The 64,165-nt window shown below is 43.7% G+C and overlaps 5 protein-coding genes, 3 long non-coding RNA genes and 2 pseudogenes across 19 annotated transcripts; 5 read left to right on the plus strand and 5 right to left on the minus strand.

Moving 5' to 3' along the window:
• Positions 1 to 3,349: 3,349 nt before the first annotated feature.
• Positions 3,350 to 4,845, minus strand: LOC120703995 (annotated as a pseudogene).
• Positions 4,846 to 4,989: 144 nt separating this feature from the next.
• Positions 4,990 to 7,600, minus strand: LOC120703996. Its single transcript, XR_005687344.1, has 3 exons — positions 6,756 to 7,600; positions 5,719 to 5,904; positions 4,990 to 5,390 (listed from the first exon to the last, which is right to left on the minus strand). It is a non-coding gene; the product is annotated as an uncharacterized LOC120703996 (long non-coding RNA).
• Positions 7,601 to 7,642: 42 nt separating this feature from the next.
• On the plus strand, positions 7,643 to 16,846 carry LOC120702224 (phosphoinositide phosphatase SAC7-like; the record flags this gene model as incomplete). The annotated part of the gene is made up of 16 exons (XM_039985950.1): positions 7,643 to 7,702; positions 8,225 to 8,281; positions 8,448 to 8,481; positions 8,615 to 8,695; positions 8,861 to 8,967; positions 9,100 to 9,186; positions 9,393 to 9,470; positions 9,720 to 9,790; positions 9,880 to 9,978; positions 10,941 to 10,953; positions 11,083 to 11,191; positions 11,296 to 11,368; positions 15,469 to 15,562; positions 15,925 to 16,017; positions 16,274 to 16,340; positions 16,414 to 16,846. Coding segments are annotated over 16 exons (1,251 nt in total), but the record flags the coding sequence as incomplete, so codon positions are not given.
• Positions 16,847 to 17,468: 622 nt separating this feature from the next.
• LOC120703998 lies at positions 17,469 to 18,528 on the plus strand. The gene has a single exon (XM_039988237.1). It carries the CDS (start codon positions 17,506 to 17,508, stop codon positions 18,136 to 18,138), a length of 633 nt encoding a protein of 210 aa, XP_039844171.1. The 5' UTR covers positions 17,469 to 17,505; the 3' UTR covers positions 18,139 to 18,528.
• Positions 18,529 to 18,634: 106 nt separating this feature from the next.
• Positions 18,635 to 28,526, minus strand: LOC120703997. Of its 5 annotated transcripts, none has more exons than XM_039988236.1 (13): positions 28,470 to 28,516; positions 25,907 to 26,024; positions 24,241 to 24,380; positions 24,036 to 24,115; positions 23,617 to 23,669; positions 23,479 to 23,534; positions 22,739 to 22,815; positions 22,583 to 22,665; positions 22,423 to 22,502; positions 21,922 to 22,001; positions 21,460 to 21,505; positions 19,921 to 20,697; positions 18,635 to 18,766 (listed from the first exon to the last, which is right to left on the minus strand). In XM_039988236.1, the coding sequence occupies exons 2-12, from the start codon at positions 26,022 to 26,024 to the stop codon at positions 19,921 to 19,923; spliced, it is 1,590 nt and encodes a 529-aa protein (XP_039844170.1). In that variant the 5' UTR covers positions 28,470 to 28,516; the 3' UTR covers positions 18,635 to 18,766. The 5 variants fall into 5 exon arrangements, 3 of the variants coding, with proteins under 3 accessions (XP_039844170.1, XP_039844168.1, XP_039844169.1); XM_039988234.1 differs by lacking the exon at positions 28,470 to 28,516 and adding an exon at positions 26,194 to 26,336 and having other exon boundaries at positions 25,907 to 26,111; XM_039988235.1 differs by lacking the exons at positions 18,635 to 18,766; positions 28,470 to 28,516 and adding an exon at positions 26,194 to 26,336 and having other exon boundaries at positions 19,620 to 20,697; positions 25,907 to 26,111.
• Positions 28,527 to 29,123: 597 nt separating this feature from the next.
• LOC120704001 lies at positions 29,124 to 30,555 on the plus strand. The gene is made up of 2 exons (XR_005687347.1): positions 29,124 to 30,010; positions 30,106 to 30,555. It is a non-coding gene; the product is annotated as an uncharacterized LOC120704001 (long non-coding RNA).
• A 795-nt stretch (positions 30,556 to 31,350) lies between these two features.
• LOC120703999 (F-box protein At4g22280-like) lies at positions 31,351 to 37,632 on the plus strand. The gene is made up of 5 exons (XM_039988238.1): positions 31,351 to 31,463; positions 32,403 to 32,516; positions 35,881 to 36,768; positions 36,869 to 37,030; positions 37,119 to 37,632. Exons 2-5 carry the CDS (start codon positions 32,415 to 32,417, stop codon positions 37,431 to 37,433), a joined length of 1,467 nt encoding a protein of 488 aa, XP_039844172.1. The 5' UTR covers positions 31,351 to 31,463; positions 32,403 to 32,414; the 3' UTR covers positions 37,434 to 37,632.
• Positions 37,633 to 40,929: 3,297 nt separating this feature from the next.
• LOC120704002 lies at positions 40,930 to 43,327 on the plus strand. 3 transcript variants are annotated; one of them, XM_039988241.1, is made up of 3 exons: positions 40,930 to 41,494; positions 41,564 to 41,919; positions 42,999 to 43,327. In XM_039988241.1, exons 1-3 carry the CDS (start codon positions 40,968 to 40,970, stop codon positions 43,115 to 43,117), a joined length of 1,002 nt encoding a protein of 333 aa, XP_039844175.1. In that variant the 5' UTR covers positions 40,930 to 40,967; the 3' UTR covers positions 43,118 to 43,327. The 3 variants fall into 3 exon arrangements, with proteins under 3 accessions (XP_039844175.1, XP_039844174.1, XP_039844173.1); XM_039988240.1 differs by having other exon boundaries at positions 40,930 to 41,444; positions 41,514 to 41,919; XM_039988239.1 differs by having other exon boundaries at positions 40,930 to 41,919.
• Positions 43,328 to 44,399: 1,072 nt separating this feature from the next.
• Positions 44,400 to 45,467, minus strand: LOC120705221 (annotated as a pseudogene).
• A 4,128-nt stretch (positions 45,468 to 49,595) lies between these two features.
• Positions 49,596 to 52,954, minus strand: LOC120704003. 6 transcript variants are annotated; one of them, XR_005687351.1, is made up of 7 exons: positions 52,669 to 52,954; positions 52,320 to 52,525; positions 52,096 to 52,149; positions 51,862 to 51,976; positions 51,213 to 51,381; positions 50,514 to 51,002; positions 49,596 to 50,371 (listed from the first exon to the last, which is right to left on the minus strand). It is a non-coding gene; the product is annotated as an uncharacterized LOC120704003 (long non-coding RNA). The 6 variants fall into 6 exon arrangements; XR_005687349.1 differs by having other exon boundaries at positions 51,862 to 51,947; positions 52,669 to 52,953; XR_005687350.1 differs by having other exon boundaries at positions 51,213 to 51,340; positions 52,669 to 52,953.
• Between the last annotated feature and the right edge of the window lie 11,211 nt (positions 52,955 to 64,165).

Here is a 64,165-nt window from a genome sequence, read left to right on the forward strand (position 1 = left end):
TGCTGCTGCGTTAGTGTGCTGTGTGCTAGCGCTGAGGGTGAGGGAGAGAGGGGAGAGGTATTTATGGTGGCCACGCAAGGTCCAAAATACCCCTAGACTAAGACTAGTGTCTAAAATGCCCGTAGGGGCTGAACCGGAAATATTTACACGATCCCATCCGACGGCGGAGTTTCTTTCTTCAACTCGAAGCCTTCTCCGCGATGCCGCCATATCGGTGAAGATCCGGTTCGCGGTTTTGGGGGGTCCACGAAACCCGGGTAGGTGGCCGGTTTTGAGAAAACCGCCAAAACCTCACGCGCGGGAAGATTCCCGCCTCCACGCCGTGGCCCTAGACGCCGTTCCCGCCTCGGCCTTCTGACGGCCCTAGACGCCGCCCGACGCCCGTCACCTCCTCACCCGCAGCGAGGTCCTAGACGCCGTCGACGCCCGTCGCCTCCGTCAGTCCCGAGACCGACGCCCGTGCCTCCACGACTCGGCGTCTTCGACCGCCGTCCGCCTCCTTGGTTTTGTGGCGCAAACCAAGAAACCCGCCTTCCGTCGCCGCTTGCGCCTTCGATCCAGGAGTGGACGCCCCAGCTGCCGCCCGGCCCGAGCTCCTCCACGGCAACTCTCCGTCAACACTCGACGCCCGTGTACCTGCAATCCAAAGACCAAACAAGCGATCACACCGCACGGTTGACAATTCACTCATCACAGGCAGTATAGAGTACTCACATTTCTCACCAAATATACACATATAAATGTTCAGAACTCTGAATGCTTCCAAAGTGTGACTAATATTTTCTGTTTTAATCCTATGTTGATCAGTCTGACAGGATTGAAGCGAACTTTGACACACCATTCATATCGTAGGCACAATTAGTGCCTAGGGAGAAGTAGTGAATGCATTGATGTTGCCCAATTGGAAACTGCATCCACACACGATTAAGTAATGTAATGTCACCATCGTATAGGAACATCATCTGTACTTGTTGACAATTACAGGGATTTAACCGTTTCTGGATTTGCATGTTGACATTTTCAACATGTGTAAAGAAAGTAGACAGATGCATGGCTCTCGGAAGCTTCCTACAGAATCGAGGTACGAGTTTTGGTATTTTCCTCCCATAAGCAGTCCGTTTCAATTTAAATAAAACACCCTTGTCAATTGTCCCTTTCATGGATATACTGATGATTTATGCAACAGAATGACGGATTAAATAAACCATCTGTAGTTAGGGAAGTTCAATCATAAAGCTCATCTATCGCAATGATGATTTCCTTCTCAAATGTTGATTGCTAATTAAGTCCAACAACGTGGAATTCACCGGTGATGTTAGGAGGGTACCTAAGCTTTGATACTTGTTGCACAACAAACAGCGCAGCATGCCAGCCCACGGGTGAGTACTCCCTCCTACTTATGACTTATGAGCTGTACTCTTACCAGAACGAATAATATGGGATTGTCCCAACTCTAGGAAACTGTGATACGGTAAACGCTGTATGAATTAAGCTAGTAAGTGAGCTAATAAGATGTGTAATTTGAAGTGACGTCAGAGGCCGCCTACTTGGGAGTTAGGCATGTGTCCTCTTCAAAGTGTGGGTAAATGATGTTAATATGGACCACCTCAACTGTTGATTTTGTCATTAACATCTTTAGCTGGATATAGGAGGTAAAGTCATCTCTACTGGCATATACAAACTAAGTGCAATGTGTCATCAGTCGACGTATTTTTTTATCATTGGTTAAAAGTTCAACTGCTTATCAGACTCTAGCTAAAAGGTGCTCTTACCTGTTAAGGATATGAATTTTTTTTTCGGTTTATAAAGTCACGAATCACCCTGGCAAATGCATTTTTTGTGTAAAGATAGTTTTCTCAGGATTCATGGACGTTGCTACTGAATTATTGTCATGATAATGTAATTCAATCAGACAGGAAGAACGTTGGACAAATATCTTAAGTCTTAACTGAAGATACTGAGCTAACATAGGGACTTCTGAAGCACTAAGTATATGGCATCATCTCCAACCCTCTGATAAGAGATCCTATTATCACAGTTCTTTGTATAGTGGATTTCTACGAAATTCAGGTGTTTACGCTATGCCTTTGCAAATTGTACTTGGTATGGTCAGTTCTATGTTCTTATCACTGCATTGATGCTTTATATTTGTATTTTGATACTCTTTTCATTCTGCATGATAAACAATTGGTAAACTGCACATCTAGTGTAGGTATATGAGTACAATTAAATTCTCCTAAGATATGATCACTTTATGGTTTTTAATTTCTTATTGAGAAAGTAGACGTGGTATGTATATGTGCTCATGCATATGTGGGGATTATGGGTTAATGTAAATGCTATGTCTGGTTGTAAACTTCCAGAATCTATTCTCTCTCCTTTCAGCTAAAAGTCTGTTACATTCGTAAAGAAAAAAAAATCATGAAAGAACAATCACAATGATAACAGATATAAACCACTACCGTAGCTATAATTAATCTTTGCTATTTTTCTTTGAAGTGTACCCGTTCACTTTATATGTCGATCACCTTTACAATGTCTGCTGAGTCAGAATAGGTAGGACAACAGGACGTGTATTAAACCATTAAGATGCGAATTAACAACTTCAACCAGTACAAGCTTTAGCTATAGAGAGGAAAGCTCTATGTTCCTCACAGCACTGAATTAGTGTGAAATTCCTTAATAATTGTGACTTTGTGGGTTAAAACCCATGTCAGCTAGATATCTTAAAACAAGGCTATGTTAAATTATCCAGCTGCTCAAAAGCAGAAACTTCTAGTCCTGTTTTTTTTTTAAAAAAATACATTTGGGTAATAGACGCTATGGGTTTACTGCATATTGACTCCAGAGATTAGTGATCTAAAGACACCCAATAGGCAATGAGTAACCAATCAGGGCTTTGGATGGCTTCAGTTTTGTAAGTTGGGTGTGTTCATGCTGCATGGTGCGTACTACTCCCCACACGCAAGTTTGCCTTGTGATCACGTAGATGTAAACAATCATATGATCTTGAAAGCTTATCTTATTGATAGCAGAGATGGACATATGCTTGCGTATGCTCCACCCACCTTCTCTTTTCATGATTTCTGTTAAATAGAAGCATCTCAATGTTCCCTTTTACTTCGTGGGTGAAACTGAAACACCATTTTTTTTCACATAGATGCAAAGATAAGTTTGGGAGAAAGCAACAATCTTCCGGCCATACTTCTACATCAGTCTCCTAACCCACAAGTAGCAAGCAATGTTCCGCAGCAAGTCAAAGTAAACCACCAAATGCTTCAGAAAATTAACTGATCTTTGGAGCATCACTAGCTAAGTGATTCGTGTTCACACACATATCACACACATGTCACGGTTATCAGAGACAAGCTCAAGCTTTATACCTATTGCATGATAGTTAATTACATGGTAATGATTTAGGATAGACTGGATTAAGTTCGATGCCTATCAGGCCATCTGAATCATACATAATGCAACTTGCAACCACTTACGTAGATATCACCATCACAGTTAATTAAATGGCTTGATAGGCATATACCGTCAGCACTCAGCACTACTTACTAGCTAGGGCTCTAATTATTTGGCAGACTCACTTCATCATAGTCATCTAGCGACAAAAACACCTCATCTAAGCATGAAAGCTCCGTGCCCTCGTCATGGAAGCTCACTTGCGAACCGCAACTCGACTCGAACACTCTGCATATCACCCAGTTGTTGGACTCCTGCAAGATTAGAGTGATTTTATACCCTAGTCAGTTGCTACATGTATAAGCTGCTGACTGCTGTGAAGCAAACAGGATGTGCTATATCACTCACCGTGCTTGAGTGAACTCTCTTCCTTTGGGATTTCCTACTGGAACTTGAGCTGCTTGAGGTGCTGCCACCGCTGACATTATATCCTCCATCTTGAAGGTGGTACTCATTCATGATCCAGTTAGTTTTGAAACCCTTGGGAGGTTCGCCGGTGCAGAAGATGAGCGTCTTCTTCAGGCCAACAATACAGCCACTGCTTGTCACTGTTTCATCAGCACCAATAGGGTTCCAGTACCCATTCGGTGCGATCCTGGTTTGTGCTGCATGGCTGAAGAAATACCACTGGTTTCCAGCTTGCAGCGCGGTGCCTTGGAGGATTAATTGTTATAAGTACACGATGTTTACCATGAAAGTAGAGAAGTGGATGAGAATGCAAACCATTCAGTTCCCACGGGCTGTAGTGTTGCAGAAGAACCGTTGGGATGATGTCAGGGCGGCATGGGAGGTTGGCCGCTTTTGCGACGGAGGAAATGGACGACAAGATCTTCATCTGAGGGGAAGAAGTGGAAGCCTGGAGGTAGGTTAGTAGCTCCTCCCATGCTAGCAGTGCAACTCCGCTGTAGTTTATGCGAGCCGGGGCGGTGAAGAGGCGGTTGAAAGGGGATGAGAATATGAGATGAATGTGTAGTAGTTCATGCTAGTCATGGTGACGGGGGTGGTAGTCTTATAGGAAGCATATGGGTGTGGGCTAGCTCGGTGAAGAGAGGGAGAGACGTGCAAGTCAAGGAGTGCTGAGAGGATTTTTGAGGCGGCTGCAGCTAACACAAGGAAAGAAACGCCCGGTACACCTTTCTCCCCGTCCTTTACTTCTTTCGTGGATGGAGCTAATGATACTATGAGGAGACATTTGCCGGACCATGATGATGGAGTCCTATCTGCCCCTGCTGTGCAATGTGCAGTATATAGAATGTAAATTATATTTTGATTTTAAACTGAATTAATCATTGCACTCTAACACAATTCTTTTATTAACTAGGTGTATGCCCGTGCATTGCTACGGGTGGTAAAAAAAATTAGAATAATATACAGAGTATTGGCAAGACATGATATTTCAAAGACTCATTGATATCCGAGCTAACTTTGACATAATAGACCTATGTCCATACATTGTTATGGGATATAGAAATTATATAATCTCAATATGGGTCTGCATGTAGAGCACAAATATTTCCAATCTGACATAGACATGGGCCAGTTGATAATCCGAAGCTTCGACAAAATACTAAATAGATCGATCAGTTAGGATTTTCAAATAATAAACACCATACTGCAACTGATCATTTGACGACAATACTGAAAGAAAAAGAAAGAATGTCGCAACTTCTATTAGAGAGATGAAAAATGTACCTAAATGGAGTAAGAAGGATTTATATCAAACTTTAACACGTAAATAAATGCAGGTTATGTATATAACTATATATGGCTAGTTCTGCTTCTCTAGAATCAAGTGAAGCAGCAACCATTGATGGGCTTATCTTCTCCAAGCTCCAGGCCACCATCTCTCTTCCCCTCTCACTTCTCTCCACACAGAGCCAAAATAAAGTGATGATACTTGTGGTGGCCAGTCTTCTGAATACCTTTGGCAGACATAATTTTTGGTCAGTCAGAAGGAACATGCTTTTGCAGTTACTTATTACACAATTGATAGTACTCATTACACAATTGATATATACACACACGGCTACACATAGCAATTTTCTCCCTGTTGAGTGTTACCATACTGTCAAACATAGACTCTGTGAAAGTGGTCACCAAGATTGTCGAACAATTGAGTTGCTCCTCTAGAACATAAGGCCATGGCGATCAAGCCGATCATAGACAATTACTTATTACAATATGATTTCACATTAAGACAAGGATGCCGGTTACAATATGATTTGGTGTCAAGTAAGCAAGACAACTTACCTTTCTTCTTGTCCATGATCCAGTGATGGCAGAGGCAGTAGTTAACCTATAATTCAGAATGTTCCATCAACATACATTTTCATCCAAATCAATGCTAGACTTATTGCAAGAAACATGTAATCTTCCATCTCCCATAGTAAATCACACGTACTACTATGTTAGCTGGTCATGTAAATCAGATTTAACCTGCAAGAAAAATGGAGAACCCTCCTTTAAAAAAAATCTTTAGGTGTGCATTTTGATAGAAACAATATTTGTTTTTATTTGTACAGTTTAAGAAATATAAGGAATGTAAACAACTCAACTATGGTGTGCATAAAAGTTTTCACTCAACTAAAAAATGAGTAAATGGAAACCTAAACTGATTAACAGCCTAGTTACAGGCCACGATCATGACATGCATCAGAACTGGACTACTACTATAGTTGTGACGTCGTATGGACTACTTCAAGAATTCAGTCACCATGAGTCCTGACATGAATATTATAACAGCTTCAACTCGCTAATCTCCTTTGTCAATGTCCTGAAGTTCATGTAACCGCAATGGTGCGAGAATGCACCTATCAGCCAAATGGAAAAGCAATAAAAAGCAAAAGAGCCGGTTGCCTTTTCTTCTTCCTTATCATCTTACTACCATAAACTGCATGATCGCATCTATGAGCTTGTGCTTATGCATGTCCTCACAATGGTACTTATCAGGTTATTGATATAATAACCCTGAAATATATAATAACAATGCATGCATAATCTTCAGTCATAAACAATTGGATTTCTGCAACTAACAGAAATGGGATGAACATTTATATTGACAAAACTGAATCACTGTGTAGGAAAATGGAAAGCTAGGACACAAGAAAACCAGTGCTACAAAGGTCAGCAAAAAATGGGCCTCATACAGTTGAGAAGGCTATATCCTTATGCCTAATAACATTAGTACATTGACTTCAATTACAGACACTTCATGTTTATTAGGAAAACTAACCTACTGGAGCCGTAAAGGTAGCGAAGGTGATCAGTGTAAGTAGGAATCATGTTACCTGAGCTGGTTTCCTCCTCAACACTTTGAATGCCTTTGCCCTCATTGATAAATTACCCTGTTTGATAAATCAGAAGCTTTGAGTATATAACCACATGACAACTGGTTTCCTGACAAATATATAGAGTTTTTTAAAGTCTATTAAACATTTTTCCACTTCATTGCGGCATATTGGTACCTGTACAACAAATATAGGACTATAAACCACACAATTCTGGAAATACTGAGCAAAACCTCTAAATGTTTTCTCAAAATAAGATTACAAAAGATATAGGTAGCATCTGCAAGTAAACAACCAATGAATTTGTTTGGCAACAACTCAATTTCTGTTTAGAGGTATCTTGATAAAAATCCTAAGTGATGTCAATTTTACACAGAAAGAAAGGGCGATCATATATCCAAATTTCTAACAAAATCTAGGAAGCCTTTTCTCTCCCTTGTTACGAAAAAAACTCACTTGAACAAACAACTTGAATTGATAGGACAGAACCTTGATTCCCAGAATACTTTTAACAACCAGCCAAGAAAGGTAATTACCAATCAAATAAAATATTCCAATACAATGTACGGAATTAACCATTTACCAGTTCAAACCAGAATAGAATTTTCTTTAGTTGAAAAAGAATAAACCATTGAATGTAAAAGAATTAATCTAGGTGCACGATATTGGGCCTGAGAACAGTTTTGCATCTCTAATCTCTTGAACGCAATGAAAGTAGTGTCGCCTGTCAATCTAGTGACACCCTGCTGCATTTAGGTGCACGCAGATTTACTGAGAGAGGTGAAATCCTTGAAGGATTGAAGGAGAGAAACTTGAGGTTGGGGTTGGGATTGAAGGATTGAAGGAGAGAAACTTGAGGTTGGGGTTATCTTTGTCTGTTCTAATCCAGTGCACAGAGGCTACATGAACTTGGCGATGAGTATAAATCACTTCCCCTGTGGAGACAGGTTTGCTTCTTTCTCCATTTCTAACTCCCCATTTTGCTTATAGATGGGGAGCTATTATCTATGTCCACTATATCTTGTCATATGCTAGCCTCTTCTGCTTACCCTTACTGGTACATGTAGACATGTAGTATCAGGTTGCCTTTGCTAGTTGCTACTTTTAGTATTACATAGAATGCCATGTAACCTGACCATTTTATGGCAACAAATTTTGCACTGTCCATTTGCACTTAGTCTCAAAGTTTTGCCATTCTGTTGTTGGTAATGGCTAGTGACTTCTGTAGCATGCTGCAAATTCACAAGATAATTCTAAGTAATCGCATCCTTCAATGTGGAAAATGGGCATGTTAATGTTTGGTAGAACTTTTATAGTTTGAGAACAGAGAAAACAGTCTTACTTGAGTTGAGCTTGGTAAAATAGGTTATAGGCTTTTTTCACAGTAGTTTCTCAGCGTCAGTGCTTAGTAGTAGTATCTCGTGCTTCTAATTATACTATTACTGATCAAATAACATAACTCTTTTCAGGCTGAACCAAGATTTCTATGGAACAGTTACTTGTTGGAACCTCTAATTGAGAACAAGGTAAGATTAATATATCTTTAGGTGGCCTGTTTGGATAGCAGGGATTGGTAAATTTTGTAAAATTCCTGGACTATCTTCCCTTTCCAGACAGGCCCTTAGTTCATTTCACTTTGGATTTCAAGGGAGCTGAACCAGTATTCTGATTGCTTCCTTTCTCCCTTAACAGCTGGACCAGTACTTATTGCCAGTAATTCAAGGCAGTATCCTTGGCATATCATGACATTTCAACTAGGGCACTACTAGATATATAAGATGTGTTCTATTAAAATGTTGATTCAACTTTCCTTTGGGTCATGTTTTATTGTGAATTTATGGAACTTAACTAAATATCAGGTTTTCAAAACATACATGCAGAAGTTGGGTCAGAAAAGGTAAATGTGACCCTGATTGCACGTAGGTGCACGCGGAGGATAGGTGAGCGTTCTTAGGCATCGAAATAAGTTTTTCACATTTCTTACTTTCATTAATATTTTAGTTAAATATGTTATTACTGTGCATGTTCAGTTTTAACTGCATCATGTCTTCTCATTTTTATTTTTGTGAAACTTGTTTATGATTTCTTCGTGAGTTTTTCTAAAGGTACGCGGATGTGGAGACGAGGAGCTGATGCAGAGGGTTATGCTGCAAACTTCGTTGAAACAGAGCAGATAATGCAGTCAAAAGGATTTACAGCATCGTATGTACAAGTAGGTTTCTTCTCACAATTTGAAATTAACACTTAATATTGCTTTTTGGTTGCCTCATGTTGTGCTTCAGTCTTAATTAGTTTGTTGGTATATAAATATTCCAAATACCTTGACAAATTATATGTTTTGCAGGTTCGAGGTTCTATGCCATTCTTGTGGGAACAGATTGTTGATTTGACATATAAACCTAGCTTTGACATTGTTAGACAAGATGAAGCGGTGAGCTTTATTATATATTTCTTATACCATTCCTTGTTTTGTTCTTTACCTTGTTGCTATAATGGCACTATACTCTATATCTTGCCATGAAATTGTATGGTATCCTTACTTAGATTTAGCTAGTAGATAGTCTAGAATGCAAGTATGCAAATTATGTTCATTATTTTATTTTTATCTATAACCCTATCTTGGTTTCTGTTGTTCAGCCTCGTGTGCTTGAGCGGCACTTTCATGATTTGCAAAAGAAATATGGAGCTGTCTTGGCTGTAGATCTTGTCAATACAGTAAGTACACTGCACTTGAACTTCAAACTAACATTAGTGCTATGAGTTTCCAAAATTAAGAAAATCAGGAGTACTTGCTGCATGTAAAATCATTATGTGCGGGCTCTGATTCTCAGTAAGGTGTATGATTTCCAAAATCATACAATTCTTCATATTTATATACTTTTGCATCTACCCTTATAGTTCTTGCTTATTGGCTTTCTTCTGTCCTTCATGTGATGTTCACCTTGTTTGATTTCTGATATTCAGGGTGGTGGTGAAGGTCGCCTTCGTGAAAGATATGCAAAATCTATCGAACCTATTCTCAGTGAAGATGTAAGGTAACAATTCCTTTCTCTGCTATGGACTGCTCACTGCTCCTATCGTGTAATGTTGTGGCTAAGCATGAATACATGCCTATGTCTTGCAGATATGTGCACTTTGACTTCCACCGAGTTTGTGGTCATATTCACTTTGAACGCCTTCCTCAGCTGTATGAGCAGATCAAAGATTATCTTAAGCAACATAGGTATGATTGGCTGATGTAGTATTACCCACGTCATACTGTTTATCATTTTGTACTATCTTCATATTTGTCAAAGGAACATTGTTATATGGGGGCCAAATCATCCACCAAATATACTTTGGTCTAACAGACAACCACCAGCCGTGCATCAAATCTGCTTGCAAAACCAACTGCATAGGACTTGGTTTGAGGGATCATTAGTTCTTTAATCTAGTGGTCTATGGATCAATTTGTGCTAATCAGCCTGATTCAGAATGAGCTTTTCTACTTGAAGCCAAAGCTATCAAATCTTGCATGTTGTCACTTCAGATATTGCCTTGGACCTTGAGGAGTGCTAGTACAGATGTGTTAATTACCTACTTTATAGATTTTGTTTTTGGTATTCGATTTCCTGTCTGAAGCATGAGCCGGGCACAGTGATAGTCTCTCCACTTGTGCCCTGGAGGTCCTGTGTTCGAATGCACCTCCTCGCAAAATGTCAGTAAGGCTGCGTACAAATTCCCTTCCCAGGTCCCACTTTATGTGGGAGCTTTCATCACTGGGTATGTCATTTTTATTCAAGATCCTGGCTAATCAGGAAAAGTAAAGTGCATTCAGTCACAATGTGTTAGTCATTATGTTTTTGATACGTACTTCAGCAGTTATTCATAAGAAAATAATATATCTATGCGATACCATTTTAGTCATCCAGTTATCTAGCGGCTTCCCTTTTTGTTTTCCAAACCAACTTGAGAAAGATTTGCTGCTTGGCTAAGGGCATTCATCATCCTTATATTGTAATATTGCAATGTAGATGTACTACCTAACAGATGCAGAACTTGCGAAACATGTCTCTTTTGAACTGTTAATCAATTTCCAAACTTGTATACTGGGATAATTGATGTACTTTTAGGACCATGTTTGATATTAATTATATTGTTTAAGTAGTACTCTTGTTTGGTTTCAGACTATTTGTTCTGAAACAGAACATATGATGTAGTAAGAATCCCATGCCTTGAGTTTATAGACTCATAGTAGCTAATCATTGTGTTATTGTTGATACATCCTTCTATGATGGACAATTACTATTGATCCTTATATCTTTGAATTCTAACAATCTCTAAACAGAGCATGATTGGAAGAAAAATTCTGGAGAGCCAACTCCAACGGATAGAAGTTCTTGGTGTTGATGATACAATAAGCAACCATCCAGCCTTTGATACAAATTACAAAGTTTGTGAGTATTATCTTGACCATTTAATTAATCTGTGTTCTTAGTTGTATTTTTCTATTCCTTTTTATAAGCAATGATGCTAGAGTAAATTGAGTCCTTTTTCTCAGTGTGGGCAAATCATGGAGATGCGATAAGCATTCAGTACTCCGGAACGCCTGCTCTGAAGGGAGATTTTGTTAGGTAATTTCTGTAGAACAAATTTCCATTTTACTTTTTAAGTGCTTTTTACTGTATTTGTTGTCCCTCCCCTTTCTTTTTCTTAGCAAGAAGAGGACCTAATTACAATATTTACATAAAATAAGAACAGTAGTTACCTTTATCACCTCAAATCTATTCAAAGCTAAAAACTTATAGTTATGAAACGCTTAGGGGTTTTGAAGAATTGAAGATCCCATGACCACGGTTGCAGTGAATCTCTATACTAGCATGACCCAGATAATGGGTTACTATAAAGCTGATATGTCTTTGACTAGTAATCAGGTGGAAAAGTCTACATCATACCAGTAATGTCACACCCTGAAATTGTCGGATTTCAGGATGTGATTAGAAAGAAAAGTAAATCAATGATTTTCTCATAATTTTAAAATTTTGTCAACATTTATTTTCTTTACAGGAAATTTAGTATAGAAAAATAATGGGTTGTTTTTCTAAATTAAATAAGGTTGTTCTGTGTGTTGCATTCATGCTAAGTGCATAGTGTTTTGGATGTAAAATGAATTCAAAATACGATTAAGTTTCCTCTTAATCCCAATCTTGCTTGTAATCCTAAAATCAATTCTTAATTCTTTGATGAGCCAAAATCCATTCAATCCCGGATCTTCTAATAGTTATCTTTCCTTCTCCGTGGAAGTTAACTTTTTTATTTAATCCTCAACCCATTCAACCATTTTTTCTTTTTCTTGGAGTTTTTTTTTCTCTTTTTGTGATGAGCCAACTCAATCTAGCTAAGAAAGCCAACGTGCAAGCTTTCACGTTCAGCTACTAGCTAGTGTTGCCATGAACTTCTTATCTCTTTGATGTCTACGCCGTCCTTTCCTCTTCTGACTATTTTGGTCGGCCAATCAATTCCTGAGTTGCTCATTGTGAAAATAATTACCACTATTTCTCTCCTTCAATTCCCATGATAATAAAAATGCTAATTGCTTCCTTAGTGGCGTTAGCCCAAGTTCCACCGTCTATCGAAAGGCGACCAAACTTTTATCTTGACTCTTGCACAACTCATCACACATACGTCCATTTTATACTCCTCCCTCAGCAGGCAGTCCAAGACCATTGCAGGCGTGGCCTCCTCATTCGTGATCCAGGGCCGCCCCAACGACAATTCCTAGTAAACTGCTTCGGCTCGACCTCATCTTTGAGTCATACATCTTCGTCGTCGTTGTCTGTTACATGCCTACACTTCGACGTCAATTTCTGCATGTTCCTAAGTGAACCTTCGCTCACCACTTCCTGTTAGAGCCCCTAACTGCAATTGATTAGCAGAACCTTGCACACGATCATACGCTCTTGCGGTGATCACATTCATGCTAACTCCACTCTACCGTTCATGTCTACACAGTCTACTCTGCATCGATCCCCTGCGCCAGCTCCCTCGAGCACTAGGGCCGACCGGTACCCAGCACCGCGCCGCTCGCCTTCTCCCCCATCGAGCCCGCCATCTTCAATGCTCAGTGGAGCAGCCGCAACCCCCTCGCCTCCTCCTTCCGTTTCATCCTCATCAAAGTCCCCTGCAGTTGAATGCCATTGATGACTGGCCATCACGGCCGGCCACCACCATCACCGTCTCCTCTACCGGCCCTCCCTCTTCCTCCCTCTCGCTATATAAGCGGCACCCGAACCCCTTCGCCCTGCTGCCTGCGCCCTGCTCGCGAGCAGCACCGCCATCCTGCCCCGCCAGCCCTGCTCGCCATCGCCCCTGATGCCCCTCGCCTCCCTGCACCCCCGTACGCCACCACCAGGAGCGTCGCCGCCCCTCGCGCTGCAGCTGGAGCCGCGCCTGGTGCCCCTGTTGCACGTGCTCCCCCTCCCTGTGCGGTCCAACTCCAACTCACCCGGGGTGCTGCATCACCTCTCCTGCTCGCCCTAGTTCTGCTGTTGGCGCACCAGGAGAACCAGCGTCACCAACAGAACATCGTCGTTCCTGATCTCGTGTGGTTCCAGGAAGCAGCATGGCTGTCTCCCCTTCCGACTTCGAATCCGATCGCCTCAGTGCATCTCCGTCATGGGTAAGCGGTAAAACGGAATCCCCTCGTCGTCTTCTTTCGTTTCCCCCGCTTCCCAAAGTCTATCGTGCCCTAAATCATCGGGAAATTGACCCACAAGGAGCTTCTTCCCGCCAGCCATGGAGGGAGCTCGAGTTTTGCAGATTAGTCCCTGAAATCTGCAGTTTATCGCGTCCTTGCTATCTTGTTTCTTTTATAGAATAGCCGTTTTAGTTCCGTTTTTACCCGTTCTTGTTGCGTTAGTCTTCTAATAGACTAAGGTTTTGTTTAGTAGTGTCGTTGTGTCGTAGTTCCTGTTTTAAAATTAAATATAGATTTAATTTGATTAATATTCTCTCATCTAGTTTTTGTTAAGTAAAAGCTAATTAGATGTTTACTCCGGTTTTCATAATTCATGTTAATTTGATAAATACCAACTTAAATATGTTTTAGTTATAATTTGTGTAGTTTAACACCAAACATAAAATTATGCGTTTAGATGCTCTCACAAGTTTCTTTCTAATTCAGTAACGATTGATTAGTATAATTTATACCTAGACAACCATATATAAAATTTGGACTAAGTTCTACTTCGCTTTTGTAAGTAAAAATATAAATGATTTAATGTTAAACTTGGATATTTCTTTTAAATATCCTTCACTATTATTTTCTAATTAAAATAAATAAAGCTTATAGTTCTTTTGTTTTCTTTCATGATTCAAATCTTCCGATAGCTGTGGTTTTTCAACCTTAGTTCCGTTCTCAGCGTCTCTTGTGTTCGTGTGAACAGTAGAATCGAGCCCTATCCTTTAGTACGCTCTTTTAAAGCTTTTCTTTTGTTTCGGTGTTTTGTTCTTAGTTGTACTTGTTTGTTTTGCTTGTATGGTTGCCCGATGTTTGCTTCGATTAGAAGGATCGCTGTTCGAAGCTTGAAGATCAAGAAAGTGAGCAAGAGCTGAAGAGCAGTAAGAGTAACTTTTGTTGGAGAAAGGCAAGTGTCCCTAACCATCCTTCTACCTATGCTTTATTGCAAGAATATTGTGAATTAATTGGAACGTGGAGAACCACCCAGGAAAACAGTACAACCACGAGAACCATATGGCTCTGGTCTTGACTAATTAATTAGAGACTCTAGTTTGAAGCGGCCTTACCGAAAGGGCAAGGAGGGAGTTGGTGTAGGGGTCATAGCTCGGTCCTTTTGGGGTAGCAGCCTTTGCTAAGGTGCTGACCATTAGGGAGGTTTATGGACCACACTGCTACTGAAACTCTAGCGGGCTACTTCTTACTAGGGAATCTTTGTAAAGGCCTCGTAGCATCCCTATGCAATCACACCTCGGAAGTGTGGTATTGTGCCTAGCTAGCACAGCATGGTTGGGTCCAAAGTTCTTCTGAACTTTTACGCGATTTGTGGTGAAAGTGTACAACCTCTGCAGAGTGTTTACAACTGATATATCAGCCGTGCTCACGGTCAAGAGCAACCTAGACCCTCACATGATTAATTTAACTTGAAGATGGATTTAAATTGTGTTCTGGTTATTTCTTGTGGCCTTGCTGAGTACCAACCATAAGTGTACTCACCCTTGCTAACTGCTGCTCAGAAGAAGAATGTGCGAAGTCTGCTGAAGATGATGTTGAGATCTAGGCGTACGCAACCCCCAGTCGCTTGCCTGTGAAGTTTGAAGCCTCCGTTTCCATGTTAAGCGTATAACTCTGATAGTCTTGTAAGTCTTTATTTATGTTTGTTTACGTGATACTATTGTTGTTATTCACTGATGATGTCACTATATGTATGAAACTTGATCCTAACATACATATAGATAGCATTCGGTTTTATCCTTAAAATCGGGTGTGACAAGTAAATGTCAGTGCAGGACATAAGATGGTCCCAGAATAATAATTAGACTGTTCGAGTGCATATTAAGTACTATAGTTTCTTCTATATATATCATAGATTACTGGTGGTTAATTTACATTCATTCCGTTTTGTAGTTGGGTATTTTAAAATGAAAGACAGCAGTGATATTATATTATTTATTCTAGGCTATTTTCTGCACATTTACATTTGTTTTCGTCTCTTAGGTATGGGAAGCGAACTACTCAGGGAATTGTGAATGATTTGCGGAATGCACTTGCTAGATACTACTTGAATAACTTTGTTGATGGGACTAAGCAGGTAAATATTGATTTCGTCGATGATGCCCCAAATGTCAGCTCTCTATGACTTAGATGTGTCATGTTAATGATATATTAGTACCAGTGCAAGTCTCGTAGAGGGGCCTAAGCCTAAGCAATAAATTACTGAAATTTATGCTAAGTTATGGCAGCTTACATGATGTTATATAATTGATTTGTGTGGTAACAGACAATGCATTCTCTATGAAACTTCCTGTTAATGCCTCCGCTGTCCACAATCTAACAAACATCATGCAAGCTACGATTTCAACTTTCAACTTAATTTGTTCCTACCTTCAATTAAAATATCTTCCCCAGGTATTTTGTAGGCAGTCCTTAATATTTATTTATTATCTTACATAGGATGCCATGGACCTTCTTCAAGGACATTACATGACATCTGTTAGTCGAGACATGGCAGTGCCAAGAAAAGGAGGACTTCTAGAGAATTATGCGGTGGGTACAATTCGCTATAGCTTAAACTTTCTCTTTACACAGAAAGTTATTGCATTTTGAATTGCTAATGGGAATTCCTCCGAAATCATTCACATTTTGTATGTTTTCTGGGTGTATTTTGACTAAGCACATGTACATACACAATCTCTCGACACTCGATACTCTTTCTTTACGGGAAACAGCTGGATCTACTACTGAAATGTGCTTCTTATGTATTCCAACAGAATGAAACTTATGCATTTTCTTTACTTTACAGTCCTTCCGCCTTGCTTTTGCATTGGTTGTGGGAGCTCTGATGTTCATGATGATGTCACTGAGACATGGTAAGGATTCTGGCTCTGCGGAAAGAGATATTTTTTAGTGTTCGCCGCTAACTTTCCCCGATTACCTTTGCAGCCCGGACAGATGTTCGCCACATGTTGTCACTTCTGTGGGCTGGTCTTTGTATTGGTATCACACATTTTGTCAGAGCCAATGGTCGAACATTCACTAATCGACCTAGGTTTAACCAGTCGCGGCATTGATGAGTGCAAAGCAACCATTTGGCTCACCAAGTGAGTTGCATCTTAGATTGTCATCATTCATCATACTTGTCGACGTATTGGTTTGTAAAGATGAAGTATTGCATTTTTTTGCACGCAAACCCTTTGTAATAAGTTTTCTTCCATTTTGTAATAAGCTTCTGTTTCCTTCTCGCTAATTTTTAATTCCTGCTGTTCCGGCTGTCATGATCAGCTTGATAGAATCCATTTGTAAAATAACAAGGGAACATACCTTGCAATTATCGGTGTATTTATGATTTGACACACTTGAGTTGATAGTTTCACCAGCAATGACCATTTTCCTTATCATACAAAGAATTGTATTATGTACCATTGTTCCCTTGGGTTTAGGCTGAGAGGTGTAGCTACGCTCACTTTAACAAACTATTCATACTTAAATCACAGTCCGTACATTACTAATCAGTTATGCTGTCAGCTCATCACCTTAACCTTTCTGTGCTATAACAGTTTCAGCCGTGCAAATGCATTACCTGTTTGTGCATCCATCCCCTGCAAACGGTCATAAATCTCGTTGCGTTGGTTTTCGAAGTCCTGCTGAAGCATTTGCCAGAGTGGTTACTTAAAAAAAATGCATTTTATCTGCAAACTCCGAGTGTCTGGTCGAGTATGCCAACTGCATCTGTTCTGCATTTCTACTGTGCCTCGTCAGCTCTCGCTGCCCCAGCAACTTGTCCGGCCTGCACCTGTATAAGCTCGTGTGCCTTTGGTGGCAAGTCCCCTTCTTCCTCTCTACCGGTTTTTACTTGATCTCGACACAAGGCCTGTATTCTGCTGCTGCTGCCGCCGCTCCTGGTTGGTGTTTGAAGTAGAAGCCAAGACAAAGCCCGGGAGCCATGTCTACTTCAACACCCTTTGCCTTGGGTCCCCATCAGTGATCTCGGCCTCACCTGAACCTGAACTGGCAGCACCCTCACTCGTGGTCGTCATGGAGGCAGCCGCCGCGAGCCGCGCCGAGGTCGACACCTCCCGGCCGTTCCGGTCGGTCCGGCAGGCCGTCGAGGTCTTCGGCGAGCGGTACGCCGGTGGTGGCAGCGGCGGCGGCGGCTCCATTGCGAGCAGCGAGTCCAGCGTCAAGCTCAGCGCGCCTCCGGCAGCCTCGTCGTCCACGGTGCTGGAGCTGGAGCTGGCCTGCCTGAAGAAGCTGGAGGAAGACCTGGCGGAGGCCAAGGGCGAGCTGGTGGAGCTGAGGCAGAGGCAGGCCCAGATGGAGGTGGCCGTGTCCAGCCTGAGCGCGCAGTTCAGCAGGGGCCTGGCCGTCTTCTCCGGCCTCGGCAAGGGGAAGGAGGTGGCCGTCGGAGAGGACGAGTGCAGCGGCCACGGCCGGGTCCGCAGCGATCGGTGGGACGAGAGCCGGGCCGAGGAGTGGATGGCGAGCCTCGATTACCTGCCGAGCCTGTCGGAGGCGCTGGCCATCAAGATGATCGAGGACGACCTGGGGGGAGACGGCAAGGGGAGGAACGCCAAGAACAAGGCTGCCAGGAAGAAGAAGCACAAGAAGCAGAGTGGGATCTCGCTGGTCGGGGGCATGTTCTGCGCCAAGAAAGCCAAGTCCAGGTGATCCGAAGCCAGGCCGGGACAACACATACACATACTTATACCAGAGAAGTTTTTTTATTTATGTTAAAAATAACTTTTTTCCTACCTAAATTTCTGCTGAAGAATGTAGCCTGCCTCATAAGCTGCATTGCGCAGCAGTTGCCGGTCCGGAACATGGGAATTTCGCAAGGATTTTATGGGAGCAATGCAATGCTGCATGGAGCGATTTGTTTGGCTCCGGTAGAAAGAAATCCTACAAAATTCCTGGTTGTTCTTGATGGGGAGCTGGCCCAAGAGAGTTTTGAAGTTGACGCTGCTTTGTAATACCAGGTTAATGTTTGTGCTTAGTAGTTGGTAGGAGAGGTATGTCCTCCAGCCGCTAGATGAATTCCACCGGGTGTTAAAATGGTCTCGTACTTGTTTCCGTTCGTATTACCAAATATTCTAACGAGCTGGCGTATACGGCCGGCAGAGATAAACAACCGCTACTGGTTTCACGAAAAAAACGAACATGGTCGTTATTTCATCAAGTCAAAATTCACAAGCTGACAAGTTTAATATCCACAATGATATATTTGTCAGTACTTTTTATTAGCCGGGTCACGAAATGAAACAAATAAACTAAATGGAAGCAAAACCTGAAAACCGTTGCACCACAAGGACACCTTTAATAATACGGAGGAAAAAAATCAGGAGACGACAGACAGGCTTAACAATCCGGGAAAAGGAATCCAAGAGAGAACAATTATGCTTCTAGGGCGCCAATCTACTACCATGTCTGCGTTGTTACAATAGAAATGAAGATAAAAATAGGAAGAAAAATGTCGTATCCAAACATTAAATGAGCCATCTCACCAGCTATTAGCACTTTCAAGATCCAACACGAGGGAGGTGTCACAATTTGCATAAAACCAATCATATATCCCAGGTAACAACTGTCCGAGTTCTTTCGCGTAGCTGTTTAAAATTCCAACACTACAACATGAGAAATTAGCATATTTGAATAGATATCACCAAATGACACCCAGAAATCATGCACCGGGAATATATAACAGAGCTGAAACTTTAACAAATATATATGTACTTTTAAGAATGAAATCAGATTTAGATTCGGGACTTCTTACCTGGCATACCCCAACAATTTATGCTCGTTCATGTGTGTACTTGTACAGCACAATGATGCATGATTGAGGGTCAGCTTCAGCTACATCAGGAAAAAGCCCAAGTGCTGTAATGTAGAAGCAGCAGGCAGCCTACCACTCCAAGAGATTGGACAGTTCAAAACGCTGATGGTCCATGTACAAGATCCGAAAGAAAAAAGAAACACCTGCTTTCTAAAGAGATGTAGGTCAACAGCAAAGGAAACAAACTACACCATGAACCTTTATACAGTCAACAGGGAACCTTGCAGCAGAGCTGCATTCACAATGCTTAAAATACAAGGTGCAGCAGACAAATGAACAGGAAAAAACAAAGGGAGGAAGCCAGATACAACAAAGAGAATTGTCGGTAAAATCGGTTAGCCTTTTCACCTGTAAAAAGATTAAATTAAATCAATTATTCCTATTGAGATTACACATTGGAAGAAGGAAACCAATGATAAAATTAATTAGTGACAAAGCTGCAATGGCAATGACCTATGTGCAGCATCTGTTCTACACCTACATAACGGACAGTTACACTCCCTGTTAAATAAGCATAGTTAAAGGCTGAAACAGTTTCTGTTACACTTCTGAGCAGGTGTCACCTGAGGTTTAAAAACTGTAGGAATGAGCCAATCGCTGCCCTGAATCCTAAATCACTGCTATTGAGGTTTTGGAGGCTCGATTCTTTCAAATCTATGATGGTTGCTCGAAAATTTCCTTCCTTGATGATGGTATGGCCATTTTGTTCTAGGCCCATTCCGCCACGTCCTATGCACTCTTCCATCTCGGCCTACTGTCCTTCCACAATTTCCATAACTGCTATGGTTCACTGGGGATGTTCCATCAGGCTGAAACATATGAGATGATGAAGTGGAAGGGCAAGGACTCCCTCGTGGGTAGGCAGGCACTGGTGGACAAGGACTAAAAGGCACACCAGGAGCAACTTTCCATTTTTGGTGGCATTGGCCTCCTTCAGATTCAGGGGTTCCAAAGTGCTGACCAAGCGTGACAGGAACCCCATGCGAAACACTCAAGCTAGGTTGGTTCCTCTCCATGCAAAGTTGTGAAGGCTGACATTCCTGTTTGGGCTCAAACCCAGGAGGCACATCATCATCTGCACCCTCTGTTGAACTCTCCATGTGATGGACACCATTATAACAGTTGTTTGTTCCCTGGTTCCTCTGCAACTTGCTTCTCACACCGTATTCGCCATGACCAGAAAAAACCTTTTGGATTTTTAGTCCCACCATCTTATAGTGCTCATCAGGTTGATAGTCCCAACGGCTCTTGCGTTTCCTCCTAGCAGAACTCCAGACCATATTTGTTCCCTGGATATCCTGTGCAAATGCGGATATATGTGGATATTCTGTTGGTTCACTTCTTGCATTATTATGGAGGATCCATCTATCACGAAAGCTCCGAGAAATCTGTTGGACCTGTCGCAAGGAGTTATGCCCATTCATGAATTAATGATTGCAAAGCAGACAAAATTCACATGAAATTCTTACGAGAAAATCAGTAATAAAAAAAATGTCAATAGGGGCTATGAGAAAATGATGGATATGAGAAGTAACCAGCAATTCCAACATAACTCCTGAGTGGGCCAAAACTTCTAAACCATAGACACATGCTATTTCATGAAAGAACAGTGCTTCATACGTTATCACTGAATGTGGAACTAGTTTAGGAACACAGACGTATAATCAGGTTTAAATCTGACTGCCCATGCCAATTGCCAATTATGGTAAACTGCCCATTTACAATGTCCTCTTATAATGACTCCTTTCCTTTTAAAAATATCTCCAAAGGTTGCCCTTTTTCCATGCATCAGTACAAAAAAATAACCATGCATTAAACTACCAAGGAGCAGTATATAACTTTATATCCATATATCAGGATTGCAGTGAAAACAAAAAAATACCATTTACAGCTTAACAAAGAAGTAATATAATACCAATAGTTCCAGAACAGAAGTTCAAAATGTATCCCTGAAATTCTCACATGTTCAACCTACAGACCAAGACCCACTCTTTAACTAGCTTTGTCACAAAAGTGTGGCGGCCATTTTAGTTGTCAAAACACATCTACTTTCTACGCATAGTGAAGGATAAGCGTTGCATTGAAATCTAGCAAAGAAGTAAACTACAAATGTATTTCCACAAAGCTGAAGGAATGCATTAGCATGGTATGTCCATTACCTGAAAGTTCTTATGTCTGACCAAGCTCAGCATTGAGTCTCTGAAGCTGCAGTGCAAGTTCCAGATGGAAGTTATAGAAAATGGAATCTTGACTAAATATTCAAAAGGATCAAAAGTAGGGGCTATTTTTAAAGCACTGTTAAATTTCACTAAGCATGCCACTACACTGACAGACTTAGTTTAGTAAGTAGTGAATAGGTAAAACCAACACACACGATTTTAAAATTGTCTCCCTATTGCATAAGAATAGAAACTATCCATAAAGCAACAAGGAAGTTCCTTTTTTCTCCAAGGGAAGGATTTCATTTCGTTTCTTTGAGGAAACCCAATGCTGGTTCAGGTCTCAAAAAGAAATAAGACAAAACAAAACACATAAAAGAAAATAATGGGACCTAGAATACAAGTTAAATAGGAAACTCTTCAATCAGTGCCAAATACATAAGGAAGTTTAAATAACCTAACCTTTCGACTCCAGCACATCGAGGACCTCCATTTATGTGCTCAGATGTCAAAATTCCTTTCTGAGCTAGAAACTCCAGTACCTGAAGGCAGATGCCAATAATCATACACAAAGTACCACCAGGTTCTGAGGATATAGCCCTTATTATATTGTACTCCTTCCAGTAAAAAATAAGTGTCATTTTAGTTTGCTTGCACTCAACGTGATTAAACTGTGACCTTCTCTTCAGTTTGAGTGAACTTTTGAAAATGGTATCTCAAGATTTGTCTCCAAAAGCAAATTTAAAATATTATAACCTTGCTAGGTTTTGCATTTATTTTATACTTAGTAATTCGTAGTCAATGTAGTGTCTTGGTAAGCATGTCATGTCACTATCAAAAACTACACTTATTCGAGAACAGAGAGAGTAATGGGAAAATACTATGCCAACTGGAAACCATACAACATGTGGATGCCACAGCTGATGATATGAACACATAAATTGTATGAGAATAAGTGCAGACCTTAAGAAGCTTCCGTATAATAGGTATCCGGTGGAAGTTGATCCTATTCTGCTTCAATATATTATGAAGCATTTGCAATCCTGTCATAAAATAAAACAAAAGATTCTTAGTTGGTGACTAGAGAACTTCCATACAGGGAGTTGAAGGCAAGGAAATATACCATTCTTGTTGATGATATCCAACAGGACCGAACGTGATTTTGTTTTCAAAAGTGCATCAAGAATCAATGAAAGATCCCTCACACTGAAAGAGATTAAAAAATCAGCATATCTAGGGAAGAGAAAAACTTGATTCACAAGTCACCTGGTGAACATACCTTTTAGATGTGCCCCCGGCACTGTCACCCTCTGCTGCAGTCACAACGAGAAGCTTCAAGTATCCATTTGTAGCATCCTGCTTGAAAAAAAAATACTAGTTAGAACATAAAAATATAGAATGACAACTAATGTTTGCACTGCTGGATTAAATGATGCAACAAGAAAATCCATATTAGTGCTAGCATGAAACACGAGCCAATAACAGAGACAGACAAATTTGGGTCTCAATTCGCAAGCCTTTCAGAATTTGACACCCTGACCCACATGTCAATGACTCAGATTGGCCCCACAAGTCATTGTGATAAGGAGTTGATCAGAGAACGTGACATTACCATACATTTACACCCAGGAACCAAACAAGAAAGCTAGGCAAGGTCCATGAGGGATCCAAACAAGCCCTAAAGCAATCAAGATGCATTTCAAACCTAAGGAGGTCTGATTTTGCTAGAAATTCTAGTCCAAGTTGTTTAATAAAGTATGTTCCTGAGCTTCTGTACACAAAAAATGTATGAAACAACAATACAACTTATGCACTATGTTCTTGAGCTATTGTACTCCAGATATATGAGCACCACTAATCAAAGTCCTAATCAGATCTAACTGTATGTTTTTTTTGTCCATCATATGGAGATTGCATCATAATTAGAATTACCAACAAAACATTTAACAAAAATATCGTTAGTTAAAAGCAGGTACACTAGATTATGTACAATTTAAGGGTATAATCACAGTTTCATACCTTTCGTTTGCTGATACCTCCGTTCCCATCCAGAAGGTTGTTCAGTTGTCCTTCAACTACATATATCAAGGAGAGAACATTAAGACTCACATTTTAGCCAAAGTATGGAGAGGAAAGCATGGGGCAGAATAGTATTACCTCCCAAGATGTGTTCATTGTCAATTGGTGTTGATGATTGTGGTTTCACATTTCTATGTTGTTTTAAGAGAAACAAGTTAAATGTTGAATGTTGGTTTCACAAGTTAAATGTTGTTTCACAGAAAAAAAAATGCTGACAAATAAGTTAAATCAAGGAGGCAAATAGATGGACGGCAACAGTACAAATGTTGATGAGTGGCAACAGTACAAATGTTTGTGTTTTATGCACTCTGTGAGTAAATTTTCCCTATCTATCCTGCAAATGGACATATGAACAAGAACTTATAGTAACGTTTTAGACTACTAACTGTCCTGCAAATTCCCACAATCTATGATTAAAGGAAACTACATGTCCATAACAGAAAAAAATGCTGACAAATAGGTTAAATCAAGGAGGCAAATAGATGGACGGCACCAACCTCATCAATGGATTGTGTCCTGCGTTGCCGATGCAGAAACAAGTTTGACCTAATAGATGTCCATGATGGTGCTTTGCAAGCTACGCAACAACATGCAAAAGTTTGTAACAAAATCAGATATGATAACACATAAGGAATTATTTTACATTATAATGAACAAAAAGTTATACCGAAGAAAATAAAAAGAATGTAGAGGTTTCAAAACCTTTGGAGTTGGATCTGTCATCATCTGCTTCATCAGCTGAAGCATCCGAAAGGTCAAGTTCCGCATTGATCTCAGCATTTGTCTTTTCTTGTGGAATAGAACAGTTAGCAAATGCCTTGTCTCCATTGTCCATACAAGTCCTTCATAGTAAAAAAAAGAGGGGGGGGGGGGGGGGTCAATCAGATGTATAAAATAATCAATAGATGAGCCGCAATATGTATAAAAAATGAGTGTACAGCACATGACTGAATGGAATAAATCAAGATACAAAAATAGAAGGAACTTGCGGGAGATCTAAAGTAGAGATTTGCACAGAGTGGTAGTGACACATATTAGGATGTGGGGTTTCCAAACACTTACACTAGCAGTTTTTCTTTCTATAAAAGATGAATGCAAATCCATACTTGAATCAAACAAGCTGTGGGCTTAATTAACATCTCAAATATTAGTCTGAAATACAGTGGGCACGCAGCAAAAGGGAAAGCATAGATGATGGAGACAGGTGAACATGGTGCAACTTCCAAGAAAATTATAAAGCTACAATCGCCAATGACTATCCTTGACATGTGTATCATACACACTCTAGTCAAGAACGGATTATGCATGCAGCTTGACCTGGTTGGGCTAGCCCATCAACCTATCTTAGTTCTTTTGCTTTACCAGATGTGTACAAAGTGAACAACCTATTTGATAAAGCTGATGGGATGTTTTCTAAAGGCGCATCTGTAATAAAACCGAACTGCTGAGAAAATGCAACATATTCAGAATAATGTCTACACCAAACTTGTAAAACTAAAACCGCCTAGGGCAGTTCTCGTACTGAATCATCTAGTCAAGAGAAGGACGTGTTTGACAGGGGGTCGAAGACCATGGCATATCTTCTGACGATGTGCCAGTAAGAATTATAAAAAATTATTACAATGCAGGTTCCAGGCTTATTTCTTTGGATTGATCCATCTGAAACCAAACCGAAACCAGGAAGAAGTAGCTCTCTTTGGAACAGGTTTTATGATAGAGATGGCATTATCTGTTCCACGGCTGGGATAGAACCCACAAGTACAAAGTGTAGCATCTACACGGAACAATAATTGAATTGTTCAAGAAAAAGTGTAGAGCCTAGGTGGAATAACAATTTGAATAAAAGTATGCCCAAAATACAAGGAGCAAGTTTGCTCCTCCAGAAAATACAGTCAGATGTTACTGAGCAAAAGTTGACACAACTTGAAAGGTCAAATCGGCATGTCCACATTATAAAGCAGAAAAAAAATGTAGGGCCTGCTTGGTTGGCTACCAAAATATGGGCATGCTAATCTTTTTTACCAAAACCTTGGCAAGTTTAGAATAACAGTTAGTTAGGTGAGCTACTTTTTGGAATCCAACCAAATGAGTGCCAAAATTTATAGGCTTGCCTACGTTTTGGCATGCCCATATTTTGGTAGCCAACCAAGCATGCTTGTAGTGATCCATGTGGTTAGGATCAGTTTTCCATTTTGAGTCAGTAATTTTGGATTATCCTCCTAGAAACCAAAATAATATAAGAGAACTTTTTTCCCAAAATGGACCATACAGACCAAATGAAGAGTGTAGCCAATTAGAATGGCAGGCTAGTGGAACCATTAAGAGTTGATAGCTGAGAGCCTGAGATAACAGGAAGGAAAGTTATTACCATCTTGTTTCTCCAATGACATCAACAAGTTCAGCAGGTATGCAGCGCCACTTTTGGCAATCATCACAACACACCCATGCAGCACGTGGTGGTGGTGGTGGTGGTAAAGATGCACCATCTGTTTTGCATGCAACATTTCCAGGTAAATCAGTAGATATGGCACTAGAGTTCTTGGGTGCAAATTCAGTGGCAGGATCAAGATTACCTGTGTAAAATGAGAATGTAAATTACTTGACATATGTCATGGAAAAGAAACAAATGATAATCACAAAGAAAATAAGACATACTCTGTTCATTCATACGAGACGCTGCCAGATCAGATGAAGGCAAATTCAAAAGACCATGATCAAAGGCAGTGTCATCTGCTATATTTTTCTTCTTACTTTTTTCTTTCTTATGTGGATCCTGCGCCTTACCCTTCTTTCCTGCGTTAGCATCCTTTTTTTTGCTTCTTTGTGATTTCGTACTGTCAAATGCACTCCCTCTGCCACCATCCATTACAGAGTGACTTCCAATGGTATCATGTTCATAAATAGCATGAACCTGTGTGCCAGAAGTTAGGGCTTCAAAACAAGAACTAAACTCTGGAGGCCTTGTGCAGAGAATTGACTCAGATGGATCAGGAGAAATTGAATCGCTAGAAAATGGCCTATGTTTTGAAGCTTCACTTGGAGAAATTTTGGTGGATCCTGTAACACTCTTTCTTTTCCCTTTAGATCCATCTTTCTTTTTGCAACCTGGCTTTCTGACAATTCTGATTTTCCTCAATGCATTAGACTTCTGTAAAGCCTGCCCTTTTCCTTCACCAACATCATTGTCTGCCACGGCATGAGATGGAACAATCTCTTCCTTTCTGGTGTCGTCATGCAAAGTGGTTTTAGCCTGCTGCTCTAAGTTCATCAATGATAATAAAGCTTGTTCTTTTCCAAAGTTGGAAGTAGATGAAACAGATGGATGATAGCCACCAACATTCAGTGCACCAGTATTGGTTGAGTTTTCATGTAGCATAACATCATGGCTTGCAGAAGCATTACCTTCACATGTAACAGAAGCCACCTCCAAAACAGAATCCGGTGAAAATTCAACATGCAGCATGGCACTGCCATTGGCATTGGTAAAAGAAGGTTCAGAAGTTGAAAGCTTAGCACACCCTCCATGGACATCTGCAGCACATTTTTCTTTAGTAGAACTCACCAAGGCCCTTTCCAACTGCTGCGCATCAGTCTGGATACACTTTGATTTCACTGTACAATAACTGTTAGTAGACTCTGCAGTATTGCTTGTACTATCAAAAATACTAATTGATGTATCAGAAGACAACTTTGGAATGTTTTGTCTGCGACTTTCCAAAGAAACATCAGTATCAGCCACAGTTGAACAGGCTGGTTGCTTGTTCAATTCACTAGCTGCATGCCCTATATCCACCACAGTTGATAAGGTCGATTGCCCATTCAATTCACTAGCTGCATACCCTGTAACAGACATGGAAGAGAATTTACTCTTTGAAGATCTTGAACTTCGACTTCTGCGAATACTTGACTGACTTTTCTGATCAGATCTGTTATCTGATCTTCCTTTGTCCAGGCAAGTTGGATGAGAATTAGAAGTCGACGGCCCACAGCTTTGGTCGAAGCCATCTAATAGCTCTTTTAGACTGCCCCAAGTAGAGGGTTTTGGTGGTCTGTTCATGCCACTTCTTCCCTTAGCGATTTTGTTTGGGAACAGACTCGTGGTGCTTTGCTGTAATGAGCTCGCAACATCAATCTTTTTAGGTTGGCATGTGCTGGTACTTGCTTGGTTCATTTGATTAGGCCTCTCAGAATCTCTTCTAGATGAAGCAGCTCTTTTTGGATTCCTACGTCTGAACACGTTTAATGCTGTCAGCTTTTGACTTTGTAATTCTCCATCATTAGAATTGCTGACAAAATCAACGGAACTGTAATCAGCACAATTACTGGCATTGAGCCCTTGCTCCAAATGGCCAGATCTACCAACAGCAGAATCTTGAGGACCCAAGCATAGAGCAGATGATTCCTTGCCACTACAACAAGGTTCATCGCCACAAGGTTGGTTATCCGAAGAAACACACAGGTTTCCCTCTGGGGATAGTCCAGAGGTTCCATATTTAGAAGAGGTATGTTGCAACTCTTTATCAGCATGAGGACCAGAATGCTGATTCTCATCACCGTAGGCCTCCGGACGGAGGCCACTGTCACACAACGACATGTCTCCTCCCAGTGAATCACAAATCATTTTTTCAAAGCCTGCACTATTTTCAGATGTATCAACAGCCTGACCTACCTCCCTATCTAAAGGAACATCAACGGAGCTCCCGTAAACAGAAGGAACTGACGTTTCATCAACTGGGCAGGAGACTACTGAATTTATATTTGGCAAGAAGCCAGCCTTTTTCCAGCTCATGATTAGCACCAGTCATCAATGGCAGGCCATCAGCACCACATAGCAATTTCTCAGAGTGATGCTTCCCCAGATCTGACAATTCCCCATTGTCATGGACTGCTTCCATACAATCTGTCCGCAAGTCCTCTTCACTTGTGTTTACCTTCCTTCTGGAAAACCGGCGCTCATCTTCAGGAGCCTCCTTGTGAAATGCACTCTCACAAGATGTCGTGCGCCGCGTGGAGAGGTGCGGCACGGATGATTAGCGGACAGCAAGTTGAAGCAGAAAGGTTAACCAAGCGCACGAAATTAGATCCTGCGGCCAAGGTTTCATACAACTAGACCCTATACGATCCATAACAACAATATACAATTTTAAAACTAACAATAATATCCTAGAGGAGTTGTGCTGGTTGAGCCCTTGGTCTTCGGTTGAGAAAGCTGAAGCCCGTGGCAGTCCAGTCCAGCGAGTCAAATACACCACACCGCTGTCCGGATGTAGCCGCACGCTCCACATCCACTCAAGTTGAAGGTCAAAGCGGCTGACCGAGTAAGCGATCAATATTTGCCCCGTTCACCCGCGCGGTCGCAGTCGCCGCGCACGCACCAACAAAGGAACCAGCGCCGAGGAAGGGGCAGCCGCAACCCCTCGCCCCCGACCGGGGCGCTTGGCTTCCGGTGTCTTCTCGCGATCGCATCGTGTGCCAATGCGGATGCTCTGCCACTTTGCCTCTCTGTGTGTGTGTGTCGGCGCGCCGTTCCGCTTTGCGTGCATCGCAATGAGGCTGTCCGCAGCGGCACCCGGTACACCTTCCTGCTGCAGGACGAGTTTATCGAAAATCGGCCTGCAGCGGGGTACTGGATCGCCACCGCTATCAAAGCGGAAGGCACAGTCTCCGCCAAATCCAGCGTTTTCCCGTTCGTCCGCTACGCGTCCTCCGGCCCCACCTCACAACCGCCGCGCTGTCGTGGCCCTCTCGTGCCTCCGCCGTGTCGCGTCTCCCCCGTGCCGCGCCTCCGCCGTTCGCAGCTCCTCGCCCTGGCAGCCCGCCGTTCGTCGCCCGCGCCCGGCCGCTGCAGCCCCTCACCCCAGATCAGGCCTGCTGCTGTTGCCGCGGGTGCTGCCCCTCCGTAGCCTGTCGCTGGGGACGGGGTCTCCGCGCGCCGCCGCGGGTCCTGCCCCTCCGCGGCCGCGAGGACTGCCGCCGGGGGGCGGGGCCCCTGCTCCTCCGCCGCGGGAGAGGGAGAGGCGCGCGAAAGGGAAGGAAGCGGGAGGGCCGCGCGCGCCTGGCCATGGCCGCCTCCGGGAGCCGCTGCCGCGTCCGGCCCGCCTCGCTGCCGCACCTCCGGGAGCTTGCGCCGCGCCGGCCTCGCCCCGCCGCCCACGCTGGCCTCCGCGAGCTCCCCTCGCGCCGCCGGTCCCCGACCCGCCCCTCGCGCTGGCCTCCGCGAGCTGCTCCGCCCCGTCGCGCCGAGCTGGCCGTCGCAGGGGAGGGCTGCCGCGCCGCGTAGGGGAGGGCCTGGGAGGAGAAGCCGCGCCCCGCCACACCCCGTCGGCGTCCTCGTGCACGGCGGCGGCGTGCGTATCGTCGTGCAGGACGTTCCAGGCGAGGTCGACGACGATGAGCCCCTTGCTACAAGCCGCCATCGGGCGACCGACGCACGACCAAGGTTTTCGACCGGCTCAGCACGCCCCTGGCCGAGGTACGTCTTCTTTGATTCTCCAGTGTCCTGTGATCTCCGTATGCTTTTGGAGTATTGGACTGACTTGTGATTGATTTCTGTTCCAATGGCTGCAGAAGCAAAGCAGTGTCGTGAAGCTGTCCCAAGAGCTGCAGGCGCTACTCGCCGCGGTCCAGGAGAAGCTCGTGAAGACCAAGGATCAGCTGGCGGAGAAGGAGACGCACTGGCGGAGGAAGCAGGGGAGGCCGGAGGCCGGCGGCACGGGAGGCGTGGGGAGAGAGAAAGACAGAGAATGGGAGGGAGGGGGTAAAAAAATCTAACACGTGGGTTCTACGGGTGGTAGTTGGTATATCGGTGCGGTTGGTATATCGGTGCGGTAGAACTGGATGTAAAAGAGAAAATTTCATTGAGCAAGATGGAATATTTTTTAATCTAGAGTACAACAAATGCGGACAGCCTCAAGCGGAGGGCAAGGTGGCCAGGGGCGGGCTCCACATGTATTCATAGGTATTTAGTTGAATACCCAAAATTTTTGGCAAAAAAATTTATAGATATAGTGTATAACATATGTATGTATCACAAAATATGAAACTAGGACCTCAAAACAGATTTTTGAATCACATTTTGCAACTTGGGCTCAATACTCCACGTCCTCCAACTTCTCCGGGCCCAATTATGGGCCCAACCCGACTCCCTGCTCCCTTGCCCACCCTTCCCCGTTCCCCATCGGACGCCAGCAGGAGGCAGGAGCCACGAGCGGGCGAGCCAGACCTGCGCCCTCTTCCCTGCCTGCCCGCACTCCTATTCCCCTAACCCTAGCGGCGGCTCGCGGCGGCCGAGCACCGGCGGGCGGTGGCGCGCGGCGGCCTGGCGGCGACGGCACGCGGCGGCCCAGCACTGGAGGCGCGGCCTAGCGGCGGCGGCGCACAGCGGCCAGCACCCAGCAGCCAAGTAAGCAGCGGACCAGCGCCGAGCGGTGGCGGCCGGCGGCCCGCAGCCGGGCTCGGGGCCAAGCAGCACTAGGCGGCGCGCGCGCGGCGTTGGGTGCCTCCCTGGGCGCTCGGCGGCCGGGCTCGGATCTTCCTTTTTTCCCTCAACGATTCTGAAAAAAAGAAAGGTGAGCAAGTAGATGATGAGCAGTGTGCAATTTTGATTAGAAATTACTTGTTAATTTGTGACAATTGTAGAGCAATGTAGTGACTCGAGTGATTGCAATTTTTAGGTTTAAATATGAAGAGTAAGAAGGGTAGTATTGCTGTTACTGATCTGCATTCTTTCTTGCAAAGAAGTGCTGCCAAGAAAAAACAAACCGAGCCAGAGATTGTTACTCCATCTACTAATGAAAACCAAATGAAGTTTTATTCTTTATTCACATTCATTGAAAGGGAATTCTTCTTCTAAGCTAAGGATCAGGACATCATCTCTTATTTTTAAGCCATTAAGGATCGAAAAGTTAAACTGTAGGCTGAAATTTGTAAGCTTTCTTATCATTTGTTGTTTTATCCTTTATTTATTTTACATGTTTGTCCAACAATTTCAAGTTATGCTATGATAAATGCTATAATTTTGATACTTAATTATGTGATATGTATATATACTTTACACTATCAAAAAAAAATTCGCCATTTAAAAATTTTGAATACCCAAATCTCAAATCCTGGGCCCGCCCCTGAGGGTGGCAGCGACAGGCCGCACGAGGGCAGTTTTGTCGCTTCCTGATGGAAGGACCGTCGAGTGCATAGCCCAGCCGGATTTGCCCGCACCAGGGCTCGAAAATGAGGAATGGGCTTACACGTTGCTCATTCGGTCGACGCAGTGACCTCCTGGCCCATGATTATACTACACAAACAAGTGACCTTGCACTTGCACCGCTCGAGCCGTGCTGAGGCTGGCCACAGCTAGGCCACTCGGCCGGGTCACGCAGGACCAAGGTGCCAAACACGCCCGGAATCACTCTATCGGAAACGGAAATCGAGGAGATGGCTGGGAGCGGAGCTCTCCCAAACAGACGTCAAAATTACCATTTTCTCCCCCTGGGTGCGCACGCGCACCACACTCACCGACCCCAGTCGAGCGTCGCGCTAGGCGATTAGGGTTTCGAACCGGCGGCGCCGGGGGCTCCTAGGCGAGGCGACGAAGCAGCACTTCGATCCTCCTGCTTATCTAGCTCCGCAGGTAGGATTAAGCTCCTAGATCTATCTCTACCTCATCTCTCTCGGTTGTTCCCGATAGATTGGATCCCTTTTCCGAAGGGGAAGGGTTCCGAATCAATTGCAGAAGAAGATAGGGATCTTCTGGTCCGATCTGGAGATGGTTTAGGTTACATCAATCAATTATCTTTGGCTGCCCTCGCTGGCTGCTACTGCTGCGTCAATAACCCAGTGTTTTTTTTTGTTGCTTTCCTTTACTGCAGAGCAGCAGCGGTATGGCGGATGTGGCGGCGGCCAAGCTGAGGAGGTTGGAGCACCACCGCGGCGTCGGCGACGTGCTCAAGCCGTCCTCTTTTAACATGGAGCACCTCCCCTCGGTAAAAATTCTTCGTTAGACTCTGCCCCGCCGTCTCGTCTGTTCAGTTGGGTCGGGGAATCATGCCAAGTTGATCTGATCAAACCTTCTTTTCAATATATGAGGTGGGAAAGAAAATATTTTTGTTTGCTTACTATGCAGTCTTCATCTTATAATGAATCTGCACACTGGCTAAGCGGTAAACAAATGTGTTTTTAGTTGTGTTATCTATTTGGTCTTTTCCTCTCTGTTGTGTGGAGAGGGAGCATACTAAGTTCAGTTCCACTGTGGAATGAATAATTTCAATTACATGCACAAAAGGGGCATCTGCTATAACGCACTTACCTTGCTACTTTGGTTTCTTCTTATCTAGCGGCAACAACTAACTTTTGTAAAACGTCATCCATGGAATGGCTACCCACACCCATAGACTAGTCATCCAGTATTTGTATACGGTTCAGTTCATTATCATCATATACTTCTTATATAGATCTATAATCAATTGTAAATTTGTTACCACAACATTCACTATGGACTGCCAAGCAGGATGCTTTTTTTTTTCCTTCGGCACTTCTTTTTAGATTGAATACCATGCACGATGCACCCTTTTTCTTTTCCCACTTAGTTTTCTCAAAACTCCAAATGTCCTCCTGATCTTGAAGTTGCCCTTGGTATATACATATATAATTCTTCAAACCTGACCTTCTCTGCCATTGATCCGTGTTTGATGCTTACATTGTTCTCTACCTTGAAATTTCAAGGGCATCATAAATTGTTAGCCAAGAATCACCTACCTCTATATGCTATTTAGGCTGAAATGTTTATGGTTCCTCAAAGCTGTCTGCATAGCTTTGCTTGAAAACAAAATGAGCTTTGGTTTATAGCCTCACAATTTACCTACGGGTTCTTCATGAATTCCTTAGTGAAGTTATTATCTTGGACAAAGTTCTGCTAGGCGCTCGCTTATGCGCGACTAATCGCGATTCGGAGGGTGTCTGCCTCGCCTATGGGGGTATGCAGACCCCTAGGCGTCGGCAGCTTGTCGGTGGACCCCGGTGGGGTGGAGCAGCGTCCGGCGGTGGTTGCCGGGGGGGGGGAGGATGGGCTGCGGGCGGCGGCGGGCACCTAGTAAAGGAGAGAGAGAGATGCCGTAGAGGGAGAGGAATCGTCAGCGGCGGCTGATGTGGGAGACCGAGCAGAGAGTCACGAAGGATGCAGGAGTGGGGAGATGGATAAGGTTTGGAGAGACTTGGGAGTGGGGAGATGGTCTGGTTGCCTCTTGGGCCTTTCGATCTCTTTAAGTCAGCCTTTCTACCTATCTGAGCCCACTATTCAGCTGTTTATTTTTTTCCTTTTAGAAGATAATATATGTATATTAGTATATATACAAAATGCCTAGAGAAACGCCTTGGAACGCCTAGGCTGAGGGTCAGCACCTAGAATCCGCCTAGCGCCTAGTGAAACTTTGATCTTGGATTCTCCTATCAGAATGATTTCGTGAGTAACCAATGTTCTTCCATCTGTACACAAAATTTTGCAGAATCTATGCAAAGTCTTGCTATAATTTTTCCTTCTCTTTCTGAAGACCTAAATCACTATGAACATATGCCATACACACAATTCTGTTCAAGATAACATCATGCTTGCAAACCTGAATGTTCATCCATTAATTGACATCCTTCAGTAATCTATTGTGCATGCCATATTAAAGAAGATAAGATAGAACATGAACCCTCCTTTCCTGACTTTTCACTGCAGAATTCTCATATTAAAATATGTTCTGCACAACTGAAGGCACATTGATAAAATCAGTTGTGCTAGTGCTCTTTAGCTTCTCGTCACTCATGGATTCCTCCCTTTGGTCCTTCAATCTCGAAATAGACTGTTCCTATCTTCTAATGTTGGTCCGAGTCACAAAATTTGCTGCATTTGATACTTCTTACTCCTTCAGCAGCTTTTTATGGCAAGCAATATATGCGTAGGAAAGCTCAAAGGGCAGGGCGTCAACAGCTTATATTAATAAGTTTGTTAGTTTGTTTAATCTGTTGGCCTCAGTTTAGATAAGATAAAGTTGTTAAGACAGATTTGTTGCCTGACACAAGATTTAATAAAGCAAGCAAGATTTAGATCAGTACTCAGAGTCTCCAGCATCAGGGCGAGTTAATCTAGTCCTCGCCAATTATAGCCCATATCATTTTGGTATCAGATTCATCCTGATCATTCTTCCTGTTCACTTCTCACCACCCATCTGCTGCCCCCACCGTTGCCTGCTGCCATGGGCGATGCCGCCACCAAACTTCAAGCCCTGTCCGACAAGCTTGATAAGATGCTGGCAGCTGTTGATGCCAATGCCAAGGAGATCAATCAAATCAAGATGCAGTATTCCTCTCTCAATGTTGCTGGAATCATCTCCAATCCAAGAATCTTGAAAGTGGAGATAGTGTTGTGGACGCTTTGTATGGCAAGCAATATATGCGTAGGAAAGGCTCAAAGGCCAGGGCATCCACAGCTTATTATAGATAGATAAGTTTGTTAGTTTGGATCAGTTTAGATAAGATAAAGTTGTTAGACAGATTTGTTAGGTGTCCGGCTATATAATGCCTGCACAAGATTTAATAAAGCAAGAAAGCTTTGAGACTTTGGATCAATACTCAGAGCCAGCGTGAGGTTGAGTTAATCTAATCCTTGGCAATTATAGCCCATATCAGGTGCATGGATAAAATCAATTGCGCTGGTGCTCTTTAACTTCTCTGCCCTCAAATGAATTCCTCCCTTAGGACTTTCATTCAATCTCGAAATAGATTGTTCCTATCTTCTAACGTTGGCCCAGATCATAAATATGCTGCATTTGATACTTGTTACTCCTTCAACCACTTTTTTACGTTTGTCTCCATTTAACTAATCTGAGCCTTTTTATTTTCCTCCTTATCTGTTCTAGATTCCTAGGGCTAGGGTATTCATCCTCCCCATATGACGGTTTTCCCATGCATCTAGTGCCCAAGTCAGCCTTGCTGGTTCCAATGTTTTCAAATCAGTTAGTTTTTTGAAGCACAGTATGTTGTAGCATTTTGTTCACCGCAGTCATCGAGTGCTCGACATTTGTAAAAGTGCACGTTTTCTGGAGTCCAGCCCAGGTTTTTTTTTATCGGAGCCTGAGTTTGGTGGAACTAAATGCTTGCCATCTTTTTTTTTTGGTACCGTCTTATATGTTTCAAATTTCAATGTCTGATTTGCATGTGTTCGGGTTTTCCTTGCCAAAGAAACAACAATTTTAAACTCCAGTATATGCACTTTGATTATTGTGTGTCCTGGCTCCTAGGTACCCCTGATTGTGACTCATATTCTGGTAGCTTTGATCAAAACTAAACCCTTATCATTTGTCGCAGGAGATTCAACCTGTTGTGATGTCGCTGCTGTCACTAAAAGAGGCTGCAAGGACGAGCATTGTGGCGAGAAACTGGAGAAAGCTATGGACTTGCCACCCTAATCTATGCTTTGATGGTAGCGAACACTGGCCTACAGAGGAGGATTATATCAAAATAAAAAGAACAAACTTCATTGAGACAGTAAATTATATTGTACAACAGCATACTGGAACAGGGCTCAATAAGTTCAGCATAAGGTTCAGACTTGGGAAGGAACACTCGGATCATCTTTATAAGTGGATTGGCTTTGCCACTGCGTCAAGGGCCAGGATTATAGATATTGACCTGTGGCCAAAAAGGAGCAAGATAGGACCATTAGCAGAAGTTTGTGACTTTCCTCTTGAGCTCTTAGGTGTTCAAGATGGGCCTTTTATCCAGTCCTTGTTTCTCAAGTATGTTTCTATAAAGGCACACTCGGATTTATGTGGATTCAGAAAGATCAGGAGACTTCTTTTGCACTGTGTTGAAATATTTGGAGATCTTCCAGGCTTGCTAAGTAATTGTTGTGCTCTTGAGGACTTGGAGCTGGTTTCGTGCCGTGGTGTGGTTCATCTAAATGTACCACACCAACTCAATGAACTTAGACATTTGCTAATTTCAAAATTTTTTGCCCGATCGATTGACTTTCATGTTGCTGGTCTTGCTCATTTTGAGTACAGCGGAGAAGTGATTCCTATAGCACTTCATGGTTGCTCAAAATTAGAGAAGGCAACTATAACATTTATAGGCATATTGGAAAAAGAAAACTTTGCATTGAGCCATGCATTCACTTCAATTCCCACTATTTCGGCAGTAAAGGTGCTAAACTTAATTGCTGATATGCAAGCCCACCCCGTCTGGGCCCCACAGGTGCCTGGTGCTTATTATTTTCTTTGCTTGTAATGTGTGTCATATTCTTCAAATGGTGTGTACTATAATTTAATGTTGTCTAATTTTGGACATGTTTCAGGTGCATGCGTTGATGACAAGACCAGCATATATGTTTATGCTTTTGAGGCATCTGACTTGTGAAATAAAAATCTTTACTGATGATGCAGATAACCATGTTGGAATGATTCGATTTGCTCACTTTTTGAATCTTGCACCCCAACTGGAGACCTTGCAATTGCATGTGAGTACTCTTTATGTTGATTTATCCTTTGGGAAATTAGAGAGTGACATTTGTTGACCAACAACCTGCTTTGTGGCTTCCGAAACAGATGTTCTTTTATTCGTATCATTCCCCCTCTTGGCATGAGGAGCCAACAGGGAACGAAGTCTCTTCCTGCCTTCATCACCTAAACAAGCTCAAGACGGTTTACATGAGTGGATTCCGCTGTTACTGGTCTCAGGTTGAGCTCCTGTATGGCATCCTGGTAAAGAGTTCCTCCGTGCTTGAGCATATAACCATAGATCCGAAGGTGAAAATCAAGCCCTGTGGTTCTGAAAATTCATACTTGCCTATATACAAGATTCGTGATTTAGCACGCCGGGCCTATCAAAGCTTTGGTAAAGCGATCAATGTTGTTGAATGAGTGGTCATAAATGAGTTATTAGCAGTCTGTTATGTATTTCTGTTTCCCTTGAGTATTTATGTCCCCGTTAACTGTGACAATTAAAGTTTGGACTTTTCTTTTAGAACTTTTATGTTGCAATTTTTTGTTTATTGCTACCTCTGTTCTTAAACATATGGAACTAAAATCAGACAGCTAGTCAAGTTCATATGGAACTAAATTCCTTGTCTAATGGTGTCATGAAACATTTTCATGTTCGGAATGTAATTGTCTGGATGGAGGAAAGCTCTTCTTTTCCCATGTATTTCGGCCATGGGTTCGACAGCGGCATCTGAAGCCGCGTTCTTTGGCGTCGATTCTCTGGTTTTGCATGTTGGTTTGGACGGTTATCCTCCATAATTTTTACGGTGTTTGTGTATAAGTGTATTTGTATTGTTTTATCTTTCTTAATTAATATATACAGGTACATTTTATAAAAAAAACTTTACCATATTTGGAATGTAAATTACGGAGGAAAGCCAGCCCACCGGGGTTGATTAATACCCGCACGAGAGCATTCCAGCATCTCTCATGAGAGCATTTCCAACGGTTTGATATTTGAACATGGTGTCCTAAATTTTTACCAAAATCTCTTAATTATGCTCTCCAACGGTTTGACATTTAGTTGGTAAAATTGGCAGACTTGGCAAATGTCGGGCCAAAGCGCGCATGTGTCGAGGCTGCGCGCATTCCTCCCCGCGGCGCGATCGGTTGGTTCTCCCGCGCGACTAAAATGTCCGCGCGGCGTCGTGATGGTGGGTGTGGTGCCGGCGTACGCAACCACGACGAGTTCGAAAGCGCAGCCAGCGTTTTGCAATGGTGCTCGGTGACTCGGAAGATTGCGGCGTGGTGGCGTTCGCAACGTTCCATGGCGGCGGCTCTGGCGCGCTCAGTGGCCGGCGGTGTCTGCCGGCGATGAGTAGCGGCAATAGCAAGGCACCAGGTGCCAAGGCAGGCCGACCCCGATGCTATCGTCCCTGCTCGGTCCTGGATCGAGAAGAGGAAGAAGATGGGGTGAAATGTAAATTTGTTTCTCTCTCGGGGTTCCTGCTGAAAGATGGCTAGAGAGAGGAGTTTACAAATCACAGCTTGGTTGGTTCCGGTAAAGTTCAGGGTTCCGATAAATAGTGTTTGTCTCATATGATTTATCCTTTTTCCTTTATAATTTAAATAGCAGAAACATTGGAAATTCAAAGTAATTCGTAGAAAAATTGTAAAATAGTAAATGAGGACCTTTTGGAATCCTTGAGAGTATCTCTATGCAGTGATGTCATAATACGATAAGTAAAATCTCTTCGCACGCGACCTGAAGGACTGCCAAGAAACAACGCCCGCAGAAAAAAAAACGTCGGGTAGTTATATGTGGGTCCACAATTTGGGTTATGCCAAGCGAAGATTACTAAACCGTTGGAGATGAGTTTTAATTTCACTTGGCAAACATCTTGGGTACTTAGCAAACTCCAACTTTTGCCAAGTGAAATTTGGTATGCTCTGACAACACATCCCTCTCCTATGACAATTTTGCAGAGATACCATCTATGTTTCGAAAACTAACACGCAGTCTAGCGCATCGTCCAAACAGTTTTCACATTGCCATATTTTTCGACAGCATTAGGCGTTTATACTGTCTTTTTTTCCACTTGGGGGAAACCCCATTTCCATTACCAAGCAACGGAAATACACAACATTCGTTAGAGTTATACAAAAAAAACATCTATAAAGTGCAGGAAAGCCCAGAAACCCCCACTGCACAGTAGCCACTGTTGGGACGACCAAACTGATACCTACATAAGTTTTCAACTGTCCTCTCAACCAAGTTCACCAAAATTACCCACTGAAGCATTGTGGCATTTGTGGACTAGTGTTCCATTTTTCTCCACACTTGAAACATAGTACCTTGGCTTTTCCGTATTTCTTCAGGGTGGATAACATGTCTTCATTGGATCTTCCTCCAGCTTGTGGTGCTTGCTTTTTATCACCACCAGGGGGCAGGAGAATATCTTGGTGAATAACCAGTTGAAGAACAATGATTTTTGCCATCATCGGAAGCAAACTTCTTGGGATATAATGAATCATTTCTCTTGTGGCTTTTGGATATACCAAGCATAGTTTCTTCCTATAAAAGAGCCAAGGAAGGTGGCTAACCATCGGAGCCGAAGGCGCCACCATAACTCCTTTGAGTGCTGATGACTGAGTTCTGGATTTCAACAGGCACGAAAGACCCTCTGCTACCAAAACAAAGAGATAGGGGGAAATAGGATCTCCCTGACGAGTACCTCTCGAAGCTGTAAACAAGAGGTTCGCCCGCATGATCATTTCAACCTAGGTTGTATGGAAGCCCAATTTTGACATGATCGCGCGCAGGTAGGACCACTCGACTCTGTCATACGCCTTCTTCATATCGAGCTTCAAAGCACAGTAGCGTTGATCAACAAAGCGCTTCTGTTTCATAAAGTGCAAACATTCGTATGTTGCTATAATGTTGTCTGTGATCAATCACCCTGGGACGAAAGCCGACTGCTCTACTAATAAAATACTTAATCCATCCTAAATTATAAGACGTTTGACTTTTTTGACATCAAGTTTGACCACTTGTCTTATTCAAAAATTTGTGCAAATATCACTTCTTTTATCGTGGATTGGTTTATTAATAAAAGTTCTTCAAGAATGACTTAAAATTGACTAATTTTTTGCATTTTTTTAATAAGATAAGTGATCAAACTTGGAGTGAAAAACCAAACCTCTTGTAATTTAGGATGGAGGGACTAAGAAGAAAGAGCCTAGCTTCGTGAGCCGCACCAGGTTCGAAGTGGGCTCTAATCTGCCATGAGCCCAGCATCGTGTTCGGCCCAAGTTGGACCCAACCTATGAGCCTTCTATGTGCGCGGGTTATAAACCCTAACTAAATCTCCAGCGCTCATTCCCCACCCACCCACCCGCCGCCGCGGCCTGCCCCCAAACGCGACTAGGGTTTCCACTCCCGTGTGGCGGTCACCGCCTCGACACCTCCTCGCCGCGGAGATGGACAGCGATGAGAAGATCCCGGATCCGCCTCCGTCTCCGTCTCCGTCTCCGTCCCCGTCCCCGTCCCCGCCTCCTCCTTCTCGACATCCAGCTGCGGCGGGCCGCCTCCCCGACGGCTCACCACTCCCTCAAACCCGACGTCTGGGGTTTCCACGCCGCCGCCGCCACCGCTGCCGTCTTCTCAGCGTCATCCAACTGAGGAGGAAGCCTACCCCGGCTTAATTGCCAAGATTCTGGAGGGGCTGCGCCAAGCTCCGACGCCGACGCCTCTGTCTTCTTCCTCTTCACGTCATCCACCTGCGGCAGAAGCCTACCCCGACGGAATCGACAAGATTCTGGAGAGGCTGTGCCACGAATACAAGCTTCCAAGCCGCGGGGATTGGCAACGATGCAGGTTACTTCGTTTCTACCCCAGATGAAGCCATTGCTGTGTCGCACCAAGTGAAGGGTGATACAGAGAAGAAGCCCCTCCAGATTCAGTTTGCGAACTTCATGGCGCCGTGCTTTGCTCCGGCTATCAGTTCCCAACTGTCTTGGCTCTCTGAGATGGAGGGAAGTTCTAACCTGAGGGAGGTGATTGTTTGCAATCCATCTCTTCTTAGCAAGAAGAAGAAGGTCGCCGATATGCTGAACAAACACCAGAAAATGTTTGTTGGCTTGGCAGATCGTGTCGCTCGCGAGCAGTGGCAGAGCATGGAATTGCAGATTGAGAAAACTTTCTCCCTCAAGGAAAGCCACGCTGAGATTTGCCACATTGCCAGCAGGTCAGCTCACATGGTTGAAATATTGCGAGAGATCAAAGGATCTGCCTTGCAAGCCCTGGTGGTCACGTGTGGGGGCTTGAATTGCTCAATCTCAAGATCTGATGCTGTTTCCATCATCAAGAATCACTTCTCAGATGAGGTATCCGATGATGAGGAAGAATTTCTCAATGAGATCAAACTTGAGTTCCTAGGCTACAGTGTAGAGGATGAGCACAACTTGTTAGACGAGGATGGCATGTTGCAAGGGGAAACTACATTTGATGACCTTGTAGAGGATGAGCACAACTTGTTAGACGAGGATGGCATGTTGCAAGGGGAAACTACATTTGATGACCTTCTACAGCATGTGCTGTACATCTTTGGCCACGAGCACTTAGAGAATAGTGTGTTGGAGTGCTGTAACAAGGCATCCAAAGCATTGGAAAAGAATCTGGACGGGCTTCTCAGTGACGCCGAAGCCTCGGGCATTATCCGCGCACAAGCTGAAACTATGGGTGATCTGCTTCAAAACCCTTCTCTCATTGGATCTGACTCTGAAGTAGCAGTGAACTTGAAGTACCTGAGGTTTGGAGGTGGTACCAGTGACGAGTTCAGTGACCTGGGGGACGAGGAGGGGCCCGAAGAAGAACTGGGCTTGTCATCCGAAGGACTTGCAGCTGCCAGGGAGCTGCTTGGAAATGGTAAAAACCTATAGCTACAACCTCTCGCAGACCTATAGTTTTATGCTGAAACCTATAGTTTGAATTGTAGGCTCTACCGCTGCACCAGGCCCACTCTAAACCCTAAGCGATAGCCATCAGCATAACAAAATATTGAGAGCGAGAGGTTGTAGCTATAGGTTCTTACCATTTCCAAGCAGCTCCCTGGCAGCTGCAAGTCCTTCGGATGACAAGCCCAGTTCTTCTTCTTCGGGCCCCTCCTCGTCCCCCAGGTCACTGAACTCGTCACTGGTACCACCTCCAAACCTCAGGTACTTCAAGTTCACTGCTACTTCAGAGTCAGACCCAATGAGAGAAGGGTTTCGAAGCAGATCACCCATAGTATCAGCTTGTGCGCGGATAATGCCCGAGGCTTCGGCGTCATTGAGAAGCCCGTCCAGACTCTCTTCCAATGCTTTGGATGCTTTGTTACAGCACTCCAACACACTATTCTCTAAGTGCTCGTGGCCAAAGATGTACAGCACATGCTGTAGAAGGTCATCAAATGTAGTTTCCCCTTGCAACATGCCATCCTCGTCTAACAAGCTGTGCTCATCCTCTACACTGTAGCCTAGGAACTCAAGTTTGATGTCATTGAGAAATTCTTCCTCATCATCGGATACCTCATCTGAGAAGTGATTCTTGATGATGGAAACGGCATCAGATCTTGAGATTGAGCAATTCAAGCCCCCACACGTGACCATCAGAGCTTGCAAGGCAGATCCTTTTATCTCTCGCAATATTTCAACCATGTGAGCTGACCTGCTGGCAATGTGGCAAATCTCAGCGTGGCTTTCCTTGAGGGAGAAAGCTTTCTCAATCTGCAATTCCATGCTCTGCCACTGCTCGCGAGCGACACGATCTGCCAGGCCAACAAACATTTTCTGGTGTTTGTTCAACATATCGGCGACCTTCTTCTTCTTGCTAAGAAGTGATGCATTGCAAACAATAGTTATATTTTGAATTGTCCATGATAACCTATAGTTTGAATTGTCCATGATAAAATTTCCAGTTATATTTTGAGAGAACTAATCATTTGTTGTATTTTACATTGTTTGTAGATGGTGGTGCTGCTTCAGTTGCTGCTGCTACCCCTGCTGATGGTGCTGCGGCTGCTGCTGCCCCGGTTGAGGAGAAGAAAGAATGGAAGGAATGTGATGACGACATGGGACCTCTTTGACTGAGCCCCTCACCAGCCATTAGCAAATTCGCTTATGCTCTCCAAGACTTATCTTATGTTATGCCCCTAGGGTTTCGTTACAAGTAATCAAGTTGTGTGTTTTGAGATGTGGCAATGGCTGTGACGATGAACGTCAAACAATCTTATTAGAGTGAAACTATTTCTATATGGTTCCAATCTTCTTGAGCCTAAGTTATTGTATGGTCTGGAGATGGTTCTCTGATCCTGTGATGATGGCTTGTTGAATTGGTTTTCTTTCGACCTTCACTTTGGAATAGTGGCATATTTGGCTGTATCACTTGATGTTTTGTGAATTGTTTGCTGAATCGACGTTGATTTTACCTTGATTCAGCCGACCAGTAACGGTTTTCATACAATGAATTTATCTGGTTTTTGATGCTACATCGGTTATCAACTTAGTACGAGTTTTTGGTTGCATGACATCGACTGGATATGATGACTGAGGATTCCAATGACCTGGCAGCATTTGATGTCCTGGAGTAACTGTGTAGTACATGCTCTTTTGGCTACAAGTTAACTGGAGATGCACGATTCCTTGAATTGATTGTCCTGATGTCTGCTACAAATCATAACAATTTGGTCTAACTCATTCTTGCATCCATAAACACTTCTCTAACGGACATCGCCATGGAGCGGTGAGGTTGTCATGCAACTCATCTGATTCTTGAGGTGTAGTTTACATTGAAGGAATATCAAAATAATTTTGTAGGAATTGAAAACACGGAAATGGATTTGAAATGTGACTTTGGTACATAGGAATTGTGTTTTTCCATTCATTTGTTTTGTGAACTCTTCTATTTATTATTGTATTTTCCCCCTTTTTCTTTGTTTTTTATTCCTGTGTTCCAAATATACCCTAAAAAATATATAAAGGGGCATACAAAGAGAAGTTCCTTGTTAGGATTCGACACTCATCATAATCCCTGAGTTATTTGTTTCTTGGAAATAGCATGTTTTATATTTTTTTTTGACAAGAAGCATGTTTTATATTGGGGGAGCAATATCCACTATGTAATGACCCTGTGCTTGCTGTTGAGGCACATCCAATGTGAACAAGAATATTCCAGCCAGTTCAATTTTCTTGTACTGATATTGAACACAGGAGAGCGTGTATTTGCATAACAGTTCAAATTGTATTGACCTTAATACTTGATTCTCAATAAAATTAATCACAAGAGACAGACCAACTGCCAACAGGAAATGGACCAAAAACGTTTGCCTCTCATTTGAGTAATTTTCTGTACACTGTTGTGACATATATATACATACAAAATTGTTTGTATGATCAGCAGATCCTCTAAAAGGCGGATGCTAATTCCAGGGGGTCAGAGTTGTTGGGTGACCTGTCTACAAGCTAAGAGTATTCAGAAGAGAAACTCTGCTCTGGATCGACATCCTGAACAAAGTCCCAACTCCGCTCTCAAGACCAGCAATGTCCAGCACCAACCCTTGCAACTGCGTCGCCTCGCACATGGTTCTCTTCTTTTGGAATGACTTTGAGACAAGTGACCACTTGCTAGAATTTGTAACCGCAATTTGCTTCGACAGGAGATGCCATATCGATTCGAGGATCGACAAGGCAATTTCCCTCGGTTCAGCGACCAGGTTGATCAGCCTGCATCCTTCGATGCTAGAGGTAGTCTTCTTGTTGACCTTCTTGAACAGCTTCTGCGCTTCTTAGCTGAGCGCGCATAGCACTGAATCTTGGTCTGAAGAGCCGCGTCGTCTCCTCTTTTGAGAGCCAACTGCATCTCTTGGACACTGGCCTTGAGTTCCCCAAAGCTCTCTTGAATGGAGCTGCAGAGGTCAAGCAGGATGACTGAGCGCTCGAGCTCCTCCTCCACTGCCTTCCTCTGGCTGCTGGGCAAGCATGCGAGCGCATCGATGCAGTTGTAGATGCTCCTGAGCTTGCTTAGACCATCGACCATGGTTTCGATGGTCGCTGAAGGCAGAGAGATGGCTGCTTTCAGGCTCAGAATCTGTTCCTCAACAGAGGTCTTGCTGGAGCGAGGGCTCGAAGGCATGCTAACAGATCTCAGGTGGCACGCCATCCTTGGAATTGGTGAAAGCTGTGAAACACTGAAACTTCTGGGAGTGGAGAGAAGAAAGATCAAAGGCAAGCTGCTGCAATGGTGTCTTCTGGGCTTCGGCTTCTTTGATTATATCCGGAGGTGGATGCAACTACCAGCAGACAGGGAGAATCATTCTCATGTGTGACCAACTGCGTGCACATACCCTGCAGACGAAGCCAACTAATAAGAACTGCATTGTCCATTGAGCTTGATTACGAGGCTGTCATGTCTGCACTATGGCTGGCAAGCTCACCTGCAAGGACAGAAGGGCGTTGAGATTAGCATCTGATTCAGATCATGAGATGGATTAATTAGGCTGCAAGTTGCCGGCAGAGGGGTGGACATCTAATTGACTTCGCCTCCCAGCTCCAGGTTCCCATGCATTCCGATCTAGTGGGTTCTGATATCTTTAATGGAAGCAAGCATCGCTGGCATGTTCATTTTTTTTGTTTAATCGAAGCGTGTAGCAGCTTTGGCAATCTCAAGATGATTTAAAAACATGTTTTGTATTTTTGCGCCTTTCCTATCGCATGTTGTGCTCCCGTTGTCTGCATAAATCATGAGAATTCAGTCTAGCACATTCGTGCATCCTCTAACCCTTCTCTAATGGATAGAGGCATAGAACGAGTGTTGGAGTCACATGAGTCATCTGGTTGCTAAACACTTATGTTAAAGAATTTGCTATATATCATTCAAAGAGAAATATTGATGTAATTACATAACTTTCTTACCTTTGTGTTCACTCCAAAGATTCATGCTGAGGTTTCACTCTGAAGATCCATGCTCTGAAAAAAAATATAAGAGGCTAGAAAGAGCGATGTTAATAAGAAAAAGAGACAAAAAGATGTAACAAATTCATTTTGGTGGGTCAAATTATCAGTGTATAGCCTAATTATATTTATACATAGAGCAGAGGTAGAAGAGATTCATGTTTTTGTGGAGGAAACTGGAGGGGTAAAACTACTACTGATTATATATGTTAATAAAAAATATTAAGCGTATTCAAGGAGAAGGCCCACATTAATAACAACTGTGCAGTTGTACACGAATCCAATCAATAATAAAATGGTAAATTATTGGTTTCTTGGAAACAAATCATGGTAGGAGGAGATAAGTTATCATGGTTGGGAGTTGGCATGTTTTAGCTAGGGAGAGCAAAATCCGCTGTATAAGGTTCTTGGACTTGCTGTTGAGGCACATGTCATGTGAACAAGAATATTCTGGCCAGCTCATTTTTCTGATAATGATGTTGAACACAGGAGAACGTGTATTTGCATAACAGTTCAAATGATATTGATCTTAGTTCTTGTTTTGCTGCCCTTTGCATCATGTAGAACATAAAGGCATCACAGGCAAGAATGCACAGCATAAAATTAATCGCTAACAACAGGAAAATGGACCAAAAACTGTCTCTCAATTGAGTATTTTTCTGTACATTGTCTCTCCTATATATCTACACACAAAATTGTTTGGATGATCAGCAAATCCTCTAAAAGGCGGTAGCTAATCGCAGGGCGTCAGAGTTGTTGTATGATCTGTCTACAAGCTAAGAGCATTCAGAAGAGACACTGCTCTGGATCAACGTCCTGAACAATGTCCCCACTCTGCTCTCAAGATCAACAATGTAAAGCTCCAACCCTTGCAATTTCTCCACCTCACACACGACACTCTTCTTTTGGAATGACTTGGAGACAAGTGACCACTTGCTAGAACATGGAATTGCGATTTGCTTTGACAGGAGATGCAATGTCGATTCAAGGATCAACATGGCAATTTTCCTCGCTTCAGCAACCAGATTGATCACCCTGCATCCATCAATGTCCGAAGCAGTCTTCTTCTTGACCTTCTTGAACAGCTTTTGCGCCTTCTTGACCAAGCGTGCATAGCACTGAATCTTGGGGTGGGCAGCCGCATCGTCTCCTCGTTTCAGAGCCAATTGTATCTCCTGGACACTGGTCAAGCAGGATGACGCAACGCTCGAGCTCCTCCTCCACTGCCTTCCTCTGGCTGCTGGGCAAGCATGTGAGCACGTGGATGTGGTTGTAGATGCTCCCGAGCTTGCTCAGACCATCGACCACTTTCGATGGTCACTGAAGGCAGAGAGATGGCTGCTTTCAGGCTCAGAACTTGTTCCTCAACATCGGTCTCTCTGGAGCGAGGGCTCGGAGGCATGCTAGCAGATCTCAGGTGGCAAACCATCCTTGGAATTGGTGAAAGCTGTGAAACACTGAAACTTCTTGGAATGGGAGAGAAGAAAGATAAATGGCAAGCTGCTGAAATGGTGTCTTGAGGGCTTCGGCTTCCTTGTTTATATAACGAAGGAGGTGGATGCAACTACAGAGCTGAACCAGCAGACAGGGAGAATCAGATGCAACTGCAGAGCTGAACCAGCAGACAGGGAGAATCAATCTCACTTGTGACCAACTGCATGCTCAAGCACTGCAAGCAAAGCCAACTAATAAGAACTGCATTGCCCATTGAGCTTGATGAGAGGCTGCCATGTCTGCACTATGGCCGGCAAGCTCGCCTGCACGGATGAAAGGGCCTGAGATTAGCATCTGATGTAGACCGTGGGATGGCTTAATTAGCATGCAAGTTGCCAGTGGAGGGGTGAACATCCAGTTGACTTCGCGTCCCAGCTCCAGGTTCCCCATGCATTCCGATCTGGTCAGTTCTCATATGCTTAATTCAAGTGAGCATCGCTGGCATGTTCATTTTTTTTTGTTTAATTGAGGCGTGCAGCACCTTTGGCAATCTCAAGCTAATCTACAGACATGTTTTATAATTTTGTCACTTTGCTACAGCATGGTGTGCTCCTGTTGTCTGCAACAAATCGTGACAGTTGAGTCTAGCGCTTTCGTGCATCCTCTAACCCTTCTCTAATGGATGGAGCAATGTTGATGTCATGCAAGTCATCTGGTTGCTAAGCAAAAAAAAAAAAGAGGTACGAGGCAAGAAGGAACCATATTAATAAGAAAAAGAATGACAAAATGTTCTAACATATTCATTTTGGAGGATAAAATTATGAATGCATAGCCTAATTATTTCGTACATAGAGCAGAAGTAGATGGCACAAAGTCCTGTGAAATACAATACAAATGGAGGGGTAACCCTATTTATTATATATATTAATAAAAAACATAAAGGAGTATATAAACTTTAGGAACATATCAATATCGACTGTGCAAACTCCACTCAGTATATGCTAAGTTATTGGTTTCTTGGAAACAAATTGTGGGAGGAGATAAATTCTCATGGGAGTTGGCATGTTTCAGGTAAGGTGACCAAGATCCAATGTATAAGGATCTTGGACTTGTGCAATGATAAAATTTTCCAGAGAAGGGACCCGTGCTTTGGTTGGCTAATTTCAAGAATCAATGTCTTCTCCAATCTCTTAGATTCAAGGATGACCTTAAGTCATCCTTTTGTTTTTGGCTTGATGCTTTCAGTTAATCTGGTTGTAAGTATAACCTATTGTTTTCTATTTTAATTTAATACAAAATACACTGTGGGGATCTCCCCCACAGTTTTTGCCGTAAAAAAAAAGAAAAAGAATGAAAAAATATTCTAAGAAATTCATTTTGGAGGGTAAAATTATGAATGCATAGCCTAATTATACTCATATATAGAGCAGAAGTAGATAGCACAAAGTCCTGTGAAATACAATAAAAATGGAGGGGAAACCCCTCTTCATTATATATATTAATAAAAAACATAAAGGAGTATACAAACTTTAGGACCATATTAACATACTCTGTGCAGTTGCACAGGACTCCACTCAGTAGTATATGCTAAGTTACTACTTTCTTGGAAACAAATTATGGTAGGAGATAAATTCTCATGGTTTGAAGTTGGCATGTTTCAGGTAAGGTGAGCAAGATCCAATGTATAAGGATCTTGGACTTGCTGTTGAGGCATATCATGTGAACAAGAATATTATGGCCAACTCATTTTCACATATACTGATATTGAATACCAAAAACGTGTATTTCCATAACAGATCTAATAATGTTGACCTTAGTTATTGTTTCGCTGGCCTTTTGAATGATGTAAAAAGTAAAGAAAGAATGCACACCATAAAATTAACCACCAGCAGGTGACCAACTGCCCACAGAAAATCGACCAAAAACTTTGCCTCTCATTTGAGTAATTTTCTGTACAATTTCTAATATATATATATATATATATATACACATGCAAAATCGTTTGTATGATCAGCAAATTCTCTAAAAGGGCGGATGCTAATCGCACAGGGTCAGAGTTGTTGTATGATCTGTCTACAAGCTAAGAGTATTCAGAAGAGACACTCTGCTCTGGATAAATGTCCTCAACAATGTCCCAACTCTGCTCTCAAGATCAACAATGTACAGCTCCAACCCTTGCAGTTGATCCGCCTCGCACAGGACTCTCCTCTTATGGAAGACTTGGAGACAAGTGACCATGCAAACAAATAGTTAGATACGTGATACAGTAGAATAAAGGTACAAATCAGTGCAATTTTATCACTTTTCCTCTCGCTTTTCACCTCCCTGGCCCCATGCACCACCCTATTTTTAACCTCCTGCTAATGCCCCAGTCGCTTGCCAGAGCTCTGCGTTGCCTAGTTGTCAGCAACAACCTCCATCCTCCCATTGCTCCGCATACACGTGATGTCAGTTGTGCATTGAATGTACTCATTATCATCTGCTAAAGACATGACTTTTAATTGTAAGAGCACTGATCGAAGGAAATGCAATAAAAGAAAACTCACATGACAAAAGAACCATAATCCTGAACAAAATGCCTTCGAAGAGGTAACTGGTGCTCTAGTTGAGCAACCATTGTCTAATAATCTTATTGGGCAGGTCTGTACAAGGTGGAGTATCAGGGGAGCAGGGGAGCTTGCTGGAGGGAGTCAAGACACTGCTGGCCTGTGCTCACAGAATGCTCGCGCAGCAGCCGAGGGCGATCGGGATGCTGCCACCGCCAGCGTCACAAAGAAACTTAACAGACAAAAGAAGGCTCATATATAAATGGGTGCAAATGGGGGTGCAAATGGTTTATGCCCAGGTTATGGTTCGCAAGATCTTATGGCACTGGAAAATGGTTGGGTTCTCAAGTCCATCTATGCCTCCTCCTTCTCAGCCATGTATATGATATGGTGCCAGCACCAGTTGCAAATCTGAAGAGTTGGTACATAAACAAGAAAAAAAATGAGTAAATGGCAGCTAGCTGCTTGAGCTCATAGTGGTTGTCTCTGCGGCAGAGGCAATGGCAAATACACAGTCTGATTGATCGGATAGGAGGATTATGGATATACATACATCATATCCGCATTTCCATGTCTTGAGCTGCTGGTCAGTGATGTCCATCTCCTCAGCGCAGAGTGGGCAGGTATGGTCTCCATCATTGCTCATGGTAGTAGTGATTGATAAGAAGTCAGAAGAAATAGCTGTTAGAATCCCAATGAGGAAGAAGAAGACACCCCAGACCAAAACAGATAAGACACCTACTGCAATCAATCGTTAAGTTATTGTATCAGCAGCTTGACATCCCAAATATTAAGCACAAAAGAAATAACTCAGACATTAAAGCGTCCAATAAACAGAGGTCATCGAACTTTGCTATTTTTGCTGACTGATCTGATAATATATTTCACGCCTAGTTAATGCAAATGGACATAATGACATTTGAGCACCTGCACACTATCGGAGACCAATCAAAGTGGCACAAAGGGGAGCCTACAGCCTTGGCCAAGCTTATTTGGAGACTAATACAAGCTCCATTAATCATGTGTAACAAAGAGCATAAGCCTACAAATGCAAAAAATGAAAAATCAGAGAGCCATTGGAGATATTCAGTGAGACCCTCTTCATTGTCACAACTTCTGGAAAACTAAATATTGATTCAGAGAGGCCATTTGAGGTAGGATTGTTGTGAACCTGATCTACTATAAAAGAAGGATATACAGCCATGCTAAAGAAACAAAGTGGAGCAAAAGGTCAAAATGCAATCTCACTTACTTAATACAGACGAGACATCATCCGTAAAGGCAACTTCAGTGTTCCAAATGATAGGTATGTGATAGTCGCACATGCTTACTCCTCCGTGCAAAATGTTTGCTTCAAGTATAAGATCAAGTGGTCCAGACCTCGAAATAGTTGCACGCCAAGTATATATCAAAATCATATTCTGTTGACATGGTGCAATAAAATATGCAGATATCAAGAGAATACACCTAATAAAAATGCTAGAAATGTTGCCATCTGTACTAATGAATTTCACCATCTTGCTATTTGGCAACTGACATGATGCTAAGACTCTAGTAACAAGAAATAGGCAGAAAAGGATGTCTGGCCTAGTTACTGGCTAGCTTATTCAGTGCAATTCTGGGCACTTTTGGGTCCCGTTGAAATTGGATTTCCAGCTGTGATAGTCATGACTCATGACCACAAAGCAGCTATGGATGTACAGTTTTAGCTATCTGCCAGTTTATTTACTTATTTTTTTTGTTTCTTTCACTCGCATAAAAAGGCTGAATTAATTGATTATGCTTCTACTTTGTGTGCCTTAAATTTCAAGTATCGAAGAATGGAAATTAGTCATCATCTTTTTCAAGAAGTCGGTTCTTTGTGAATTATTATATCATAAGCACAAGGGAGTTGGGGATACCTTGTTCACAAGAGCATGTCCCTTTAAAAAATGATTAGTACACGACCAGCCGAGCTCGATGTGGTGAATGAGCTAATTGTTGTTACCTGCATACCATATACTTGTTTCATTTGTGCTGCTCAAAGCATTGACAAGGTTAGATGAGCATGGCCCAAATGGACACCAGATATACTAATTCACTGGAAGTTTTCATGACCAAGGGCAATAAGTGAGGGCTACGGAAATAGAACAGACCCTAACAATTAGCCGTTTGCCTGGTGTTCTTCACTTCTCCTAAACAACCTAAACCTGGTGAGTGCAAAACAGCAAAAGAATGAAATCAAGATTCAGATATTTCGTTAACTAATACAGATATAGGCATGCTAATCCACATAATCCCAGCAATCTATAGGGCTGCTACAATCGTTCGATCCTGAGAAGCAAAAAAAAAACAAACATGTAGAGGGAATTGTGCCTACCTTCTCACACGAGCAAATACGTTCCATTGTGCTGCAGCCGCCTGCAGGTGCTCACGCGGAGAGAAAAGCCCTCGTCTTGTCTGCTAGGATGCGGCTCCACGGACGTTGCTTTGGGCGAGTACTGGAGTAAGAACCGGATATGGCAGCACGAGACGGACGGTGCCACAGAGCTTCGGGCTGTCGTCCCTCCTCGCCGAGGGCGGCGTCTGCGAGCAGCGCGCGGGGGTGGCCGCGCCCGTGAGGGCGGTGGTGCCGGGAGCGGGCACCGTCGCGCCGAGGAGCGGATCCCAGATGTCAGGGGCAGAGTTTTGGAAGGGAAAAAACGGGAGGGGAGGGGGGGACGACGTACGGGATCACCGGCGATGTAGGGCATCGGCGACGCCGACGCCGAGGGAGGAGTGACGCCCGATGTGGGGCAGCGGCGACGGGGACGCCACGGAAGGAGCGGCGCGAACGGCCGGGCACGAGCTGGCGGGTGCAGCAGCAGGCTGGGTGCGATCCGGCGGGCGCCGCCGGAGTAGGACGCGCGGGCGACGGAGGAGGAAGGGCGCTGGACGGGGGAGGGGCGATCGGGAGGACCGGAGGAGGAAGGGCTGGCGTGCGGCAGGATGCGTTTTTTTTTTCGATCGGGAGAGGGGGCGTGGGGCGAGCGGGAGGGACCGGGATAAGGTGCATAGTAACGACTGTAACTTTGGCAGTCACAAGACGGATGGCGTCCAAATCCCATCCAACGTCTTAAAAAAAAGACCCCACCATTGTCCTGTTCATCTTCTTCCTTTGCTTGGATTTGGCTCCTTTGGTCCTTCCTTTCCATCCCCTTCATATTCTTCTTAAGGCTGTCCACAATGGCAAGAGCAAGAGCAAATTTGCTCTTGCCTCGTTTCCCACGCCATCTCTGTCTACAGTGCCAAACAGTGCATCTACAGTGCCAAACAGTAGATTTACTCCTCCATTTCCTCCTATCGCTGTGGACGGTCTAACTGAGCACAGCGCCTGGACCTAACTAATAAAGATTCATGCTTAACTTTTGGTGGTACAGTTGAGGACGATTTGAGCAGCGGCATGTTTGATTCATCTTGGTTGAGATCGATTTCATCAGTAAAGATTTTTTTTTGAACGAACGGCACGAGAATGTGCCTATTTCATTGATAAAGAGGAAGAGAGTACAAGTCCAAAATTACAAGGTTTAAAGGGCTAATCTCGCAACAATAAGACCCCAAGGGGGCGCGCTCCTGCCGCTATCCAGGCAGACACCTCCTCTTTAATTTTTCCTATTACTGAGATGAAACTAGACTCCTTTCGATTGAAGATTCTTGCATTGCGTTCATTCCATAAGACCCACATAATGAGTAGCGCTAGGCTACGTAATGCCTTCCATGGCGTTCCTGCAGTGGTCGTGATGTTGATCCACCACTCAAATGCAGTATTCGCGATCCTCCAATTTGAATGTTTTAGGAGGGGCTCTTGGACCCAAAGCGCTATATGGTCCCAGATTCTCCTTGTGAATCGGCACTCAGCAAGCAGGTGAAGAGCAGTCTCCATAGTTTGTCTGCACAGGGCACAAGTGGCATTGTGTGGCCACCCGCGGGTGGCTAACCTATCTGCTGACCAAACCCGATTTTGGAGTATAAGCCATGCAAAGAATTTGCATTTCGGAGGTGCCCACGTCCTCTAGATACAGGACAATTTTGGTGCAGCGATGGTTCCAAGAAATTGTGCCTTGTATGCCGAAGCAGTCGAATATTCGCCAGTCGCCGAGAGCTTCCATTTAATGGTGTCCTGTGTGCCGTTCTGCATCACAGTTTGTCGTACCAGGCCCCAGAGCTGCACAAACTCAACTAAGTGTGTTATGCTTAAGGTGGTGGTGTTTCTAATCTCACGTATCCAGTTGCTATTTTGCAAGGCATCAGCTACTGTGCGGCACTTTCTTTTGGAAGCTTTGAATAAGTTTGGTGCAATGTCTCTTGGTCGACGTCCGTGTAGCCAACCGGACTGCCAGAATTTTGTCTTTTTTCCATTACCAATGGTTATAGTTGTGCAGGCAGCAAAGAGAAGTCGGTCCGTATCATCACAAGGGATATCAGAACCAACCCATGCTTTCTCAGGGGAGACCCATTCATGCCATAGCCAGCGCAGCCGCAGAGCTCGTGAGAACTTTTCTAAATTTAGAAGTCCTAGACCTCCCATCTCCTTAGGAAGACAAGAACGTGTCCAGTTGATTTTGCATTTTCCACCTGTAAGCATCTTGTCACCTGCCCATAGGAAGCGCTCGCGGATTTTATCTATTTCATCTAGAACTTCCTTCTGTGGCTTGAGAGCCGTGATTGAGTAAACAGGCTGGGCCGTTAGGACCGATTTTGTAAGGGTTGCTCTTCCGGCCTGTGTAAGATTTCTGCCGTGCCAACTCGATAGTTTGCTCGCTGTTTTATCGATGAGCGGCTGGAAGTCCACTCTGCGCAATCTTGTTGTTGACAGTGGAAGACCCAGGTATCTTATCGGAAAGGCGCTCCTCTTAACCGGCAAACCCATCAATAGTATTTGAAGATCAATGCCCTCGCAGCTAATAGGGGTAACACTTGTTTTCGTCAGATTAGTGATGAGTCCCCACGCTTCCCCAAAGTTGTGAAGTAACTGCGCCAAGTTGCTGATGTCAGTGCAATCCGGCCTGATAAAGATTGCGGCGTCATCCGCATAAAGTGAGGCCCGAAATCTTGCTGCCCGGCCACGTAATTTGCTGAGAAGGCCCCTGGCCGTGACAATTGATAGCAGTCTTGGAAGCGGATCGATTGCCAGAACGAAAAGCAGTGGAGATAGCGGATCTCCTTGCTGTACTCCGCGATCATGCGGTATTGAGTCAAGGAGAATACCGTTAAGCAGCACCCTTGAAGTTGAAGTGGCTAAAATGGAGGTGATCCAGTTCGTCCATCTTGTAGGGAATCCCCTCTTTTGTAGTAGCGTAATTAGGTAGTCCCATCGGACGGAGTCAAATGCCTTTGAAAAGTCAAGTTTCATGAGCAGGGCTGGCGTTTTATTCCTGTGAAAGCGACGCGCCAGGTTGCGGACGTACATGAAGTTGTCATGGATGCTACGTCCTTTTATGAAGGCGCTCTGGCAATGCGATGTCAAATCATTCATGAGTGACGCAAGTCTCAGTGCCAGAATCTTGGTAATTATCTTGGCAATTGCGTGAATAAGGCTTATGGGTCTGAAGTCCTGTATTGTTTCTGCTCCTTCCTTCTTAGGGATCAGAACGATTATTGCCTTGTTGAGCAGATTAAGGTCATTGCAGCGGTTGTTGTAGAAGGCATTCACCGCAGCCACCACATCCGGCTTGATGATTGGCCAACATCTCTTGAAGAACAATCCAGTGAAGCCATCAGGCCCAGGGGCTTTATCACTTGGTAGTTGTTTGATGGCGTTGAGTATTTCGGCTTCAGTGAAAGGGGTGTCTAGTGACTCAAGTTCCACTGCGGGGAAGGTCAAGTTGTCCCATCGTAGATCTTTCGCGCGGCTGGGTGGCGCCGCAAGCATTGCCGAGAAGTGTGCATGTATTATTTCCAGCTTCTCATGGTGTGACACAGCCCAACCTGGTCCGACACACAATTGCTGTATGAAATTTTTTTGACGTCTACCGTTTGCCCGGAGGTGGAAGTATCTAGTGCTAGCGTCACCTTCCTTTAAGTTTGTAGCTCTCGCACATTGCCTTTTCCTTGTTCTTTCAATCACTGCCCATCCTAACACCTTCGTTTTGAGCTTCGCTCTGATTCGAAATTCAGCATCGTTTAGCTCTCTATTTTCCTGGGCGATGTCGAATTGCATTATGACTTGTTGCGCCATTAGAAGTTTTAATCTCGCATCCGAAATGATCGAGGAACTCCAGGATCTAAGGGCCCTTGCCGTGAGAAAGAGCTTATGTCCAAGACGGTGGAAAGGTTCCGTGTGGAAGGTGGGTGTGTTCCAAGCTGCCTGCACTGTTTGTTCAAACCGTGGAAGCCTTGTCCAGAAGTTCTCGAACTTGAATGGAGTTGGACGCCGCGGTCCCGATTGTTGCGCCAAAAGTAATGGACAGTGATCACTATGCGAAGACGAGAGTGCGTGCAGAGTATGGTCCGGGAAGGCCAAATCCCAGCCCTCATTAATGAAGAAGCGGTCAAGTCGTATCAACGTCGGCCGGCGTCTCTCGTTGCTCCAAGTGAATTTGCGGTTTTGCAGATGAATCTCTTTTAACTCGCAAAGATCAAGCGCCGCTCGGAATTGTCGCATAAGTCTTAGATTCAAATTTCTATTGTTCTTGTCCCTGGCTCTGTAGATCAAATTAAAATCGCCTAGAAGAAGCCAGTTTATGCCCGGTGACGGCTTGATGGCGCGAATATGTTGCAGGAAAGCCAATTTCAGCCTTCTCTGTGCAGGGCCGTACACCGACGTCAGCCTGAAGGTCGAACCAGAGTCTCTTATTGTTACCGTCGCGCTTATTGAGAAGCTCCCAATCTGCACGTCACTTAGAAGTGCTGAGTTTTCATCCCAGAGTAAAATAATGCCACCCTTTGTCCCCTGTGCAGGTTTGTAGGCGAAGTTATTGAGTCGATATCCTCCTAGAAAGCATGCGAAGGCACTATCGACATTCTGCAGTTTAGTTTCTTGTAGGTAGGCAATATGGCACGTTGTTGATTTTAAAGTCTCGTGTACTGCCAAGCAGCGAGCAGTTGAGTTAAGGCCGCGGACGTTCCAGCAGATCGTGTTTAAGTCATCAGTCATTGTGTAGAGAAGTCTGCCGCTTGTCTTGCCAAAACAAAAATTTAGACGTTGGGAGTCTTGGACGTGTCGCAACGGCTGTATGACGATAGTGATAGCATCTTGGTGTGCCTGGAGAAGTCCGACGGTCGAGGCCAGTAGGGCATAATCGCAGTCGCTTACAATACGCCCGAAGGTCGAAGCCAGCAGGGCAGAGTCGAAGTCGCGTCACACAGAATGCCAGGAGGTCGAAGCCGGCCGGCCAGAGACTAAGTCACATACAGTACGCCCGAAGGTCGAAGCCAGCAGGGCAGAGTCGAAGTCGCGTTACATAGAATGCCGGGAGGTCGAAGCCATCCGGGCAGAGTCTAAGTCGCATACAGCACGCCCGAAGGTCGAAGCCAGTAGGGCGGGTAAGGAGTCTCGGCATCTGGTAGAAGGCAGCAGGCCTAGGATACATGGAGCGTCCTGCGCTCCTGCGCTCCTATGCGGGCAATGCGCCGCATCAAGCATCAGCAACCACCAGCTCATGGTGTAGGTCTGCAGCATCCTCTCCTACATGCTGCAACAGCGCGTCGTGCACCAAGTCGTCGTCGTCGTCCTCCAAGTTGAAGAGTGTAAGCATCTAGGCCCTCAAGGTATGTTTCGGTGATTAATGACAACCATTATTGTGACTAATGAGTTTGTGCAGCTTAATAAATCATTATCGCTCATTTGGTCATATGTCAAAAGAGGCCCCTCAATTTCGGTTATTCAAAAAGGCGATCTCGGCTTTTAACTTATATTTGTCAAGGCTAAGGATCTTTCTAGTCCTAAGTGTCACAAGGTTGAGAAGGACACTTAGGTTAGTATAGGTTTTATAGTTTTGTAGTGATCGCACTATTAAGAGGGGTTCATGAGTTAGTAGCTTGATCAAACTTAAGTTGGCCCTAGAAATATTACACACTCACTCAAAAACAGCAAAAGATGGTCAATAGAAGTCAACACAACTCTTGGAAGAAGAAACAATCAAAGTCACATTCGAATCCAAGTCAAAACAGCTGAAAACAAAGAAAATCAACAGCACCGGTTGAACCGGTGCTCTAGCATCGGAGCATCCGATGCATGGCGGAAGGACCGATGCCCTGTCGGTCCATCTTCTCTGGATGAAGGCAGAAATCAAGTTAAGCACCGGTTGAACCGACGTTTCAGAATCAAAGCACCGGTGCAATGAAAGTCCTTTGTTCCAGAGAGCATGTTTTGGTGGACTTCAACATCTCTTCAGCACCGGTTGAACCAATGGTTCAGAATCAAAGCACTGGTGCAATGAAAGTCTTTTGTTCCAGAGAGCATGTTTGGTTGACTCCAACTTCTCTTCAGCACCGGTTGAACCGACGGTTCAGAATCAAAGCACCGGTGCATTGGATGTACTTTGTTCCAGAACGCTTGTTTGAGTTGATTAGCGAACCTCTTCAGCACCGGTTGAACCGATGCCCCTACGGAGCATGCACCGGTGTAATGACGCAAGCGTAGATACTGTGTCAGAACTTCAACGGCTACTTCTTTGACACAGAGAGACCGGTTGAACCGATGCATATATTTTCTATACCGTCGGTTCTTCCGGTGGTCACGGTTTTTCTGCAGAAAACCTCCAACGGCTATGTGACCTCCTCCACTCTATATAAGGGTACCCCCTGGTTCATTTCAGTTGCCTTTGACATCTTGAAAACCTGAGGCCATCCTTGAGAAGAAGAGAAAGAGCTTTGAGCAAAAGAGAGAAGATCTAGTGCTTAGTTTGTGTTTCAACTTTGAAGAACTCATCCTTTTCAAGTGTAGCAAGTGTGCTTGAGCTAGGGCCAACTGAGTGTAGGTCAAGTGAAGGCTTAGGAGCTTGTTACTCTTGGTGTTTGGCAGCACCTAGACGATCTTGGTGATCGAAGTGTTTCTCGTGAAGCTTGCCAAGGATTGTGGGAGCCCGGAGAAGAAGATTGTACGTGGCTTGAGCTCCACCACGCCGGGATGGTGAACGGAGACTCTTAGTGAGCGCCCAAGTCTCGGTGACATGGGAGGTGACAAGACTCTTAGTGAGTGTCACAACATGGATTAGGGGTGTGTGCCAACACATCGACACCACGGGAAAAAATCCGGTTGTCTCTTGCACTCTCTTTCATTTCAAGCACTTACTTTCATGCTTTCTTTCATGTGCTTGACCTTAGAGATCATAGCTTAGCTCTACCTTGCTTAGTTTCTTATCTTTGTTAGCTTGTGTAGTTAGCTTTGTTTAGCCGGTTGGTGAATTGAGCCTTACTAGCATTGCATAGGTTAAGGTTGTTTTATCTATCTTAGAATTTTGAAAAAGGCCCAATTCACCCCCCTCTTGGTCCATCGATCCTTACAATTGGTATCAGAGCCTCGTTGCTCATTTGGATCATTAGGCTTCACCGCCTAGAGCTATGGCCAATATGGGAGGTTCGCCGCCTCACTTCGAGGGCAAGAACTTTGCCTATTGGAAAGTTCGTATGGCCGCATACCTTGATGCGATTGCCCCCGAAGTGTGGTTGGCAACAAAGACCGGGTTCACCGGAACTCCCACCACGGAGCAATTAAAATGGAATGCAAAGGATAGAAATGCAATTTTCGAAGCCATTAGTGAGGAAGTCTTTGCTAGAGTAAATGGCATGGACTTAGCAAGTGATATATGGAAAGAGCTAATTGAAATTCATGAAGGCTCCACAAAAGTCCGTGAACAAAAATATCACTTGTTTAGAGCAAAATATGATTCTTTTAAAATGCTTGCTCATGAAAATTGCAATGGTATGTATTCCCGCTTGAATGTCATTGTCAAGGATATTAATGCTCTTGAAGTTTCCAAAATTGACAGTGGCTCCATCAACCGCAAGATTCTCATGCTCCTTCCGAAGCCCAAGTACAACATTATCAATGCTATGCTTCAAAAGGAGAATCTTGATACAATGGAAGTGGGAGAGCTTGTGGGCGAAATTCGCGCTCATGAAATGAGTATCCTTGGTATGACCGAAGAGCCAACAACAAGCAAATCAATTGCTCTCAAAACCAAGGCTAACAAATCCCGCAAGCTCAAAATGGTCAAGCAAGAATCAAGCTCAAGCAATGAAGAAGAGGATCATCATGAGAGCTCATCCGATGAAGAAGATGATGGAGAACTTGCTCTCATGATGAGGAAGTTCACACGCTTGAATGACAAGATCAACAAGAAGGGTTTTAACTTTGACCCCAAAAGAAGAATGTTCCGGCCATGGGGAGATGTCAAGAACAAAACTTGCTATAATTGTGGAGAAAAAGGCCACATCTCTCCCGATTGCCCCAAGCCGGACAAAAGAAAGAAGGACAACAAAGGCAAACATCGCCATGATTCAAGTGATGATGAAGAAGATGAGAAGAAGAACAAGAACAAGAAGCTTGGGAAGAAGAAGAGCCATGACAAGAAGACCAAGCTCTTCCCAAAGAAGAAAGGGCACACCAAGAGAAGCTTCTTGGTGGAAAAACAAGAATGGGTGACCGATGTCTCATCAAGCGAAGATTCAAGTGATGAAGAAGACATAGTCACCATCGCCCTCACAAATGAAGAACCATCACTACCTCCACCTCCAACGTGCCTCATGGCAAAAGGTAACACCAAGGTATGTGAGGTAGATAGTGAAGATGAAAGTGATGAAGAGCTTGATCCTTATGAATTCACTAATCTCATTAATGAGTACACATCCGTCGTCAAGAGGGAAAAGGGCAAAGTCAAGATTCTTGAGAGCACTCATGCCAAGTTAGAGCTTGCCCACTCCGACTTGCTTGGCAAGTACAATGACTTGCTCAAAAAGCACAATGAGTCACTTGTACTTGCTAAGCAAGTTGAAGAGATCCACAAAAAGCTTTAACAAGAGCATAGTGAGTTGGCTCACAAATATCAAGAACTTGAATTTGCCTATGAAGCAATTGACCCAAGTCTTGAGAACTTTGCTCATGAAACTATTGAGAAGGTCAATGCTTCTACCTCATGTGATGACCTACTCATTAATGCAAATGCCACTAATGCTTTGCCCAAGCTTGTACCTTCTAGGGAAAAGGAATTGATGGATCAAGTGGCAAGCCTCAAGAGTAGTGTGGAGAAGCTCTCAAGAGGAGAATACATCCACAAGGAAACTCTCTTCAACAATGCACGTGACTATGGCAAGAGAGATCTTGGTTCATTTCCGGAGCCAAATCAAGGCACTACTCCTTCTCCGGAGATCAAGATTAGCTTCATCAAGGAAGTTGGATCATATTGCCAACATTGCCAAGTCACCGGGCACCACACTAGGGAGTGCACTTTACCATCACGTCCTCTTCCTAATTTACCCAAGAATTACTCTTCAATGTTTCAAAATAACCATTTTCTCTTGAGTAAAGTGAAGGGCAAGGTGAAGGCCAAGTTCATTGGCAAACTCACTAAGGAGTCAAAGAAAAAGCTCCCCAAGCAACTTTGGATCCCAAAAGCTCTTGTCACACATGTGCAAGGCCCAAAGCTTGTTTGGGTTCCTAAAACTCAAAAGTAAATTCTCATGTGTGTAGGTGAACTACAAAGCCGGTGGAAAACATTGGGTACTTGATAGCGGTTGCTCTCAACACATGACCGGCAATGATAGCATGTTCACCTCTCTTGAAGACCCCGGCGATCATGAACATGTCACCTATGGTGATAACTCAAGGGGGAAAGTCTTAGGTTTGGGTAGAATAGCAATCTCTAAAGATTTATCCATCTCTAATGTCTTGTTTGTAGAAGCACTTAATTTTAATCACATTTCTATTGCTCAATTGTGTGATCTTGGACTAACGTGTACCTTTGACAAGAATGGTGTTGTAGTAACTCTTGAAGAAGACAAGTCAATGGTATTCACGGGGTTTAGGCATGGCAACATCTATTTAGTGGACTTCTCTTCAAAGCAAACAAGCACCATGACATGCCTCTTCACCAAGTCTTCTCTTGGGTGGCTTTGGCATAGAAGAATTGCTCATATTGGCATGAGCAACGTCAAGAAAGCCCACAAGAGAGGGATGATCACCGGCTTGAAGGACGTCACTTTTGACAAGAACAAGTTATGCAAAGCATGTCAAGCCGGGAAGCAAGTTGCAACACATCATCCCATCAAGACGATGTTGTCAACCTCCAAGCCGCTCGAGCTACTTCACATGGATCTCTTTGGTCCAACTACATACAAGAGCATTGATGGTAACCTCTATTGCCTAGTAATTGTTGATGATTTTTCACGTTACACTTGGGTCATGTTTCTAGGAGATAAGGGTGAAACTCCGGAACTCTTCAAGACATTTGCAAGAAGAGCTCAAAGGGAGTACAACTCCCCAATTGTGAAGATCCGGAGTGACAACGGCACCGAGTTCAAGAACATGAAGATTGAAGAATGGTGCGATGAAGAGGGCATCAAGCATGAGTTCTCCGCCACCTACACGCCTCAACAAAATGGGGTGGTGGAAAGAAAGAACAAGACACTCATCACCCTAGCAAGAGCAATGTTGGATGATTATGGCACGTCCGAGAAATTTTGGGCGGAAGCAATCAACACGGCGTGTCATGCATCCAACCGAGTGTATCCTCACCGACTCCTCAAGAAAACTCCATATGAGCTCATCACCGGAAAGAAACCAAATATATCCTACTTTCGAGTCTTTGGTTGCAAATGCTTCATCTATAAGAAGAAAAGGCTCGGTAAGTTTGAGAGTAGATGTGATGAAGGTTTCTTTCTTGGTTATGCATCAAACTCCAAAGCATATAGAGTATTCAATCAAACCTCCGGGTTAGTTGAAGAAACATGTGATGTGGAGTTTGATGAATCTAATGGCTCCCAAGAGGAGGTTGTTGGCTATAAAAATGTAGGTGATGAGGAGATTGATGAAGCTTTGAAGAAGATGTCCATTGGGGATATCAAGCCGGAAGAGGTGCATGAAGGCAATGATCAAGGGGGAGGACCTTCCTCATCTACACCAAGCACCTCCACGGCGCCCCAAGTGGATGAAGATCAAGAAAAAGATGATCCACTACCTCAAGAAGATGTGCCAACACCAACACCCCAAGTCCAAGAACAAGAAAAGCAAAGTGTTCCACAACAAGCACAAGTCACACAAGATCCACCCCAACAAGCATCCATGCAAATACCGCTAGTGAAGCATGGTCGCATCTCCAAGGATCATCCAATTGGTCAAATCATTGGTAGTCCTTCAAAGGGAGTAAGAACTCGCTCTAAGCATGCTTCATTTTGTGAACATCACTCGTTTGTTTCTTGTATTGAACCCACTAGCATAGAGGAAGCACTTGAGGACTCGGATTGGGTGATGGCCATGCAAGAAGAATTGAACAACTTCACCCGCAATGAAGTTTGGGTCCTCGAAGCTCCTCCAAAAGACAAGAACATCATCGGCACCAAGTGGGTCTTTCGAAACAAGCAAGATGAACATGGGGTGGTGATACGCAACAAAGCAAGACTTGTGGCAAAAGGGTTTTCTCAAGTCGAAGGTTTGGATTTTGGTGAAACCTTTGCTCCGGTCGCAAAACTTGAAGCTATCTGCATTCTTCTTGCTTACTCTTCACATCATAACATTAAGTTGTATCAAATGGATGTGAAAAGTGCTTTCTTAAATGGCGTTATTAATGAACTTGTTTATGTTGAGCAACCTCCCGGGTTTGAAGATCCGAGGAATCCTAACCATGTTTATAGGTTGCACAAGGCACTCTATGGGCTCAAACAAGCTCCAAGGGCTTGGTATGAGAGGCTTCGTGACTTCCTAATCATGCAAGGCTTCAAGATCGGGAGGGTGGACACCACGCTGTTCACAAAAGACGTCAACGGGGATCTTTTCATTTGTCAAATTTATGTTGACGATATTATCTTTGGCTCAACTAATGATTCACTAAGCCATGAGTTTGCTACCATGATGTCTAGGGAATTCGAGATGTCCATGATTGGCGAATTGACCTTCTTCCTTGGTTTTCAAGTCAAACAAATGAAGGAAGGGACATTCATCCATCAAGAAAAGTATACCAAAGATATCTTAAAGAAGTTCAAGATGGATGAGTGCAAGCCAATCAAGACACCCATGGCAACCAATGGGCA

Source organism: Panicum virgatum, chromosome 4K (genome assembly GCF_016808335.1).
Source record: "Panicum virgatum strain AP13 chromosome 4K, P.virgatum_v5, whole genome shotgun sequence".
Lineage (NCBI taxonomy): Eukaryota > Viridiplantae > Streptophyta > Magnoliopsida > Poales > Poaceae > Panicum > Panicum virgatum.

Coding starts and splice junctions, on each gene's coding strand:
- LOC120703998 (XM_039988237.1), top strand. CDS start 17,506: ATGGAGGCAGCCGCCGCGAGCCGCGCCGAGGTCGACACCTCCCGGCCG.
- LOC120703997 (XM_039988234.1), bottom strand. Junction 23,670..24,035: donor GGACACAATCCATTGATGAG/GTTGGTGCCGTC, acceptor AAAACAACATAG/AAATGTGAAACCACAATCAT. Junction 20,698..21,459: donor TCAGACATAAGAACTTTCAG/GTAATGGACATA, acceptor TCCTTGCGACAG/GTCCAACAGATTTCTCGGAG.
- LOC120704002 (XM_039988239.1), top strand. CDS start 40,968: ATGGCGCCGTGCTTTGCTCCGGCTATCAGTTCCCAACTGTCTTGGCTC. Junction 41,920..42,998: donor CAGGGAGCTGCTTGGAAATG/GTAAAAACCTAT, acceptor CATTGTTTGTAG/ATGGTGGTGCTGCTTCAGTT.
- LOC120703999 (XM_039988238.1), top strand. CDS start 32,415: ATGGCGGATGTGGCGGCGGCCAAGCTGAGGAGGTTGGAGCACCACCGC. Junction 32,517..35,880: donor ACATGGAGCACCTCCCCTCG/GTAAAAATTCTT, acceptor CATTTGTCGCAG/GAGATTCAACCTGTTGTGAT. Junction 37,031..37,118: donor TGGAGACCTTGCAATTGCAT/GTGAGTACTCTT, acceptor CTTCCGAAACAG/ATGTTCTTTTATTCGTATCA.